This window comes from Arachis hypogaea, chromosome 13 (genome assembly GCF_003086295.3).
Source record: "Arachis hypogaea cultivar Tifrunner chromosome 13, arahy.Tifrunner.gnm2.J5K5, whole genome shotgun sequence".
In the NCBI taxonomy this organism is placed as follows: domain Eukaryota; kingdom Viridiplantae; phylum Streptophyta; class Magnoliopsida; order Fabales; family Fabaceae; genus Arachis; species Arachis hypogaea.
Genome location: NC_092048.1, coordinates 97,077,389 through 97,149,477, shown reverse-complemented (window position 1 = coordinate 97,149,477; position 72,089 = coordinate 97,077,389). Strand labels below are relative to the sequence as shown.

At 38.2% G+C, this 72,089-nt stretch overlaps 1 protein-coding gene and 2 non-coding genes across 13 annotated transcripts; all 3 read left to right on the top strand.

The window, feature by feature from the left end:
* The first annotated feature begins 33,661 nt into the window (after positions 1-33,661).
* Positions 33,662-41,390, top strand: LOC112732409 (DNA-directed RNA polymerases II, IV and V subunit 12). Of its 11 annotated transcripts, none has more exons than XM_025781126.3 (6): positions 33,672-34,027; positions 34,119-34,170; positions 35,372-35,824; positions 39,959-40,013; positions 40,158-40,250; positions 41,186-41,390. In XM_025781126.3, the coding sequence occupies exons 4-6, from the start codon at positions 39,974-39,976 to the stop codon at positions 41,206-41,208; spliced, it is 156 nt and encodes a 51-aa protein (XP_025636911.1). In that variant the 5' UTR covers positions 33,672-34,027; positions 34,119-34,170; positions 35,372-35,824; positions 39,959-39,973; the 3' UTR covers positions 41,209-41,390. The 11 variants fall into 11 exon arrangements, with proteins under 11 accessions (XP_025636909.1, XP_025636911.1, XP_025636908.1 ...); XM_025781123.3 differs by having other exon boundaries at positions 39,884-40,013; XM_072212155.1 differs by lacking the exon at positions 35,372-35,824 and adding an exon at positions 37,831-38,145 and having other exon boundaries at positions 33,705-34,027; positions 39,884-40,013.
* Positions 41,391-56,025: 14,635 nt separating this feature from the next.
* Positions 56,026-56,132, top strand: LOC112739337 (small nucleolar RNA R71). The gene has a single exon (XR_003170273.1). It is a non-coding gene; the product is annotated as a small nucleolar RNA R71 (small nucleolar RNA).
* Positions 56,133-68,711: 12,579 nt separating this feature from the next.
* Positions 68,712-68,819, top strand: LOC112739418 (small nucleolar RNA R71). The gene has a single exon (XR_003170355.1). It is a non-coding gene; the product is annotated as a small nucleolar RNA R71 (small nucleolar RNA).
* Positions 68,820-72,089: the final 3,270 nt, after the last annotated feature.

The following is a 72,089-nucleotide window of genomic DNA, read 5'->3' as shown; positions in this document are numbered from 1 at the left end:
CCTTGCACCATAGGCACTATGACCTTTGAAAATGTTCTATGTGACCTAGGGTCAAGCATCAACCTCATGCCACTCTCTGTAATGAAGAAGCTGGAAATCTTGAGGTACAAGTTGTACATGTCTCTTTAGAGATGGCAGACAAGACCATGAAGAAGCCATATAGCTTAGTAGAGGATGTCTTGGTTAAGGTTGAAAACCACAACATCCCTTCAAACTTTATTGTCTTGGACATAGGAGAGGATGAGGATGACTGTGTCATCCTTGGAAGAACTTTCCTAGCCACAGTTGATGCTATCATTGATGTGGCTAAGGGAGAACTAACCCTAAAGTTAGGGGAGGATCACATCTTATTCAAGATGCCTCATCCTAATTCTTCCTTTAAGAGAGAGATAAAAGTGCAACACCTAGTGTGCCAATCATCTCTTTCTGTGCAGAGCTTTACAGAGTCCCCAGACAAGCTCAACAAGCTCTAAGCACAAAGGTACTAAGAAAAAAGTACCTAAAGGCTGGAGGAACAAGAAAGTTCCTACTGAAGGCCTCTCACCAGGCATGAGAGTAGAATCCAGTCTTACCACATACAGTGAGTTGTGTCCTATCTCTAGAGCATGTAGAGCTCATTCATGAGAGGACAGGAAGAAAATTCACTGTCAAGGTGAAAATCTGAGCCCATACTCTCCTCCATAAAAGAGCTAAAGGTCAAGCTAGTTACTTTAAAAGAGCGCTTGTTGGGAGGCAACCCAACTTTACTCAACTGCATTTATTTTTCATTTTTCTTTCAGTTTTTAGAGTCATAATCATGTGTATCAGTCAAGCGACATAATTCACAGTAGTAAAAACAGAACACTCTGGAAAGAGTGTCAAAGTTGAACGCTAATGAGGAAGTCCTCACTGGGCGTTCAACGCCCCAAGAGGGAAGCATTGCTGGCGTTGAACGCCAGCCAGGGAGCAGCTCCTGGGTGTTCAAATGCCAGTGCAGAGAAGCAGAGAATCTGGAATTCCCTAGCCTCTTAGAAATTGTGGGTCCCACAGAATCTTCACCTACCCTACCTTCCCCACTTAAACCCACCTACTTTTCCACTTTCCTATACACATTTGATGACAAGTCATCTTATGCTAGTTTTACAAGCATTTCTCATTAGTTTCATTAGGTTTTATGCACTTTCTTGCACAATAAGTAAGTGATTGGAGTGGATTTTCATGATCATTTTGAATCAATTAAACATCATTTATTTTACACAAAATCATAAGGTTTATGATAGAATTAATTGATTTTATGAATGATACAAAGATCTTTTGATTTTGGTGAGACTTTGATTGGTTGTTTGGTTGCTTGTAGGTGAAGAAATGAGGAAGAAAGGGAAGAACTAGGAAAGTGTTACAATACTGAATGTAGCGTTCACTCTCTCACCTTTTTTGTGGATTCAAGCTTTCAAGCCAAATCTTTCGTGCTGTCCGATACAACAAGGCAGCACTCAACAAAGGCCAGCGTTCAAAATAAGTGAACGTAGCGTTCACTTTTTCCACATTTTTCGTGGATTTCAGCTTGGGAAGAAAGGCGTGCATCAAAGCTCACTAAGGAGCATTCAAGGAAGGCAACGTAGCACTCAACCAAGGGAGTGCTAGACAGCCCTCAACAAGGGAGGCACGCACCAAGGAAGGGTAGTGTTCAAAAATTAGAGCGTAGCGTTCTCTTTTGCAACATTTTCGTGCTTCTCAAGCCTTGGGGAGGAAGGCTCAACAAAAGGGTAGCGTTCAAAGAGTGAACGTTCCGTTCACTAAAGCAATGCTAGAGGAACAAGGCGCACAAAATTGGCACACCTAGGAGAATGAACGCAGCGTTCATTTTGGTCACGGAGCGCTCCACTGGGAGTAAACCAAATGCTCCCTGACCCATGCCACCAAGTGCTAAGTTGGATCCATTTCTTCACAAACCCAAAAGGCCCATTCCAAAAAGCTTTGAAGACAAAAATAGAAAGTGTATAAATAAGAGCAAGTTTGATTTGAAGGGGAACCTTTTGCTCATTTTTAGTTTTCTCACTTTTGAATTTTCATTTGTTTTGAATTTGGGGTAATTGGGATTAGATCTAGTTTTCTTTCTGTTTGTTCTTGCTTCTGCAACTTCTACTTTCTGTTTTGGGTTTTTTTGAATTGAGATTGAAGAATTCCATTGAAATCATTCATCTGAGAATCATCTTCTACTTTTCTTTTGATAATTCTGAGAATTGGAAGTTGGATCGGAATTTCCTTTTCTGTTTTTATTTTTATTTCTTCTGCAATTTCTTTTCTGTGTTGTCAAGGGAGTAATTGAGATCTAGATCTGCTTTCTGTTCTCATTACTCTTCTTCAATTGTCAATTTCTCTTTGAGAATTTCACAATTGAGCTAAGTTTTCTTACTGTTTGTTTCTTCAAGCAATTTTCCATTTCTGTTTTGCTACTGAGATCCTAATCTGATTCTCTTCATCTCATAGCTCTCTGATTTAATTTAATTTACATTTTCTAGTTCAATTTGAATCCGAACACCCAAATCCTTTTCATTCTTCAAGTAATTTACATTTCCCAGCAATTTAGATTCAGCAATTTAAGTTTCTTACACTTTAAGTTTCAGTCATTTACCTTTCTTACAATTTTTAGCTCTTTTACTTTTTTGCACTTTAAGTTTCTGCAATTTACTTCTTCTGCACTTTAAGATTCAGTCAATTCACCCTCTCCCTTTTATTTAATTGCAATTTAGCTTCTGTTAATCAAGTTTCACTCAAATCATCAAATATTCACTTAACTAAATTCATCACCTAACTAAAATTGCTCAATCCATCAATCCATGTGGGATTGACCTCATTCTTGTGAGTTATTACTACTTGATGCGACTCGGTACACTTGTCGGTGAGTTTTGTGTGGAATCGCTTTTCCCTCATCAAGTTTTTGGCACCGTTGCCGCGTATTGATTTAGATTGACAATGATTAAGTAGGGTGATAATCTAGATTAAGCATTTTCTTTTTATTTTTACTAAGCACACTAACTATTTGAGTTTTTGTTTAAGCTAACATTAACATCACTCTAGCAGTAGAGTAAATTGTCTCTGGTTTCTGGTTTTGTGTGTATGACAGAAGCAAGGAGAGAGGTCTCCACCTCTTGTCACCTTAACGAGAGAACTCTGCGAAGACTAAGGAGAAAAGCAAGAGGAAAGGGGATCATTGGTGAAGAGGAATCAGAGGAGGAGAACCAAGAGATGGAAGGGAATGGCCCTAATCTACTAGATGAAGTGGCCAACAATGGCCAGCCTTAAAGGAGGGTTCTAGCCTCCTACACTTTCCCTAATCCAAAGCACCGTGGGAGTAGCATACTCACTCCAAATGTAAATGCAAAAAACTTTGAATTGAAGCCTTAACTCATCACTTTGGTGCAGAACAACTATTCTTATGGAGGAGGTTCCTTGGAAGATCCAAAGCAGCACCTATCCACCTTTCTAAGGATATGTGACACAGTAAAGACCAATGGTGTGCATCTAGACATATATAAGTTGTTGCTATTTCCATTCTCATTAAGGGACAAAGCTGCTCAATGGTTGGAGGTATTTCCAAGAGAAAGCATCAACAGCTGGGAGGATCTAGTGAACAAGTTCCTAGCCAAGTTCTATCCTCCCCAAAGGGTCATCAGACTGAAGACGGAGGTCCAAACATTCACTCAGATGGATGGAAAGTCATTGTATGATGCCTGGGTGAGATACAAAGCCTTAATCAGGAAGTGTCCACCAGAGATGTTCAATGAATGGGATAAACTTCAAAAATTTCTATGAAAGATTAACACTGAGAGCTTAAGAAGCCCTTGATTATTCAGCAGGAGGTTCATTACAACTCATGAAGATAGCTGAGGAAGCTCAAAATTTGATAGACACTGTAACAAACAACCAATACTTCTATGGTCATCAAAGGCAACGCCAACCAGCTTAAAGGAAGGGTATATTGGAGCTGGAAGGTGTGGATATCATTTTAGCTCAAAACAAAGTGATGCATCAACAGATCCAGTAGCAAATGGAGATGATGGCCAAGAGGATTGATGGTCTTCAAGTTGCAGTAGTTAACACTCCAAATCAACCATTAGCTGGATGGGGGCAGAATGAAGAAAGCTATGAAGAGTAATAACCTGAGCAAGTCCAATACATGCACAACCAAGGAGTTGGACAAAATGAGTTCTATGGAGATACCTATAACCCATCCTGGAGGAACCATCCCAATTTGAGCTGGGGAGACAATCACAATCAAAACCAGCAGCCTTGGCAGAGAAACTCAAACTAAAACAATCTCAGAAACACAAACCATTAAAACACTAACCAAAACCAATACAGAAAACCACAAAATAATCAACCTCAACCCAACTACTATCCATTCTCAACATCCCATAATCAACCACAACCGCCCCAAGAATCTCAAAGGATCTCCAACTTGGAGATAATTATAGAAAAGATGATGAAACATCAAGAGCTAACCAGCAAGAACCATGAAGCTTCACTGAAGAACTTGGAAAGGCAAATTGGATAATTATCCAAGCAAACAGTGGCTGAAAGAGCACCCAATACATTACCAAGTGACACTATTCCCAATCCCAAGGAAGAATGCAAAGCAATCCAGTTAAGAAGTGGAAGAACCTTGGTAAATAATAAAGAAGCCACCAAGAAGCCAACAGAAGATGATAAGGCCAACAGCAAGGAAGAAGTGACAATTAATGGAAAGAACCAGGAAGAACTCAAGAGAAAGGATGAGGAATCTCAAGCTTTAAAGAAGGGAAAGCAAATCATGGGGGAGCAATCACAAGAACAGAGGAAAATGGAGAAGCCATACACTCCTTCCATTTCATATCCTCAAAGGTTCAACAAGGAGCTAAAGGATCAACAGTTCCTAAAGTTTTTAGAAGTTTTTAAGAAGCTAGAGATCAACATTCCACTTGCTGAAGCTCTAGAAAAAATGCCTCTGTATGCAAAATTTCTAAAAGAGCTTATCAACAAGAAGAGGAGCTGGAATAAAAAAGAAACGGTGATCTTGACCCAAGAATGCAGTGCTGTCATCCAAAGAGGTCTTCCACCAAAGCTCAAAGATCCAGGAAGCTTCATCCTATCTTGCACTATAGACAACAGAACATTGGACAAAGCTCTCTATGACTTAGGAGCCAGCATCAATTTAATGCCCCTCTCACTAATGAAGAAGCTTGCAATAGAGGAAGTTAAGCCTACCCGGATGTCACTTCAAATGGCTGACAGATCACTCAAGATACCAAATGAAGTTGTAGAAAATTTATTGGTAAAGATTGGAGAATTCATTTTTTCTGCTGACTTTGTTATCTTGGACATGGAAGAAAAGGGACACAGTTCAATCATATTGGGACGGCCTTTCTTAGAAACAGCAAGCCATCATTGATGTGGAAAAAGGTGAGATGACCCTCAGGGTGCATAAAGAAAAAATGATCATCAATGTCTTCAAGGCCATGCAGTATCTTCTAGAGAAGGAAAAGAACATGAGAGTGGAAATGATAGAAGAAGTGGAGGAGGAGCTACTAGAAGATGACAACCAGGAGGAACAAGAAGGGGAAACAGGAGAGGAACAAAATTTCAGAGAAGAAGAAGTAGTAGAAATCTCCTCTAAAGGCGAGGCAGAGGAGAAGTCAAAACAAGAGTTAAAGCCTCTTCCTCCTCATCTCAAGTATGTATTTCTTGGAGAAGCAGAGGCCCTGCCAGTGATTATAAATTCCTCCTTGAACATAGAAGAGGAAACAAAGCTGATTGAAGTATTGAAAGCCCACAAGACAGCCTTGGGTTGGACGATTGATGATATCAAGGACATAACCCCTGTCATCTGTATGCACAAAATACTATTGGAGGAAGATTCAAGGCTTGTAGTTCAACCCCAAAAAAGGCTTAACCCAACCATGAAGGAGGTGGTTCAAAAAGATGTGATGAAGCTATGGAATGTTAAAATCATATACCCAATCTCTGACAGCTCTTGGGTGAGCCTAGTACAAGTAGTGCCAAAGAAAGGTGGCATGACTGTCATCTTCAATGAGAAGAATGAACTAATCCCCACAAGGACAGTGACTGGGTGGAGGATGTGCATAGATTATAGAAGACCGAATGATGCTACAAGGAAAGATCACTTTCCTCTCCTATTCATTGACCAGATGCTGGAAAGATTGGCTGGACATGCATACTATTGCTTCCTGGACGGGTATTCTGGATACAATCAAATAGTGGTGGATCCCAAAGATCAAGAAAAAACTTCCTTCACCTGTCCATTTGGAGTCTTTGCTTACAGAAGGATATCCTTTGGGCTATGCAATGCCCCTGCAACTTTTCAAAGGTGTATGCTTTCTATATTTTTGACATGGTGGAAAAATTTTTAGAAGTCTTCATGGATGATTTTTCTGTCTTTAACAATTCATTTAACACCTTCTTGCATAATTTAACTCTTGTTTTGAAAAGATGTCAAGAAACTAATCTGGTATTGAATGGGGAGAAATGCCATTTCATGGTTCCTGAAGGATAGTTCTTGGGTATAAGGTTTCAAGCAAAGGTATAGAAGTTAATAAAGCAAAAATAGAAATCATTAAAAAGCTTCCTATACCTGTTAATGTGAAAGAAGTAAGGAGTTTTCTTGGACATGCTGGTTTTTACAGGAGGTTCATCAAAGATTTTTCAAAAATAGCAAAACTACTGAATAATTTGCTAATGATTGATAATCCTTTCATCTTTGATGACAATTGCAAGCATGCCTTTGAAACTTTAAAGAGAAAACTCATTACAGCACCAATCATCACACTCCCAGATTGGAAATTATATTTTGAACTTATGTGTGATGCAAGTGACTTTGAAATTGGTGCTGTATTGGGACAAAAGAAAGACAAGATGTATCATGTTATATACTATGCTAGCAAGGTGTTGAATGAAGCACAGAAAAATTATACCACCACAGAGAAAGAGCTCTTGGCAATTGTATATGCATTTGATAAATTTAGACAATACTTGATTAGTTCAAAGGTCATAGTATATACTGATCATACTGCTCTCAAGTATCTCATGTCTAAACAGGATTCAAAGCCAAGACTTATCAGGTGGATGTTGTTGCTACAAGAATTTGACATTGAAGTGAAAGATAGGAAAGGGAATGAGAACCAAGTGGCAAACCATTTGTCAAGACTATCACAAGAAGCTAACCAAGCTCCACATTCAGTGAACGAAAGCTTTCCAGATGAACACCTTTTGCAAATCCAACAAGCTCCCTGGTTTACAGACATTGCAAACTACAAGGTTGGGAGGAAGATTCCTCAAGAATTCACCAAACAACAAGTGAAGAAGCTGCTCAATGAAGCCAAGAAATTTTTATGGGATGAATCATTCTTATTCAAGAGGTGTCCAGATGGAATGATTAAGAAATATGTTCCTGAGAGTGAGATGAGAGATATATTATGGCATTGTCATGGTTCAGCTTATGGTAGACATTTTGGGCCAGAAAGAACAGCAGCCAAAGTACTTCAAAGCGGATTTTATTGGCCAACTATATTCAAGGATGCTAGAGAGTTTGCTCATCAATGCAATGAGTGCCAAAGAGCTGGAGGATTAACAAGAAGGAATGAGATACCTTAGAACTACATCTTGGAGGTAGAACTCTTGGAGGATTAACAATGGGCCTTTTTCCACCTTCATATTCTTTCAAATACATACTTGTGGCAGTAGAGTATGTCTCAAAGTGGGTGGAAGCCATGGCAACGACTACATGTGATGCACAAATTGTCCTTCAATTCCTTAAGAAGCACATTTTTACTAGATATGGAGTGCCTAAGGGTCTTGTCAGTGATGGTGGTAGTCATTTTTGCAACAAATAGATGGAGAAACTACTTCACAAATATGGGGTGATGCATAAATTAGATACACCATATCACCCACAGACCAATGGCCAAGCAGAGCTTGCAAATAGGGAGTTGAAGAGGATTTTGAAGAAAACAGTGGGGAACACAAGAAAGGATTGGGTCAGAAAATTAGAAGATGCTCTCTGGGCATATAGAATAGTATTCAAAACTCCTATTGAAAAGTCTCCTTTTCAGTTATTATATGGCAAGTCTTGTCACCTCCCTGTAGAGCTTGAGCATAAAGCCTTCTGGGCCACTAAACTCCTCAACCTTGATTCTCAAGCAGCAGGAGAGAAGAGGCTATTGCAATTAAATGAGTTGGATGAGTTTAGACTGGAAGCCTATGAAAATGCTAAGATATACAAGGAAAAAGCTAAGAGATGGCATGACAAAAGAATCTTAAAGAAGGAGTTCAAACCAGGACAGCAAGTACTCTTGTATAACTCCAGGCTCAAAATTTTCCCTGGCAAACTCAAGTCCAAATGGAATGGCCCTTACTTGGTGACAAAGGTTCTCCCTTATGGAAGCCTTGAACTCCTAGATGAAGCAACAAAGAGCAATCTCACAGTAAACGGTCACATGGCAAAGCATTATTTGGGAGGCTCTTGAGACAAAGAGAAGGAGATTCAGAAGTTAAGTTGAGTAAGAATGAAAGATGTCAAGCTAGTAACATTAAAAGAGCGCTTGTTGGGAGGCAACCCAACCATGAGGTAGTTTTCTTTTCCTAAGCTATTTCAATAAAAAGGTTAAGTAGACTTATCTGTATTGCAAGGAGCTAAGTTTGGTGTTGCATACCAAAATAATTTAAGGGTGAATGAAGGATGCTAAGTTTGGTGTTCCACCAAAAATCTCATTTAAAAACACATTTCAACTCTTTACATAAATGGTTACTAGCTCCAAGCAATCAGGGAAATCACTGAACCATTGTCTGTCTTCTAGTTTTTAGTTTTATGACTTTCAACAAAAGCACATTGTTTCATGTAACTGATGCATCATAGATACTAGCAAGGGACTAAGTTTAGTGTTCCCTCACCAAAGTAAGTTCAAGAAACTACAATAATTCATGTATGTTAACCATTTGCCTAAGTACTTGGAAAAACAAGCAACTTCCAATAATTATGCAGAAAAGATACTCAGCATCTTAAAAGAATCATCACCAAGGAAAATGCAAAAGTAAAAGATGATCATGACAAAAGGAAAGCTGCAAGACACTCCTAAGAGGTTGTATTGTCACAAAATTCATTTTGCTTTGAAATGTTCTGAATGAGAAGTTGCTGTTTACCTTGATGTTAGTTCAAATAATGCAAACTTTGATGCCTGCACTAGTGTAAATGCTTGTCTTCATCTTCATCTGCCTTAAATTCTGTCTTGTTTCCCTTTTGCATCAATAAGAGAAAATGTTCGAAATAGGAAGTGATTGTTCAATGTGGTAGGAATTAGAATAAAGACTTGTGGTGGTAATTGATTGATTGGATGATAAGCTCAATAATAAAAGCTGCATAATAGAATGTTCTTTGTAGTGTGAACTTAGTTGCTGTTATAAAACCTTTTATTAATGAACATCCCTGGGAAATGAAGAAAAGTAAGAAAGAAAAAGAAAAGAAAATCCAAGGATTGGCATCAAAAATAAAAGAAACAAACAATAAGGCTAGACACCAATGGCTTGGACCTTAGGACATATGCCTGTGGTGCTTCTTGTACTATGATATGCTTGGATAATAAGGTTCTGAGGAGTCTTTTAAAACTTGGTAACTTGGATTAACTAATCCGGAATTACCAATCGAAAGTCCATTATCAAGAGCAACCTAGTTACAAAGTATTTAGTAACCCAAAGGGTGCTGGGCATCAATATTCCTAAGAAGAATTGTGAGCCAAGTGTCTGTAGTGAAGAAGTGTTGAGAAAAAATTCAGCCAAAAGGCTGCTGCAACACTTGACACTGAGCTACCATTGAGAAATAAGCTTTCTAAGCAAAAGAACGAAGGAAAAAAAAAGGGATCAATCAAGGAGCAAGGAATTATAACAGCAACTCTAATGAACCCTCAAAGAAGCATTTCTTATCTATCAGCAAAGAATAAGTGAGCTGCATCTTGTCTGCATAAAATCCCATAGTCTTAATTCAATTACCTGCTAAATAAGGACATATGCTTCTCTATTTCATTTCATTTCTTCTTATGTTTAGTGCTTGCTTGGGGACAAGCAAGGTTTAATTTTGGTGTTGTGATGACAAGTCATCTTATACTAGTTTTACAAGCATTTCTCATTAGTTTCATTAGGTTTTATGCACTTTCTTGCACAATAAGTAAGTGATTGGAGTGGATTTTCATGATCATTTTGAATCAATCAAACATCATTTATTTTACATAAAATCATAAGGTTTATGATAGAATTAATTGATTTTATGAATGATGCAAAGATCTTGTGATTTTGGTGAGACATTGATTGGTTGTTTGGTTTGTAGGTGAAGAAATGAGGAAGAAAGGGAAGAACCAGGAAAGCGTTGCAATAGTGAACGTAGCATTCACTCTCTCACCTTTTTCGTGGATTCAAGCCTTCAAGCCAAAGCTTTCATGCTGTTCGTACAACAATGCAGCACTCAACAAAGGCCAGCGTTCAAAAGAAGTGAACGTAGTGTTCACTTTTTCCACCTTTTTCGTGGATTTCAGCTTGGGAAGAAAGGCGTGCATCAAAGCTCCGTTCAAGGAAGGCAACATTGCACTCAACCAAGGGAGCGCTAGACAGCACTCAACCAAGGGAGGCAGGCACCAAGGAAGGGTAGCGTTTAAAAATTAGAGCGTAGTGTTCTCTTTTGTAACATTTTCGTGCTTCTCAAGCCTTGGGGAGGAAGGCTCAGCAAAAGAGTAGCGTTCAAAGAGTGAACGTGCCGTTCACTAAAGCAACGCTGGAGAAACAAGGCGCACAAAATTGGCACGCTTAGGAGAATGAACGCAGCATTCATTTTGGTCACGGAGCGCTCCACTGGGAGTGAACCAAATGCTCCCTGACCCATGCCACCAAGTGCCAAGTTGGATCCATTTCTTCACAAACCCAAAAGGCCAATTTCAAAAAGCTTTGAAGACAAAAATAGAAAGTGTATAAATAGGAGAAAGTTTGATTTGAAGGGAACATTTTGCTCATTTTTAGTTTTCTCACTTTTGAATTTTCATTTGTTTTGAATTTGGGGGAATTGGGATTAGATCTAGTTTTCTTTCTGTTTGTTCTTGCTTCTGCAACTTTTACTTTCTGTTTTGGGTTTTTTTGAATTGAGATTGAAGAATTCCATTGTAATCATTCATCTGAGAATCATCTTCTACTTTTCTTTTGATAATTCTGAGAATTGGAAGTTGGATCAGAATTTCCTTTTCTGTTTTCATTTTCATTTCTTCTGTAATTTCTTTTCTGTGTTGTCAAGGGAGTAATTGAGATCTAGATCTGCTTTCTGTTCTCATTACTCTTCTTCAATTGTCAATTTCTCTTTGAGAATTTCACAATTGAGCTAAGTTTTCTTACTGTTTGTTTCTTCAAGCAATTTTCCATTTCTGTTTTGCTATTGAGATCCTGATCTGATTCTCTTCATCTCATAGCTCTCTGATTTACTTTAATTTACATTTTCTAGTTCAATTTGAATCCCAACACCCAAATCCCTTTTATTCTTCAAGAAATTTACATTTCCCAGCAATTTAGATTCAGTAATTTAAGTTTATTGCACTTTAAGTTTCAGTCATTTACCTTTCTTGCAATTTAAGTTTCAGCTCTTTTACTTTCTTGTACTTTAAGTTTCTGCAATTTACTTCTTCTGCACTTTAAGATTCAGTCAATTCACCCTCTTTCTTTTATTTACTTGCAATTTAGCTTCTGTTAATCAAGTTTCACTCAAATCATCAAATTTTTGCTTAACTAAATTCATCACCTAACTAAAATTGCTCAATCAAGCAATCCCTGTGGGATCGACCTCACTCTTGTGAGTTATTACTACTTGATGCGACTCGGTACACTTTCTGGTGAGTTTTGTGTGGAATCATTTTTACCTCATTAACACTTTCCCAAAAACCCTAGCCCAATTACATCCATTTCATTTCCTCAAACCATCATAACTCCCAACTACCCCCACCCACTTCAAAATCAAATTTCCCACCCGAACCCACCCTATGGCCGGACCCAAGCCCTACCCATTCCAATAAATATCCGTCTCCATCACCCTTCATACACACACCTCTCATACCTTCTCCACCCCCACAAGGCCGAGCCCTCTCTCTCCCTCTCTCTCTCTCTATTTTCTTCTTCTTCTTCTTTATTTTTGCTCGAGGACAAGCAAAGTTTTAAGTTTGGTGTTGAAAAAGCATAGCTTTTTTTCTTTCCATTACCATTCATGGCACCCAAGGTTGGAGACTCCTCTAAGAATAAGAAAGGAAAGGCAGTAGCTAATTCCTCTGAATCTTGGGAGATGAAGAGATTTATCACCAAAGCTCACCAAGACCACTTCTATAAAGTACTGGCTGAGAAGAAAGTGGTCCCTGAGGTCCCTTTCATGCTCAAGAAGAATGAGTATCCAGAAATCCGAAGAGAGATCCGGAGAAGAGGTTGGAAAGTCCTAACCAATCCCATCCAAGAGGTTGGGATTCTCATGGTACAAGAGTTCTATGCTAATGCATGGGTTACCAAAAATCATGACACTAGTGTGAACCCAAATCCAAGGAATTGGGTCACCATGGTCCGAGGAAGAATCTTAGATTTTAGCTCAAAAAGTGTGAGGTTGGCGTTCAACTTGCCTCTATTGCAAGGAGACCTTCATCCTTACACTAGGAGAGTCAACCATGATCAGAAGTTAGATCAAGTGCTCTCAGATATCTGTGTAGAAGGTAAACAGTGGAAACGGGATTTCCAAGGCAAGCCCATTCAGTTAAGAAGGGTTGACCTAAAGCCCATAGCTAGAGGATGGTTGGAGTTCATCCAAAGATCCATCATCCGGTCAGAAGTGACTGTTGACAGAACAATCATGATTCATTGCATCATGATTGGAACTGAGGTGGAAGTTCATGAGGTGATTCCTCAAGAACAGTACAAGATAGCTGAGAAGCCTTACACTAATGCCAGGTTGGCATTTCCACACCTCATCTATCACCTATACAATTCAGCTGGAATTGTCATAAATAGAGATGTCTCCATTGGGGAGGATAAGCCCATCACTAAGAAGCGAATGGAGCAAACTAGAGAGCATGCACAAGAACCTGTCCATCCGCTTCAGTATGAGATCCCTGAGATTCCTCAAGGGATGTATTTTCCTCTCCAAAAATATTGGGATCAATGGAAAACTTCTCTTGGAGAATTGAGCACTAACATGGAGCAATTGAAGATGGAGCATCAAGGTCATGCCACTACCCTCAATGAAATTAGAGAAGATCAAAGAGCCATAAGGTAAGACCAAAGGACTATGAAGGAAGAGCAACAAAGGCAAAAGGATGACATAGAAGAGATCAAGCAGCACATTGGATCCTCAAGGAGGAGCACCAGACGCCACCCTTAAAGATGGACTCGTTCTCTTTTTATTCCTTTCCTGTTAATTTCTGTTTTCTATCTGTTTATTTATCTATTTTCTTGTCCTAGTTGCATGATCATTTGCATTTGATGTCTTTAATTTGTAAAATGTTTCATATATCTCTCACCTTACTTAAATAAAAAAGTTTTATTAAAAAGAATTGAGAGATTCATGAATTTCAAATTTAAAATAAGATTAGTTTAATTAGTTTGATGTGGTGTCATTTTCTTTTGTTTTCTGAATGTATGATTAAACAGTGCATATTTGAAGTTAAAATTTTAGAATGTTGGCTCTTGAAAGAATAAGGAAAAAGGAAAAATATTATTGATAATCTGAAAAATCTGAAAATTAAATCTTGAAGTAAGAAAAAGCAGTAAAAAGCAAAAGAAAAAGCATGTTGCAAAAGATATATATATATATGCATGCAAGAAAAAAATGGCAAAAAAAATAATAATAATAAAAAGCAGAAAAATCCATTACAGCAAAAAATGCAGAAAAAGGAGGGTGATAAACCCCAATTTTGTAGTTTATCTTGTGCTTAATTTGGGTGGTTTTATTAACTTTTCTAACATTTATTCAATGAAATAGCATGGTTTTGTAATTCTCCCTAAATTTGTGCTTAAGTGTGAAAACATGCTTTTTAGGCCTTAAAATAGCTAAATTTAATTTACTTTAATTCCATTCGATGCCTTGATATGTTTGTTGAGTGATTTCAGGTTCATAAGGCAAGTATTAGATGGAAGAAGTAAGGAGAAAAGCATGCAAAGTGGGAGAACTCATGAAGAAATGAAGGAACCGTAAAGCTGTCAAGCCCGACCTCTTCGCACTCAATCGACCATAACTTGAGCTACAGAGATCCAAATGAGGCGGTTCTAGTTGCATTGGAAAGCTAACATCTGGGGCTTCGAAATAATATAAAATTTGTCATATTTTGCTTCACGTATAGGGGCCCACACGCGCCATGTACGCGTGTGCACCGATGCTGCTCGTGGCCCACTAAAGTGAAATCGCCCCCAGCGATTTCTGAAGCACTTTGGGCCCAACCCAACTTATTTCTAATGCTATTTCATGCAGAATTCAAGCTTGGGCAAAGGGGGAGCAATTGTTTTGAAATTTTTGCATCATGTAGCTTAGTTTCTAGAGAGAGAAGCTCCCTCTTCTCTCTAGAATTAGGGTTCCTAGGATTAATTGCATCATAGATCCATGTTTAATTCCTTGCTTTCATCTTGTTTCTTCTATATTTTCATGCTCTAGTGATGTAATCTTCTTGTTCCCTCTTGTTAATTTTCCTTTTCATGCCTCTTTGTTTAGGATTGATGAACACTTGTTGGATTTGGATTTTCTATTAATGTAATTGATGTTTGATGTCTTTTATTGTGAATTTGAGTTGTTGATCTTGTCTCCTTATAATTTGTAGTTGATAGATTTTACTATTTCTTGTCATTTATTATGATTTCTTTTTATGCCTTCCAAGTGTTTGACAAAATGCTTGGTTGGATGTTAGAGTAGATTTTTAGCATTCTTGGCTTGGAAAGGGTAATTAGGTGATCTTGAGTCATGAAAACCCAACCTATGTTGGTGACTTAGAGTTGTTGGCTAATATTGTTTCCATTGACGCTAATCTTTTGCTAATTTAATTAGTAAGTTGATTAGGACTTTTGGATTGAGATTAGCTAGTCTTGTTAGACTTTCTCTCATGGAAGATAACCTATATCTTCTTCCAATGTTGGAGATGACGTAATAAGATAAATTCTTATTTATATTTGTGACATGATTAATTAGTCTTGTTTGACATTCTCCCTATGCGAAGATGACATGATACCTTCTTCCGTTTGTTGGAGTTGACTAAATAAGATGAATTAATCAATGTATGACTAGGATAGAAAGCCTATGATCTCAATTCTTGCCATGAATGTCTCTCTCTTTATTACTTGCTTTCTCTTATTTACTTGCTTGATTTACTCTTCTTGTCATTTTAATTTTTGTCCATTTACTTCCTTGCCCCTTTACCAATCAAAACCCCCTATACATCCTTCATAGCCAATGAGCATATACTTCATTGTAATTCCTCGTGAGACGATCCGGAGTCCAAATACTCCGGTTAATTTTCATTTGGGGTTTGTACATATGACAACCTAAATTTTTGTATGTGAAGACTCTTTGTTGGTCTAGAACTATACTCGCAACGAGAATTCAATTGAGAAATTCTATATCAACAAAAGTTCACACATCAAAATGGCGCCGTTGCTGGGGAGTTGCAATGGTGTTATATTATTGGCTATTGTATATATTGTGAATAGCTTGATTTTTGGTTTGGTTGTTGGTTTTTGCTAGTTGTAGGACTTAGTTTTCTTTATTTCTTGTTAGCTTTTGTTTTTATTTTCTCTTATCACCATGAATTCTCATCACTTTGGCTATGAGTGTGGTTCAAACTATGTTGTAGGAAATGAAAGCTTTAATGAGGATGTGGATCAAGAATTTGGAAATCAAAGATAGGAGGAGCCTCAAGCCTATGGACAACCTTCTTGGCAACAACCTCCTCCGGTTTCTTATGGGTGCAATTCAAATCTTGATGCATACCAATCTAATGTATGTGATGACCCTTATTGTGATTGTCAACTACAACCACCACATACATATGACCCTTTCCCTCAATATAGCCCTCAACAACCATACTCACAAGCCTCATACCACCATTCACCTCCACATGATCCTAAACCATACCCACCATAGCAACCACCCTATGAATCATACCTAGAGCCACCACCATTCCAACACCAATACTCCCAAGAACCACAAAGTCCACACACACCACCTCAAGAATTTCACCAATATGAACTACCTTCCGACTATAATACCTTTCCCTCAAACAATGAACCCTCTCTTCCACCACAACCCTTCGATGAAGCCTTTATGCTAGAATTAAGGGATCTTGAATCTCATATCTTAAGGCAACACGAGGAGGATGAAAAGAAATTTGAGGAGTTAAGAGCAAAAATGGCTATAATGGTAGAAGTCATTGGCAACATAGTCTCATCCCGCCTAAGCCTATGCGATCAAGGCACACCCATTGTTGAATGTGGAGAAGCAACCAAAGAGCTTAGTGAGGGAGTGAACTTGAAGCCCCATGGTGAGGAAGAGGAGTTCAAGAAAGAAATGCAACAAGAGGAAGATGTAAAGATTATTGAACAAGAGGAAGTAGTAGTTGGAGCCTTAGGATATGTTGAGTACATAGAAGAATCACAAATTGAAGAGCCCTCTTCCATGGAATTTGAAGTTGATGTTGAGGAGGAGAGTCCACAACCTCCAAGACACAATGTGATTGAAGAAGTGAAAGAAGTGTTCCAATCAATAGGCCCTCCTATTTATGATGATTCCGCATCAACATATGATCCTTTTGAGCTTAAAGAATCTTTTCCCAATATGCTCGGAATTGATGATGAGGTAGATTTTACTCAACCTCCTATTTATGATTTAAGTGATGGGGAAGAGCTAGAGGACATTGGTGAAGAAGAACTTGAACTTGAGAAATCTTGGCAAGAGGTAAAGCTTGAAGAACCTTGCCAATTGGTGGAAGCCTTTCAAAAAGGATGGACGGGAGTGGAGCGTATTTTGTCAAGACCGTTGGGAACTCCTCCACCTAGGTTGTCATCTAATCCTTCATTCGAGTGGGTAAAACTTCTAACTCTTAGCTTTATTATCCCACTTGAATATGGTTTGCTTGAGACGGATGGCAAACTTAGGGCGCTTTATGGAATTAAGCATAAGAGGAGGATGTTTAGTGGTTGGCGTTGTAAGCCTAGGCTCATTATGGTTGAAGCTTCAAGGTGCAAAGGTTGGAATAGTGCTCAATTGGATGGGTCTAGGAGGATGGTTTGGTGCTTCCATGAGAATTCATCTCTCTTGCCACCCGGAGGAAATCACCATGATCAACTCAAGGACGGGTGTAAAAACAAAGTGTGGGATCCCGGATCGCACAAGGAAGATCAACTTTGGGAGCCTATGGTTTGTGAAGAACTCCATCAAAGCTTGGAGTTATTAACTTTGAATGATGAAGCACAATGGAAGTCCAAGCATTGGTGGATGTTCAAGGATGGATTCAAGCACAAGCCACCTTGATGAAGAGCTCCCCATAAGTCCAACTTAAGGACAATAAACAAAAGTGCTAGGTGGGAGACAACCCACCATGGTAAACTCTTTCCTTTTTCTCTTTTATATATATTGGTAGAAATATTTTAATTTCATGTTTTGAATTGCTTAGTTGAGTTTATTCGGGAGTCTAGTAGGTTAAATAAGGTTTTATGATGTTTTGGTAGTTGTTTGGAGGTTTGAAATGCTTGGTTTGGTGCAAAAACATAGAAAAATTTTGAAAAAAATAGAGCACCATCCATACGCACGCGCACTCTACGCGTACACGTGCCCAAGTATTTTCGGCCATCCACGCGCACGCGTCATGTACGCGTACGCGTGGATTGAGTTTTTCCACCCCCTCCATACATTCACCTGAGAGTTGTGCCTGAAGTGTGCTAACTTTGTGCCCCAGGGCACGCGAACGCGTACCTTGCGCGTCCAGGTCGACTCTCTGCCTTGCCATGCACGCGTACGCGCACTGCATGCGTACGCGTCGCTTCCATTTTCATCAATCCACGCTTACGCGCACATGACGCACACGTGTGGATTGCCCTGTTTCACTCACCTTCTTTTCTTCTCTTCTTTCCATTTCTTTCCTTCTTCTCTTTTCTCTTCTTTTCTTTCCACCCTTCAAACATCATCCGACACTACCAAACACCATGTAATACCATTTCTTTTAGTTAGTTAGTTAGTTTAATTTTTATTTTCCATTATAAGTGTTGGATTACTAATCTTGTTTACCATTTACTGCTGCTTATTACTAATGGGATGTTAGTTTAACATCATTGTTGTTATTGTCATTGTTGGATTTCTTTGTTGAGGTTGCAATTTATTACTTGGTCTTGAATTTTCATGTTGAACATTTGTGGATACCAAGTACATGTTACGTTGCCTCCATGTATCTTAACTCTTTGAATTGCATGTTTTGGCCACCATGCATTCATCACCCACTGCTAGGCAATTGTATATTATCATTGCATTTTTTTAGGTGATGCTTGTTTATGTTTTACCCTTATTCACATCACTTATTTCATGCATTGAGATTGTAGAATTGTGAAATTAGATCGAAAGCTTACCTAATGACATATTTTTGAGCTTTGTAAAGCTTTGTGGGCCATGCTTGCTATGTGATTGATTTCCACTTCTATCTTCTTTTTTCTAAATTCCATAGCATCCATGTGTTTCACCTCTATGTCACTTAGGTGTTGCAACAACTTCAATATGTGTCATTGATTGTTGTGTGAGTTGTATATACCATTTTGTTCACTAAGTCTACCTACACATCAATCAATGTCCATGCATTATTCAATTTTACAATTGCTTGATTTTTGCTTGAATGCTTTTATGCTTCCTTACTACTTGTTGAGTTGTTTTAGCATATGAGTCTTTTAAAAGTATCTCAAGCACACTAGAATGAGTGAAGTGCATGAAATTGTGACATGATTTTTAAATACTAGGGTGTGAGTTCTAAACCGCATGCAAGTTAGGACCCACACACTTATTTTTCATTAATGTCACACTAATTCACTCACTCAATTCTAGTGATTTACCTCATTCCAACAATCCATGCTTCCTTGCTTGTGCATTTACTTGTCTTATTATCTCCTATTTTCTATGTTCAGGATGAGTCATCATAAGCAAAAATGGAAGCGGGAGAAGAACACGCAGCATCGGTTGACCTACCAACTGAAGGTAGCAACTAGGAAAGTCGTCGTACCCCCTTTGCTCATCTTTGGATGCACCGAGGACGGTGCAAAACTTTTAAGTGTGGGGAGGTCGTCCGACCGCTCGGCATTTTTGGGTGACAAGTTTCTAATTCCAACACTTTTGCATTTCATTTTAGGATTTTTAGTTGCATTTTCTTATTTTGCATATGTATATATTAAGCTTAGTCAAAATCATGATATTTTCCAAGGATTTTATCTATAGGGCACCCCAATTGATTGAAAAAAAAAATTTTAGAACTTGCTTGAATTATATATTTTGTGGAACATGATTTTTGAGCTAAGAACACAAGCATGTGAGATTTGAGCCTAATTATGTGGTTACATCATACATAACCACTTATTTTCATTCTTGTGTGCATTATTCTCTTCCTATGATTGTAATCTTTGATTTGTTTAATTCTATATATCCATTATTTTGTGTATACATGCATTTATATGATTGAGGCCATTGTTCAAATAGCTCACTTACCCAAATAAGCCTACCTTTTATCTCCCATTGATAACCAATTTGAGACTATGCTTAACCCATTTGTTCTTAATTGTAGCACATTACAAGCCTAAGTGAAAAACAATAAATATCCCTTAATTTGGATCTTTGATTAGCTTAGACTAGTGAGAGTGTTTATCATTTGATTTTGGGAGAGTTGGAAATATTGGGTAGAGATAAAAGTATGGTTTTGTATTTGTGTTGAGAATCTTGGGAATTGGGTACATACTCATGTATTAATCATGTGTAAACCATATGCATTGATGTTCTTGTATATATATATTTTAGTTTGAAAAGAAAAAAAAATTAATGAAAATAAAATAAAATAATAATAATAAAAAAATGAAAATAAATAATAGAAATAGAAAAAAAAAAGACAAAGAATTGCAATAAAAAGGGGACAAAATGCCCCAAAGCAAAGTTCAATAAAAGTCAATGCATATGGGTGGTGATCAAAAAGAGAATGCATGAGTGTGTGAAAAAGTGAAGAATGGGTAGTTAGGTTTGTTTAGAATTGTATAGGTTGTCATAGGTTAGGTGGGAAGTTTAAGTTAATCAAAGATTCGAATTTCAAGCTCACTTGACCATATGCATCCTACCTTGACCCTAACCCATTACAACCTAGGGGAAGCCCTCATGATATTTGTATGCATGCATGAATTAATTGTTGATTGTTAGATGAAAAACAAATCTTGGAAAGCATGATTAGGGGAGAATTGAGTAAATCAACCCCATACACTTGAGTGCCTAGAGCGGATACACATCTGGTGAGGGTTCGACTGCTCAATTACATATTTCCACCCATGATCATCTCTTTTCTTGCAAGTTTGTAAAATCTTTTTAATAATTCAATTCAATTGTGGGTTTGATTTGACTGCTATGGCTTTAGCCCTTGTACTTAAATATGTTTTCTTGGAAGTTGACTTGTTTTGACCAAGTGGATGCATTCATATAGATAGATTGCATATAGATAGATTGCATTTAGTTAGTTTGCATTGAATAAATGTTGATACCCCTTTGCTTATTTCTTGATTTTAGCATGAGGACATGCTTAGTTTAAGTGTGGAGAGATTTGATAAACCCCAATTTTGTGGTTTATCTTGTGCTTAATTTGGGTGGTTTTTTATCAACTTTTCTCATATTTATTCAATGAAATAGCATGGTTTTGTAATTCTCCCTAAATTTGTGCTTAAGTGTGAAAACATGCTTTTTAGGCCTTAAAATAGCTAAATTTAATTCACTTTAATTCCATTCGATGCCTTGATATGTTTGTTGAGTGATTTCAGGTTCATAAGGCAAGTATTGGATGGAAGAAGTGAGGAGAAAAGCATGCAAAGTGGGAGAACTCATGAAGAAATGAAGGAACCGTAAAGGTGTCAAGCCCGGCCTCTTCGCACTCAATTGACCATAACTTGAGTTACAGAGGTCCAAATGAGGCGGTTCTAGTTGCGTTGGAAAGATAACATCCGAGGCTTCGAAATGATATAAAATTTGTCATATGTTGCTTTGTGTATAGGGGCACGCACGCGCCATTTATGCGTGCGCGCCGATGCTGCTCGTGGCCCACTAAAGTGAAATCGCCCTCAGCGACTTCTGAAGCACTTTGGGCCCAACCCAACTCATTTCTAATGCTATTTCATGCAGAATTCAAGCTTGGGAAAATGGGGAGCAATTGTTTTGAATTTTTTGCATCATGTAGCTTAGTTTCTAGAGAGAGAAGTTCCCTCTTCTCTCTAGAATTAGGATTCCTAGGATTAATTGCATCATAGATCCATGTTTAATTCCTTTCTTTCATCTTGTTTCTTCTATATTTTCATGCTCTAGTGATGTAATCTTCTTGTTCCCTCTTGTTAATTTTCTTTTTCATGCCTCTTTGTTTAGGATTGATGAACACTTGTTGGATTTGGATTTTCTATTAATGTAATTGATGTTTGATGTCTTTTATTGTGAATTTGAGTTGTTGATCTTGTCTCCTTACAATTTGTAGTTGATAGATTTTACTATTTCTTGTCATTTATTATGATTTCTTTTTATGCCTTCCAAGTGTTTGACAAAATGCTTGGTTGGATGTTAGAGTAGATTTTGAGCATTCTTGGCTTGGAAAGGGTAATTAGGTGATCTTGAGTCATGAAAACCCAACCTATGTTGGTGACTTAGAGTTGTTGGCTAATATTGTTTCCATTGACGCTAATCTTTTGCTAATTTAATTAGTAAGTTGATTAGGACTTTTGGATTGAGATTAGCTAGTCTTGTTAGACTTTCTCTCATGGAAGATAACCTATATCTTCTTCCAATGTTGGAGATGACGTAATAAGATAAATTCTTGTTTATATTTGTGACTTGATTAATTAGTCTTGTTTGACATCTTCCTATGCGAAGATGACATGATACCTTCTTCCGTTTGTTGGAGTTGACTAAATAAGATGAATTAATCAATGTATGACTAGGATAGAAAGCCTATGATCTCAATTCTTGCCATGAATGTCTCTCTCTTTATTACTTGATTTCTCTTATTTACTTGCTTGATTTACTCTTCTTGTCATTTAAATTCTTGTCCATTTACTTCCTTGCCACTTTACCAATCAAACCCCCATATACATCCTTTATAGCTAATGAGCATACACTTCATTGTAATTCCTCGTGATACGATCCGGAGTCCAAATACTCCGGTTAATTTTTATTTGGGATTTGTACATGTGACAACCTAAATTTTTGTATATGAGGACTCTTTGTTGGTCTAGAACTATACTCGCAACGAGAATTCAATTGAAAAATTCTATATCAACAAAAGTTCACACAACAGAAGGCAGATTGAAAAAGTCAGTAACCCTTTAAACCAAAAGGCAAGGGTGAAAGGACCCAAGGCTTTGAGCATTAATGGATAGGAGGGCCCAAAGGATTAAAATCCTTACCTAAGCGGCAAAACCAAGCTATCCCTAACCATGTGCTTGTGGCGTGAAGGTGTCATGTGAAAAGCCTGAGACTGAGCGGTTAAAGTCATGGTCCAAAGCAAAAAGAGTGTGCTTAAGAACTCTGGACACCTCTATCTGGGGACTCTAGCAAAGTTGAGTCACAATCTGAAAAGGTTTACCCAGGTAAAGTGTCTGTGGCATGAATGTATTCGGTGGTAATACTGGAAAACAGAGTGCTTAGGGTCACGGCCAAGACTCAGAAAGCTGTGTTCAAGAATCAAATTAAACTTAACTAGGAGATTCAATAATATCATCTGGATTCTAAGTTCTTAAAGATGCCAACATCTCTGAGTTTCAATGGATAGTGAGATGCCAAAACTATTCAGAAACAAAAAGTTATTAAGTCCCGCTCATCTGATTTTAACTAAGCTTCATTTGAAACTTAGAAATTTATTGTATCTTAATTTTCTTTTCTATCCTATTGTGTTTTTAGTTTCTTGGGGACAAGCAATGGTTTAAGTTTGGTGTTGTGATGAGCGGATATTTTATACGCTTTTTGACATCATTTTCATATAGTTTTTAGTAGTTTTTGTTTAGTTTTTATTGAGTTTTTATAGGTTTTAGTGTTAAAATCACATTTTGAATTCTACTATGAGTTTTTGTATTTTTGGACAATTTCAGGTATTTTCTGGCTGAAATTAAGGAGCTGGAGCAGAAGTCTGATTCAGAGACAGAGAAATCACTGCAGATGCTATCCAGATCTGACCTGCCTGCATTTGGAAAAGCTTTTCTAGAGTTACAGAAATCCAAATGAAGCAATCTCAACGGCTATGGAAATTTGACTTCCAGATCTTTCCAGAAATATATAATAGTCTACATTTTATTACGGATTAGAAGGCTCAAAACTGGTGTTTAACGCTAGCCATCTGACCAGTTCTGGCGTCCAACGCCAGAAAGGGATTCCAAGGTAGAGGCCAACACCCAAAAAGCTACCAGGACTGGAGTTCAACGCCCAAGGAAGCCTAAGCACATGGATTTCATTAAAGCTCGGCCCAAACACTCACCAAGTGGGCCCAGAAGTAGATTTTAGCACTTAATAGACTGTTCTATCCTTACTAGTCATCTTTTTAGTATTTAAGGGATTATGTTCATGTAATTCGCACCTTTTATCAGCTTTTTAGATACCTTTTACCATCATACACCATATATGTTTTTACCATTATTTTCACATCAGTATGAGTTTCTAAACCTCCTAGGTTGAGGGGATGAGCCCTACTGAGTCCTATGAATTAATAAAAGTATTACTGTTTCTCTTCGATCTGTGCTTAGTTAATTCTAAGATGTATATTCGTTCTTCATCAATATGAATACGTTGAACCGGCATAAGGTTATCATATTCTACATGGGTTCAGAGTGCGTCTTTCATCAGATAATGATGAACCACCGGCTTGAATACACGTCCTCAGACGGCTAATCCACGACTTCGTTGGGGACTTCTCAAGACATCAGTTCAGCTGGTTTCTGGGGAGATTAGGGTCTTTATGGTAGAGGCTAGAACCCAAAGATGCAGCATTCTCTGATACGGAAGATCCGACCTTGTCTATGGCATTTTGAGTAGGATCATAAAGGAGAATGGACTGTACGCGCTTCACCCTCAAGTAGAGATGGATCCATACTAAACCTGGAGTTCAGATCCGGAGGAGTATTGGCAGCTGCTCAAACCAGTGTCAATCACACACAGCCTGTCATTGAAGAAATCACTCACAAGCAAAGAGAGCAGTAGTACCAGAGTTAATTCAGAAAGACAAAGCAACTCCAATCATTTATTACAATTAGAATAACATGTACTTATACAAATTTCCAAACATAAACCTTCTGATTCCTCCTGACTAAGACGTGTAAGATAACCATAGCTTGCTTCAAGCCACAATACTCGTGGGATCGACCCTAACTCGCTCAGGTATTAATTGGACGATCCAGTGCACTTGCTGGTACTGCTGTATAGAAGTGTGGGTTTGTGTACACGCACCAATAGTCATGTGATTTACAAAATCAAATATCCACAAGCCTTGTTGATTTGTTGCAATGTGTGGTCCCCATTCTCTAACACGCGTTCGACACTAAATGCTAGGTTCTGGGCGTTTAGCGCCACCTAGGTAGCAAGGAATGTATGCAATATATGGGCTTGGATGCTAAACGCTGGTGGTTGGGCGTTTAGCGCTAGGTCTCCTGAGTTGAATGGTGAGTTACGAAACTTTTGGCGTGACGGAGGAAAAATGTCGTTAAAGATTTTCATAAAAAATATCGCATTGCAAGTATAGTTCTAAACCAACAAATTATCCTCGGTCAACGTTTAATTTGTTTGTCACTTAAGCAAACCCAATAAAATTAACCGAAGTATTTAAACCTCGGGTCGTCTCTCAAGGAATTGCAGGGAAGTGTGTTTGTTATTGGTTATGATGTACTTCTTTTTGGGGTTTTGAAATAAGAAACAAAAAAGTAAAATGACAAGAAAATAAACTAATAACTAAGAAAGCTCTTAGCAAGGAAAGAGAATTAGAAGTCCTATCCTCATTATTGTCGTCAATTGTGATGGTAAATGTATATTGCCTTCACTTAGTTAACCTCTAACCAATGAAGGAAAGTCAAGTGCATACAATCAACTTGAGTTCACAAGTCCTAGTCAACTCATAGTGAGAGACTAGATTTAGTGAAGTTCAAGCTAACCGGCAATTTTTAATTACCAATCAATAAGAGACTTTGATAATTTAAGAGTCTCCAAATCATCAACCCAAGCCAAAAACACAAAAATCTATTTTAAAATCCAACCAAGCATTTTATCAAACACTTAGAAGGCCTAAATAAAAGAATAGATAAGTAACAAGAAATAGTAAAATCTAAGATTAACAAATGCAAGGAATCAATAACCAACAATTAAAGAAAGAAGCAGTAAACATGAAATACCTCAAATTTGCATTAAAAGGAAATTGAATCTAACTAGAAGAGTTCATAAACTAAATTGGAAAAATAAAAAAATCAACAAGAGAAGATAAACTAAGATACTAGAACAATAAATTGTAGAAGAAAGCTAAATTAAAGCAAGATAAAATTCTGGAGCTAAGAAGAAATAAGACTAAAAACCCTAAAACCTAGAGAGAGGAGAGAGCCTCTCTCTAGAAACCTACATCTAAAACTTAAAATGTGAATGAATGAATGATGATTGATTGAATGATCCTTCCAACTCCACTCTGCAGCCTCTTGTCTTCATTTTTGGGCCTGAAACTAGGTCAAAAAGCAGCCTAAAAATCGCCCCAGCGAATTCACTTTACTGAGACACGTGACGCTCGTCACACGTACGTGTCGCTTGGACTCTGCACTAGCCATGCGTAGGTGTCAGCCACGCGTGCGCGTCATTGGACTATGGCTTGATCACGCGTACGCGTCATCCTTCCGTACGCGTCGACATCAGCTTCTAAAATTTTCAATTCTTTGTGTTCCTTCCAATTTTGCATGCTTCCTTTCCATCCTTTATGCCATTCCTGCCCTATAAAACCTGAAATCACTTAACGCACATATCACGGCATCGAATGGTAATAAAAGAGGATTAAAAATTAGTAATTTAAAGGCCCAGAAATCATGTTTTCAATTATAGCACAAAATTAGGAAGGAAACTTAAAAACATGCAATTTACGCGAATAAGTGTGAGAATAATTGACAAAATTCACTCAATTCAATCCAAAATATACCATAAAATAGTGGTTTATCAGGGCGCTAAACGCCACAACCTGGCGTTTAGCGCCAGGCATCCAGAGGGGAATACGTCCAATTAAGCTCTTGAGGTCGTGTGTACGTGCAACACATGCGTATGCACAATCTCCCCTTTTTGCTTCAATGATGCATACGCATGGATGATGTGTACGCATGGTCCTCTTTTGCTTCTTAATGCCATTTTCACCAATTCTTCACCAGAATACTACTTGAAATCAATCGAAAGCCAGAAAACTCAAAGTAGTATCCAATGGAGGCTAATCCACTAAAATCCTTTAACAAATCAACAGAAAACGAATATAAATCACGTAGAAAAGATACAAATGATGCTCACGCATCACAATACCAAACTTAAAGCATTGCTTGTCCTTAAGCAACTTAAACAATGAAAACTAAGAATAGGTTTGGTAAAAAGTAAGAGTTCTATTGAAGCTCATGCTTATCCTAAGAGTGTTGTTTAACAATATCATAATCATGAGTGCATCCTTATTCTTCAGTGTTCCTTGAAGGTTTGGAATGTCAACACCTCAAAGGAACTAAAATCCAGATGATGTTATGAAACCTCACTCCCATTAAGTCCTGATTGATCCTTGAATTACTTTTCTTGAACTTAGAGAGAACTTGTTATGTTGACAACCCTAAATTTCCCGTCTCAAGGTAACTCTTGATAGTGAGCTTTCAATCGGTAATCCCAAACCAGTTGGCCCAAGTTACAGGGTGATAAAGTACCTGCGGATCTAGTGACTTAAGTCTCTCCTTGACACGGTCGCACCACAAGCATATAGCCAAGATTTTGAACCCAAACATCGATGCCCAAAGCCTCTTTGGACTACTAAATATTTTGCCTCAAGGTGGCTTGTGTAACGGGTTTTCAATCAGCAATCCCAGATCAGTTGGTCCAAGTTGTCGGGTGATAAGGCATCCCTCGAATCTAATCACCCAAGCCACCCTTGGGCAATAAACACCACAGGCACATATTTGGATCTCAACCATTAATGCTCAGAGCTTTGCAACTTAGTATTCTCTTTTTTATTTTTGATCTTTTTATCATAATTTTGTTTCTTTTTCTTGTTTTTCTTCTCAATTTGTCCAATGATCAACCTCTTTCTCACTTATAGAGGTTTTATAATAATTCTCTAAATTCTTGTTCCTCAAGAGTCAATATTCCTCTTGTTCAAGGAACTTTACACTTTATTCTCTTAGTGCACTCATAATCATAACATATATACCACCACAAACAATAGAACAAGACAATAATAAAATAAACTCAATTTTTAATTAAAAACACCAATTCTTTTTCTTTTTAATCACTACTTGAGGATAATATATAAGACACCATTTGAAATTAAAAATATAAACTAAAAACGAACTAAAAACTAAAGGAAATAGAAAATAAAAGCCATGCATTAACAATAAAACTAGAGAACAGGAAACAGGAGATAACATAACGAAACAGAAACAGAAATAGAATGAAAAAATTCAACCACCTCGATCATGTTGGTGGCCATTTTCCTCCTCTGGCTGCGCTCCATATGGTCTTCTCAGATGCCCTATGTCTTGCCTCACTTGGTGAAGCTCGTGGCGCTGACTCTCTTGCTCAGCCATAATCTGATGGAAGAGAACGCGGTGGCTATCCTGAGCGACCCTCATCTACTCGAGGGATGAAGGCAGCTACTACCAGTACTTCTGAGGTGGAAAGTAATACTCTTGAGGCACAAAAGGTGGTGGAGGCGCTTGTTGAGCCTCTTCCTCGGCTTGTCCTCTCGGAACCCTTGCATATTCTCGTGTATGCTCCATGGTCTTTTTTGAGATGGGCCGCTCAATAGGAATAGGAAGTCATTATCAACATGGACCCCAGCAGCATCACAAAACTGGTAAATGAGATGATGAAAGGCCAACTTAACATGTGTGTTGGCATTGGAGGCAATATGATAAATCTGTTGTGGAGTAAGTTCGATGCTTAAGTCAGTAAGAGTTTAAACAAATTTTGGTGAAAATTGGATAAATTATTTTACCTGACTGATCTACATATTTATTGAGTAAGTTCATGGGCTAAGTCATTAGCCATGTGATTTTTATCTACTCAGAGTGGAGAGTTATTTCTCATTGTGTAGGAAGTTGCTGCCGAGTAGGCAATTGTACCACTACAGTCCATGTAATTGAAGTATTGAAAGGAGAGTTTTACTTGCTCCCCGAGTCAGGTCGGACTCGGGTCTAGGGAGTCCAAATTTGATGTAGTTCAGGTAAATGACCCACCACGTAGATCTGACCTCGTTAATGGACCAGGTGGGACTCGCAGGTTTTACTCATGGGAGACTTTTCTTCTTTAGGTTTTGTAGAGATTTGACTCATTTTATGGGTCCAAATATGAACACCATATATTATATTTTAGAATAAACTACTTTTTTGACCCGCGAACATTTCAAAACGTTGTAAATCTACTCACGAAAAAATGAAACTAGCCTTATATCCACAAGATTCTATTGATAAAATTATCCAAATCCAAAAAAAAATTATTAAAATTTTCAAATTATCCTCTAGTAAAATCCAACTAACTCCAACTATAATACTACTCTATCCCCAATCACCAATCCTTCACCACCACCACCACCATAAATTGAGAGAACCTCAAAAATGTCATTAGCTACTGCCTTATAATAAACACTAGGCTTCTTTTTTTTGACATATAAAAAACCTATGATGTATGAACACTGACATGGATACGATATGACATGGGACACGCGGACATATGAATATAAATTTTTATAAGACATGGAGATACGGTATATATAAAATATAAATTATTTTTTAGATAAATTATAATGATATTTTAATATTTTATTAATATTAAATATAAATTAATTTTTAACTGTCTTTAATAATTTTTTTAATTATATAAAATATTTAGAATATCTTTTTGTTTCAATAAATAATAATATATACTAGTTTTAATTTCATTTTAAAAATACATGTTAAGAATAAGGCAGGACACGCTGACATGTGACGGTTTTTAGGTGTGTCCAAGTATGTCCGGAGAAGAATCTTTTATTTTTTATTAAGACGCAGTGGACACAGGGGAGACACGCGTGTCGGATGATTGTTGATGATTGTCGTGTCCAAAATATATCTGACACACAAACACAACAACTTAGCAAAGACATGACAACTTAGCAAAGTGTCCGTGCTTTATAGTTAGAAACATTCCCCAAAGGTTTTGCATTCGAATATGTAGTTGTAGAGAAAATCTAGCTTAAATTCCTTTACTTGGATGTCAAACAGTCAAGTTTTTGATAAACAAATCCCAATGTAATAATCTTTTTGATAAATTGTTTCCACAAACACATTCAATCAATTTTAATCCCAAAGTACAGTATCAAAGCTCAACAAGTTTCAATTGTTAGAAAGAAAAAAAATGACACAAAGAACCGTTATATTTCATAGTCAAGATTTAATGGAATTTGGAAAGAACTTTGAGATAGAAAGTGAGAAGCAAAACCTGTTACTAGGATCGACAAAAAAGATATCAAGAGTGAAAGTGAAGGTGCATTCGTCGAAAATTTGAATTTGTTTAGGAAGGAGGTAGTTTTTTCTTACATTTGATGATCAAATCGTTGGTATAGCCCAGCAATGCCATCAAAAGCTCATGAAGCATTTTTTCTAAAAAAATAAGAAGTTTTAGCACACAATGTAATTATGAATTGTGATGACGATTCATGTGAATTTTGTTAGGGATTATAAATTATTAATGATGTTAGTGATTAACAATGTAAAAGGTAAGGTAGGACTACTATTGGTGGTGGCGGTATATAAGATTAGATTCACTTTTTTTCATAGGCAGATATATGTGTATATTCAATATTCGTTGGTAGAAATGGTAATATATACTATATTTTAGGATAATTTACTTAAAGAAAACAATTGAAATTTATATATATGCAAATATAATAATTCCTAACTGATTACATGTTTGTCTTGTTACAAATCTATATAAACCATAAACCCTTACTACTTTTTATCATTTACACATAAATTGTACAACCCTTACCACGATTTATGAAGAAGCACGTATATACAATAGTTCTACGGATTATGTGTATATGTGCTTTTTTATAAACTGTGGTAAGAATTCCACGATTTATGTATAAATGATAAAAAATGGTAGAGATTCCATGATTTATATAAACATGATTTATAGTTTCGTGAAATTTTCAATTAGGTCCCTATACTTTTTTTTTTCTTTTTAATTGGGTCCCTGCACCACATTTTTTTTTCAATTAAGTCCCTCTTAATAGTAATTGGCTTAATTTTATAAGGGCCCAACTAAAAAAAAAAGAATTGGTACAGGGACCTAAATAAAAAAAAGTGTAGGGACCCAATAAAAAAAATTTTGGTGCAAGGACTCAATTAAAAGAAAAAAAAGTATAGGGACCTAATTGAAAATTTTGCAAAATTATATGGACTAACAGAGTAATTAAACCTAATTTGAAATTACTATATTTACGTAAATATAAATTCCAAGTATTTTCTTTAGATAAATTATTCTATATTTTATTATTTATTTGATTATAATTTAATTAAACTGAAATCCAACTTAGGAATGGCAAAAACTCCCTGACGGGATGGGTACCCACGAGGATTTACCCGCTAGAGGATGAATATGGGGAGAATTTTGTACCACAGGAACAGAAAACGGAGATCTGTTTATTATACGGAGCGGAGGTAGGGATAGAAGTCCAAGTTCCATGAGGACCAGTATAATCTCCGTATATATAAAAAGACAATAATACCCGTGTCATTAGGGGTGTGCAAAAAAATTGGTTTCACTGAACTGAATTGAAACTGAACTGAAACTGTTTTAAATAAACCAGTTTTTTTAAATAAAAATTTGAACTGAAACCATAGTTTTTATGAAAACCAGTTTATTAAAAACCAGTTTTTATGGTTCAGTTTAGTTTTAAACCAAATTAAAACTGGTTTTATTTAAAGTCTAAAATTAGTTTTTACATACTTTTTCTCTCTCTCGCTCCCTTCACTTTCTCTCTCCCCTTCCTCTCTCTCTCCTCTTTCTCCCCCTCTCTCCCTTCTCTCTCTTTCCCCTTTTTTCCTTCTCTCTCTCTCTCTCTCTCCTCTTTGTCTCCCTCCTTCTCTCTCTATCTCTCTCCTCTCCATGCTCCCTCTCCCCCTCCCATCTCTCTTCGTCTTTCTCTCTCTCTTTCCTTCTCCCTTCCCGTCTCTCTTCCTCCCTCTCTCCTCCTCTTTCTCCCTTTCCTCTCTCTCTCTCTCTCTCTCTCTCCCTCTCGCTTCCCCTTTCTTTCTTTCTTTCTTTCTTTCTCTCTCTCTCTCTCTCTCTTTCCTCTCCCTCCACTCTCTTTGTCTCTCTCTCTTTCTATCTTTCTCCCTCTCTCTCCTTCCCCCTTTCTTCCCCTCCTCTCTCTCTTTCTCTCCTCTTTCTCTTGCACTCTCTCCCTCTCTTTCTTTTTTTCTCCCCTCTCCTTCGCTCCCCTTCCTTCCCCCTTCTCTCTCTCTCTCTCTCTCTCTCTCTTTTTCCCTTTTATCTCTTTCTCTTTCCTATTTCTCTCTCTCCCCCTTTCCTTATTTCTCTCTCCTATTCTCTCTCTTTCTTTGCTCTCCTCTCTCTTTCTCCTCTTTCTTCCCTTCTGTTCTCTCTTTTCTCTTTCTCTCTCAACCTTCTCTTACTCTATATCCCTCTTCTCTCTCTCCTCCTCTTTTCTCCAAAATAAGAGAGAGAAGAAAGGAGAGAGAAAATAAAAAAAGGGGAGAAGAAGAGATAGAAAAGAGAGAGGAGGAGATGAGAGAGAAAAAGAGAGAGAGAGAGAGATAGAGAGAGAGAGAAGGGAGGGGAGAAAGAGCGCAAGAGAGAGAGGGAGAGAAATTGAGAGAGACAGAGAGAGGGAGAGAGAAAGAGAGAGGGAGAGAGAGAGGAGGGGAAGAGGGAAAGAGAGAGAGGGAGAGAGATATAAAGAGGAAGAGGGATAGGGGAGAGAGAGAGAGAGGGAGAGAGAGAGAGAAGGGGAAGAGAAAAAGAGAGAGAGGGAGAGAGAGATAGAGAGAAAGAGGGATATGGGAGAGAGAATGAGAGAAAGGGATAGAGGGAGAAAAGAGAGAGAGAGAAAAAAGGGAAGGGGGAGAAAGAGGGGTAGGGGAGAGAGAGAGGAAGGGAAGAGATAGGAAGATAAGAAGAGAGAGGGGAGAAAGAGAGAAAAGGAAAATGGGGAGAGAGAGAGAGAGGAAGACAAAGAGAGGGAAATGGGAGAAAGAGGGGGAGAGAGAGAGAAGATGAAGAGTGAGAGGGGAAGGAGAGAGAGAGAAAGGGAGAGAAGGGGAGAGAGAGAAAGGAGGGAGAGAAGAGGAGAAAGAGAGAAAGAGGGGAAGAAAAGGGAGAGAAGGAAGAGTGAGAGAGAGAGAGAGAGAGGAAGGAGAGAGAGGGAGGGAGAGAGAGGGAAAGAAAAAGAATGTAAAATCTAATTTTATATATGTTAAGAGAGAGGGAGAGAGAGAGGGAGAGAAAGAGATGGAGGAGGGGGAGAGGAAAGGAGAAGAGGGAGAGAGAGAGAGAGGAAAAGGGATAGGGGAGAGAGAGAATGAGAGAAAGGGATAGAGAGAGAGGGAGAGGGGAGTGGGAGAGAGAGAGAGAGAGACAAAGAGAGGGGAGGGGAGAAAGAGGGGAAGGGGAAGAGAGAGAGAAAAGGAAAAAAGAGAAAAGAGGGAGAGAAAGAGAAAGGAGGGGGAGAGAGGGAGAGAGAGAAGAAGAGAGAGAGAGAGAAGGAGAGGGGGAGAGAGAGAGAAAAGAAGAGAGAGAGGGGGAGAGAGAAAATGTAAAAATTAATTTTATATATGTTAAAAGTTAAAATTAGTTTTAGCCTATAAACCAATTTAAACTGGTGCACTGTATTGTAAACTAGTTTAAAACCAGTTTCTTATTTGACAAAGTAGTTTGGTTCAGTTTCTAAACCATTTAAAATGGTTTAGTGCAGTTTCAGTTCAGTTTATGAAAAAACTGAATCATGAACACCCCTACGTGTCATATATATATTATATCAAAGTGAGGAGTTGAAAAATTTCCATGATTTTAAAAATTGGATGGAATCGATCGATTCGACTGGTCTAACCGTAAATCGAAAGTAATTACAGTTTGGTTAACTTTCTAATACCACAATTTTAAAAATCGATAAAAAATCGTTGAATTGGCTGGTTGGACCGGATCAGAATCCAGCCTGTTTGAGAGAAACGTCGTCATTTTTTGTTCATTTGGCTTACTGAACCATGCCTGATGCCTTTCCTCTCACTCTCATTCCTCTCAGCCTGAAGCTGTCAAGCAGAACTCTGAATAAGTGAATCCCCCCTCTCCAATCCTAGCCTCTCTTCGAGCCACTACTGCCGCCCTCCGTCGAGCCACTGCCGCCCTCCGTCCTTGTAACCACTGCTCTCCTCTTCCGCGAGCTCGGTCCAACCCTCGTCTTCATATTCTCGGCGTCGTTGTCAACTCGTCATCTTCTCTCCATCGTCTGGTCGGCGTCTTCTGTTAATCAACGGTCGGTCGGCGTCGTCTTCGAAGGTCAGTGGCTCAATGCTCGCTTGTTCTCTTCACTTGTTCAGTTGTTGTTTTTTTCTATGCTCAGTTTCTGTGATTTCTGAATTGACTTCAGCGAATGCATGTCTCGCTTCCGTGAGCCCAAGGACTGCGAGCTCCTCCGCGAGGTCTTTCTTTCTTTCTTTCTTAGTATTATTGTTGTTGTTCTGTTTCGTTCTTCATTGCCTCCTTCCTTTCTCTTTCATTCTCCAAAACCCTAATTCCAAATTACTCTATTCAATTCCACTTTCATTCGAGCTGCGCTTTCCAGATCTTAAAGCTTTTACAGTATAGCGTTGTTATCTGTTATCTTCATGTTTTGGTCATTTTGTTAAGTAGCGATTTCATAAACCACCAAGGAAAGTATTGTGGGGCACAAAATTAGAGCATGCCCGATAAATTATGCCAATTATGCTCGAGCATTATTATTTTTTTGACCACTATATAATGTTAATTTTTTGCCACTGAATTTCGGTAGGTTTTCTTTCGGCAAATTCTTTTTGCTGTAAAGCATTTTTCTAAATTATCACCCAGTTTCAGTTAGTCATTGGATAAATTTAACTTGTGTTCAAAATACTTAGCTTGTGTTGAAAATACAATATTTTTATACAAAAACTAAATTATATACTTTATGTCTTATGCTATGATGAACTCCTCCTTCTTAATTTGTGTACTTGATTTATCACCTCTAACGGCTTCTCAACCTTGTCATTATTCAATGAAACCTCCCATATATGTTTAAAAGGTTTAAGGATGTGCATGGAAATTTCAATGAAAAACTTGCCACATATGTTGAGGGACTCTTAAGCTTATATGAAGCTTCACATCTTAGAATTCATGGAGAAGACATATTAGATGAAACTTTTCGATTCACCTTAAATCCATTACTCTTATGAACGTTATTTTGTTTTATTTTATTTTTCAATTTGATGATATCTTTGATCTTTGTTGCCTATGTTGGTGTTTGTTGATGGCCTAGAGTTTTGAGATGTTTGTTAGATGAGTTTAGATTGTGATAAGTTTTGATAATTGTTATGTTTTGAGAAGGTTTGGTTCAGTGATTAAGTTGAGCTTAATTGTAGAAGAGGTATTGTTACTCAGTTGTAAGAATTGTGCAGTATTAATTTATTAAATAATTAGAATTGCATTTTGTTTGAACAGTGTTGACCTATTGAATAGTATTCAGTGATTGGAATTGCATTTTGCTATAGATGGTGATGATTTTCTTATGAAATGACTAAATTTGTATTAGACTACAAATGTGTTAGGGTATTATTTATAATTTATTTATTATTTTATTATAAAATAATTTTTTTGGTTTGATCACAGTTAAATCAGTTGGACCAATAAACCAATAAACTAATAACTAGAATTGTTCGATGGCCGACCCAGTTTTCAAAACCTAGAAAATTCCAAGTTTCCAACCCTAGCCATCACTCACACTTACTCACTCTGAACTCTGAAGCTCGTTCTCCCTCTCCTCTCCTCTCCTCTCACCACTACCAGTCACCACTGTTGTCCGCCATCTCCTACCCCCTCACCGCCGCCAACACGAGGCTCCTACCCTCTCCTCGCGCGCCTGAGTCTCATCAGTCATCCCGTTCGCAATCGCAACATTGTCATCGCCGCTGACCCAGCCAAGGAGAACATCTTCGTCGCCGCCTGACCCAGCCGAGGCAGCAGCGTCGCTTCAGAAACTCTTCGCATCTTCGCCTCTCCGCGTCTTCTCGTCTTCACGTTTTCGCCTCTTCGCCTTGTCGCCGATCTTCACCGTCAGCTCAGGTACTCTTCCTCCCGGCAAGTTCTGTGAACTACCATTTAAATCCATTCAGTTATGGTTTTAGGGTTCATCTTTCATATTATCTCTGTAATTTTAATTTGCTTTGCAGAACTTGTACTGATTTATTTTAATTTACTTTGAAGAATTCGTTAATTTTATTTTGCTTTGAAGAACTTGTTAATTTGCTTTGAAGAACTTGTTCTGATTAATCTTAATTTGATTTGAAAAACTTGTTAATTTTAATTTGTTTTGAAGAACTTGTTAATTCGCTTTGAAGAACATGTTCTGATTTATTTTAATATGCTTTGAAGAACTTGTTAATTTTAATTTACTTTGGAGAACTTGTTAATTATTATATTATTTCTGATTTTGATTATTCTTGATTTTGATTCTTTTCATTACAATTTATATTTCTGTGATTTTTGTGATTTCTTTGAAATTTTATGATTCCTGTGATTTGTGATTTTTTGTTCGAGTTAGGATTCAAATAAATCGGAATTTACCATCACTACTATCACAGGATGAAAGAAGGCTTGAGAATTATTTTTTTAGTTTTTGAATATGTTTAGTTGTTTTAATGTTGAGATAAATACCAAATCGGTACCCGAAAGATTCTGGCGCTGACAAAATAGTACATGACTTTTGTTATTGACAAAATAGTTCTCGGAAAATTTTAAAATTTGACAAAATTACCCCTAACATAAAAAGATGATGTCACATTGAACGGAAAATGCTAATGTGACCATCGAAAGAGAGCTCCGGCGACGTTAAAACCATGGTTCTTAAAACCGGACCGAACCGGCCGATCGAACCGGTTCAGCCGGGAACTGGCAACAAAAAGGGTCCGGTCTGGTGTCTAAAACCGCAAATCTGAAAACCGTTTGAAAATTGCTGGACCGGCCAGGAACCAGTCGGTTGGACCAGACCGAAAATCGGCCGGTTCTTTAATTTTATATAAAAAAAAGGAACGCTCCCCACCCCACCCACAACGCGTGACACTCTCCCTCTTTCCCCAAACCCACCCCCTCCTTCAAACTTTCTCTAACTTCTTCTGCCCGGTTCTGCCGCCGCCGTCGTGGTTGTCGGCGCCTTCGCGACTTCCTCCTTCCCCCTGTCCCAAACCCACAACTTGTGCTCCCTCTCTCTTTCGTTCCTAACCATGGTTCTTCTCAACCCCCTGTTCGCACTTCGCTCTCTTCTTCCTCGCTCGGCGTCCATCCTCCATCGTCTTCGTCCTGCGCGCTGTTGTCTTGTCGCCCCTATTCCCGATTCTAGGGTTTCCCCCGTTTTTGATTCGATTTGGGAACCCGAGGCGCTAGGGTTTCTACGCCCTGCCTGATCCGATTCTTTCTTCCTCCTCCTCTGAGAATTCAAGATGTTTTGGCACTTGGCTGGCTTGTCTACTGCGTCTCCTGTGAGTTCTGTACTCTCTCGTTTCATATACTACGATTTTTGTGCATTGTTCTGCAAGCTGCTTGGGTGCACTGATTTGTTGGTTGTTTTAATTTGTGTGGTTTTTGCTCAAATTTGATTTTCCATACGGAGGGTTCTTGCAATTAATTTACTATGCGATTGATTTGATTTAGTTTTTGGATGATTGATTACGGAATCTGATGCCATTGCTTGTTGCTATTGCTATTGCTGTTGCTATTGTGAGAATCAGAGTGATTGGAGTTTTGCCATGGTGGAAGCTCTTTGTAATTTCAGTTATGTTTTTAACTTCGTAATTGCTGTTTTATAATTTCTGGTTGTTGGTTGCTGGTTGCTGTTTTATAATTTTTGTAATGCTGCTGATTTGAGTTTGGAATTTGTGATTACTAATTTACTGATTTGAGGTTAGTGGAAAGTTGAGTCTGTGTTACTCTGTTTCAGGGATTTGAAGTTGAATTTGTGATTTGTGATTTCTTGGGTCTTTTGTAATGATGTTGATTTGAATTTGGAATTTGTGATTACTGATTTACTGATTTGAGGTTAGTGAAAAGTTGAGTCTGTGTTACTCTGTTTTCAGGGATTTGAGGTTGAATTTTTGAGGTTAGTGGAAATGGAAGCTCTGACATTTTTGTCAAGCTGAATATGAAACCCTCTGCCTCTAGTTTAACAATGTATGGTTTAGCATAATAATATATATATATATATGGAAGTGGGAGACATTAATGGGCAAGTGGGGCTGCACCAAATTGCGGCTTTCAGTTAAGGGGGCTATGCCATTGGATGAAGGGTTGGCAATTGGATTCAATACATCTAATTTGATCAAGTGTAAGGAAGCAAAACTGCAAAACAGAACAAGGGGTTGCAAAATACAAAAATAAATTGACGGTAGCTGGTATAAATTTAGTTTGATCAATGCTGCTGATTTGTGTTTGGAATTTGTGATTACTGATTAGTGACTTGTTAAGCTGCTGTTGTTAACTTGTTATGCACTTATGCTGCTGTTTTGTTATGGATTTATGGCATTGAGTGTTTTGAATTTTGAATTTGTGATAAGTGATTTGTGATTTGTGATTAGTGATTTTGTTATGCTGCTGTTTTAAATTTAGGGGTGATTATTTGTTATGCTACTGTTTTGAATTAATTTAGGAGCGATTAATGATTATTTCTAGTTGTGCTGTTGCTGTTTGCACCATTGCTCTTTTCACTATTTTACTTTGTATTTTGATAAAATTATATGGATTTGGTTGACATTTCATATAGTGTTTTAAATTTGGAAGATATTTAAGATTTATACTATAATTATATTTTATGATGTTTATTTATAATTTATTTATTATTTTATTTTGAAACGGTTCTTCCGGTTGAACCACCGGTTGAACCGGTTGGACTAGTAAACCAGTGAACCAGTAGCTAGAACGGTTTGATGACCGGTCCGATTTTCTGAACCTTGGTTAAAACCACCACCAATCCCTTCTTCTCCTCCTCCTCCTCCTCCTCCTCCTTCCCACCACCAACCCATTCTTCTTCTTCTTCTCCAGCGCCGACGAGGGAGGCAGGACGCATGCGACGGTGACGCAAGAGAGTACGACCCACTGTGGCGTAATGGAGGAGGGCGACATGTTTTCTCATGGCTGCTGCTTCACTTTCAAATATCTGTTCTCCTCTCACATCAACTGCCGCCACCACCACCAACCATATCTCCAAATCCTCTTCTTTCCCTCTCTTCCACAACAAAACCCTCCCTAAACCCACCGCCACCACCACAACACGTGCCGCTAGCTCCCACAACGACAACTCTCCAATCCCCAAGCCACAACAGCACCAACACTTGTCTCTCTTCTCCTTTACAAATGACGACGAAAAACCACGTGAAGAGTGTGGCGTTGCTGGAATCTACGATGAACCCGAAGCCTCCCGCCTCTGCTACCTCGCACCCCATACTATCCAGCATCGCGGTTAAGAAGGTGCCGGCTCGACCAGCTCTTCGGCCCTTTCTTCGCGTGCGTCCTCCCTCGCCGGCACCGAAGAAGAAGAAGAATGAGTTGGTGGTGGGAAGGAGGAGGAGGAGGAGGAGGAGTTGGTGGTGCTTTTTAACGTCGTTGGAGCTCTCTTTCCACGGCCATATTAATATTTTCCGTTCACTGTGACGTCATCTTTTCATGTTAGGGGTGATTTTGTCAAATTTTAAAATTTTTCAAGGACTATTTTGTTAATAACAAAAATCAGGTACCATTTTATCAGCGCCAGAATCTTTCGAGTACCGATTTGGTATTTACCTCTTTAATGTTTTATAAATATATTTAGTACAGATGTTTGTTGTTTATTGCTATTTAAGTATTTGAAAACAATAAAAAATATGTTTATAATAACAATTAGAAATAATCTTCATTTTTTTTCTAATTTTTCTGTTTTTTTTTTCATTTTTTTTATTTTTATTATTTTTTATAAAAATCCGCATAGACTCTGATTCCAGCGAATACGGGTCCCTGTTACTCGTCGCGGGGACGGGGCAGGTTTTGGAGACAAGGGCGGGGCCATGTTCCCGTCCTCATGGGATCTATTGCCATTGAGCCTGAATCTTTAGATTGACCGGTTTCTTACTAAATGTATCTCTTTGCCCTCTTTTATAGGGTGTTGCTGCCTTGCTGGCTGCACCGAAACCTGAAACCTGAAACTTAAAATTTTCTTGTCTCTCGATCACTCAGAAACCCTCATCATCAATGGATCCTCAAGCTGAGCCAGTTAGCTACATCTGCAGAGGTTTCTATTTCTCCTCTCCTCTCATCTCTCATATTTGTTTCTTCGATAATTCTTCTGCCTATGAGTGATTTTGGATTCTAGGGTTCTGAAAGACAATTTGTTCTTTTGAAGTTCTCTTTTTTCATTTGTTTCTTCATTGTGCAGATTGTGGTATGGAGAATACGCTGAAACCAGGTGATGTTATACAGTGCAGAGAGTGTGGTTACCGTATCCTTTACAAGAAGCGCACTCGTCGCAGTAAGCCCTCTCTTTTATAATTTGAATTTCATAATCCCTAATTTTCAATTTTCCTTTATTGTTTTCTCATAATTTTAGTTTATGTGATGTGTTGTTCATGGACGCCTAATTTTTCAATGCGTGAAAAGGTGCACTTTGTTTGGATGGTTTATTTTGAATAATGGAGGTTATCGAAACCCTAATTTTGGTTGCGGGTAAAATTGGAAACACCTTACCCGAATGAGTTTCATTCAGAAATATATCCTTACAGTTAAAACCTCTTGGGTTTTAAAATGTAGTTGCATGTTTAGGCTCCAAACTAGTCAACAAAATTGACCTTTGATTTTTGAATAGGGTTTGAGTCTCGGCCTCCTTAGAAGTTAGTACAATGACAAAAACTCGTATTTAAAAGTAGTAACATGGCTTATTTTTGTGTTTATTTCGAGATTCAAGTTTTCATCCGAGCATTTGGTAATCTTGCTTGATTCCTAACAATTATAGACTGTTCGAATTTGATGCTTTTTTTAAAGAAAATTATGAAGGAGGGTCTAGGAGTTTAATTAACCAATCATGTCAACAATAATCATGTCAACAATTATTTGTCCTCTTCATCATTTTGGGTAGTTGCTCATCTGATAAGTTATATCTAGGAGAGTTTGGTGGAAGCACTGAACCCTAAACAACTTAACCGTTGCTCCAAGGCTCCTTTTTCAAATATAACCCAATAAGAACAACAAAACCCAATGTGAAATGAAATAGATCAATCAAAAACATCATATGTTAGTGTTAAATGCTGACCATCTTCGCTGTGCCTAGGTCACGGAAAAATGGAAAATTATTAATGGCTGGGATTCTTCTGAGAATGACATGCTTGCATTTGATGCATTACTTTAAGACATACATGCAGTTTATCTACACTGTTCATTTACATCTTTATTTCTTTGGTTTTTATGCAGTTGTCCAGTATGAGGCACATTGACGTTAACAAAAACTGCTGTGGCGTTGGCAAGTATTTTCGAATGCAACCGTTAAAGACTTGTAATGAAATTGTGATGTGAATGTGCTGCGCTGTTTTAGTGCAGTCTTACGAAACTAAAATTTAACCATTAATGATCCTTCGAGTCTTGAACTATTAAAATGATTAGTACTTTTTAAAACAAATGGATCACCTACTACTATATGCCTATATGGCATGTTAAGAAAAAGTACAAAAAAAAGGATAAAAGTTCAACATAACTCAAATTTATAAAGACTAAACATATATGTAAATTAGGGGTGTGCAAAAAAGCTGGTTTTACTGAATTAAAGCTGAACCGAAACTGTTTTAAATAAACCAGTTTTTTTAAATAAAAAACTGAACTGAAATTATAGTTTTTATGAAAATCAGTTTATTAAAAACCAGTTTTTATGGTTGAGTTTAGTTTTAAACCAAATTAAAATTGGTTTTATTTAAATTCTAAAATTAGTTTTTACATACTCTTTCTCTCTCTCACCCCTTCCTCTTTCTCCCCTCCTCTCTCCCTTCTCTCTCTTTCCTCTTTCTTCCTTCTCTCCCTTCTCTCTCTCTCTCCTCTTTCTCCCTTTCCTCTCTCTCCCTCCTTTCCCTTTCTCTTCCCCTTTCTTTCTCTCTCTCCTCTCCCTCCTCTCTTTCCCGCTCCCTTCTCTCTCCTTCTCTCTCTCCTTTCCCTCCTCTCCCTCTCTCTCCCCTTCATTCCTCTCTCTCTCCTCCTTTCTCTCTTCCTCTCTCTCTCCCCCTCTTTCTTCCTCTCTTTCTCTCATTCTCCTCTTTCTTCCTCTCCTCTCTTTCTCTGTCTCCATTTCCTCTCCCTCTCTCTCTCCCTCTCTTTCTTTTTTCTCCCATCTCTCTCGCTCCCCCTCCCTTCCCCCTTCTCTCTCTCTCTCTCTCTCTATCTTTTCCCTCCTCTCCCTCTCTCTCTCTCTTCCTTCCTCTCTTTCTCTCTCTCTCTCTTCCTCTTTTTCCTTGCTCTCCCCTTTTCTTTCTCTCTCTCTCTTCCCCTCTTTCTTCCTCTCTCTCTCCTTCTCCTCTTTCTTTCCCTCTTCTCTCTCTTTCTCTCTCTCTCCATTTTCTCTCCCTCTCTCCCTTCCCCCTTCTCTCTCTCTCTCCTTTTTCCTCTCTCTCTCACCTCTTCCTCCTCTCTTTCCCTCCCTTCTCTCTTCCTCTTTCTCTCTCTTTTTTCTTTTTTTCTCTTTCTCTCTCCTATTTCTCTTTCTCTCTCTTCCCTTTCCTTCTTTCTCTCTCCTCTTCTCTCTCTTTCTTCTCCTTCCTCTCTCTCTTTCTCCTCTTTCTTCCCTTTCTTTCTCTTTTTTCTCTTTCTCTCTTAACTTTCTCTCACTTTATATCTCTCTTCTCTCTCTTCTTTTTTCCAAAACAAGAAAGAGAAGGAGGGAGAGAGAAAAGAGAAAAAAGAGGGAAGAAGGGGAGATAAAAAAAGAGAGATGAGGAGGAGAGAGAGAAGGGGGAGAAAGAGCGCAAAAGAAAGAGAGAGGAAGAGAGAAGGAGAGAAAGTGAGAGAGAGAGAGAGAGAAAGAGAGAGAGGAAGAGGCAAGGAGAGAGAAGGAGAAAGAGATAGAGAGTAAGAGGGATGGGGGAGAGAGTGAGAGAAAGGCATAGAGGGAGAAAGAAAGGGGAGGGGGAGAAAAAGGGGCAGGGGAGAGAGATAGGAGGGGAAGAGAGAGGAAGATAAGAAGAGAGAGGGAGAGAAAGAGAAAAGAAAAAGGGAGAGAGAGAGAGAGAGAGAGAGAGAGAGAGAGGAAGGCAAAGAGAGGGAAATGGGAGAAAGAGGGGGAGAGAGAGAAGAGGAAGAGTGAGAGGGGAAGGAGAGAGAGAAAGGGAGAGAAGAAGAGAGAGAGAGAGGGAGAGAAGAGGAGAAAAAGAGGAAGAGGGGAAGAAAAGAGAAAAAGGGAGAAAGAGAAAAAGAGAGAGAGGGAGAGAAAGAGAGAGAGAGGGAGAGAAAGAGAGAGAGAGGGTAAGAAAGAGAATATAAAATTCAATTTTATATATGTTAAGAGAGAGAGAGGGAGAGAGAAAGAGAGAGGATGGGGAGAGAAAAGGAGAAGATGGAGAGAGAGAGAGAGAGAAGAAGAGGGATAGGGGAGAGAGAGAGAGAATGAGAGAAAGTGATAGAGAGGGAGAAAAGGAGAGAGAGAGAGAAGAAGGGGAGAGAGAAAGACAAAGAGAGGGGAGGGGAGAAAGATGGGAAGGGGGAGAGAGAGAGAAAAGGAAAAGAGAGAAAGGAGGGGGAGAGAGGGAGAGAAGAAGAGAGGGAGGAAGATGGGAAGGAGAGAGAGGGAGAGAAGGGAGATAGAGAGAGGAGGGGGAGAGAGGGAGAGAAGGAGAGGGAGTGGGAGAGAGAAAGGAGGGGGAGAGAGGGAGAGAGGGGGAGAGAGGGAGAGAAGAAGAGAGAGAGAGAGAGAGAAAGGAGGGGGAGAGAGGGAGAGAAGAAGAGAGAGAGAGAGAGAGAGAGAGAGAGAGAGAGAGAGAGAGAGAGAGAGGGGGAGGAGAGAGAGAGAGGGATAGGGGGGAGAGAGAGAGAGAAGGAGAGAGAGAGAGGGAGAGAGAGAAAATGTAAAAATTAATTTTATATATGTTAAAAGTTAAAACTAGTTTTAGCCTATAAACCAGTTTAAACTGGTGTTTTTTTTATTAAAATTGGTTTTATTTTTATGAACTGGTTTAAACTGGTGCACTGTATTGTAAACTGGTTTAAAACTAGTTTCTTATTTGACAAAGTAGTTTGGTTCAATTTTTAAACCATTTAAAATGGTTTAGTGCAGTTTCAGTTCAATTTATGAAAAAACTGAACCATGAACACCCCTAATGTAAACTGTGTTTTCTCTTTAGTCTTTTCTCTATCATTGTTTCAATCCCCCAACCCCATCTCTTTTATTTCCTTTTGGTCAGCCTTTTTTAACTTTTTGAACTGCTTGACAATCACAAGTAAAAAAAAAAGCATATTGTATTATTGTGAGGACAAATTAAGATATAAAATGGAAAAAGAAAAAAGAAATTTAAGCATCTATAAGCTGTCTCATGGTAATAGGAGATGCATATCTTGAAGGTCTATCAAAAAGTCTCGACAAAGATGCGAATAGAAGTTTCGGTAGGATGGACAGGATCTCAAAAAAGATGGTCTTGTCTGTTGGAACAAATAATAGAAATTGAGAGATATGGAAGCTCAGCATTCAGCTTACCAATTTTACAAGAAGCAGTTTTTATTTTTGTAATTCTGTAAATCCTTTTGTAATTCTATAAATCCTGAAAATGGCACATATGAACTCTCTTAAAAATGAAACATAAGGATCAAATCTAAATATTTTTAAAATTTTTGGAACATTATTTTTCTTTAATGGGGACTAGAATCAAAATTCACAAATTCATACAGGACAACTACTTGTAGAGTTTTACATTTTTTTTCCACCAAAATTCATTCAAGATTGTTTCGGTATCTTTTTTATGAGTTAGAAATTGAAGTGTCTTTTAAAAAGAAAGCTTAAGATTAAATATATATTCAGCGTAGGTCTTGTTGACTTATAGAATTGAATAATTTCTTATGCACGATAAATTTTATCTATCAAGCAGTTAAATTCTGACATCTTACTATATAAATCAATCTAAGAAAATTTACAAAATTTAGAATTGATTTGATATGCCATAGAGTTTAAATAAATACTTATTAAATCCGTAGAAATGATAAGGAGCTGATAAGTACCAACTGTGGATACTGTTGTTTTGTGTTGTTTAGTTCTCTTATTTTGTTATTAAATTATTTATTTTTTATTTTTTTAAAAGGAAAAGATTGAAAGTATATAAAACAAGTTTTGTAGGTATTTTCCTAATACCCTAATCCTAGTTCCCAATATATATGTTAATTATATTAAAAAAGATATATATGTAATATGAGTTTTTTTTTATTTTATAGTAGTAGTAGTTTTTTTAATTCAAACTATTTTTTATTTTTTGAAAAATTTATAGTTTATAATTTAAAATTAAAAATTAAAAATTTATAATTTATAGAATTAAGAGAAATAAAATAATTTTAAAAATATTAATTTCATAGTATTACTTTAATAATAATAATCAAGTGGGATTGCCTATTTTGGAACAGCATCATAAGAAAGATCAAGATGGCTTTTTATATATTTGTTTTTTAACCAACATTTAATCAATTTTATCATGAGAGATTCTATCAATTTTTCATTAAGTATAAAATTTTAACTTCATATTATTTGAAAAATAGCTTTGTTATTATCTATGAAGTACGAACGCTATTGTATTTGTTTATAAAAAACATTTTAAACATGATATTTATACGAATATGCAGATTTTTTGTGTCTATCTGTATCTTAATAAAAAATATTTTTTGGACACGCTTGAACATAATTTTAAAATAATATATATTTTAATATAAAAAATATAAAATATAATTATAATTTATCGAAAAATACTTTATATTTTATACAATAATATTAGGAGTCAGTATATTTTGTGATTTATAATTTTTAATTAGACATAATTAATATTTTTAATAGTGTGAGATTATATTTAATAGTGTGAGATTATACACTATTTTTCTACAAATTAAATGTTAGTTAAAATTTAATAAAAGTACAGTTAGATTTTTTCTATTTTATATGTCTCCATATCATATTGTATCCTGTTTTTGTGCATTACATGTTATTATATATTCTCTCTTTCTTAATGGGAATAGAATTATGTTGTTCCGCTTACTTATACACATTTATTTAGAACTGAATGCAATAAATATCAATATACAAGGATAGTTCAGTTGGGAGAGCGTCAGATTAAAGATTTGAAGGTTGTGTGTTCGATTCACCGCAAATTTTATTTTGATTTGGATCATTTTAGATCCTTAATCTTTAATAATCCATGTTTCTCTCATGGCCCCACTTCCATAAAATCCACCTCTTTTCCATGCATGAAGGTCTCTTTCAGGTCCTTTAACTACCAAAACAGATATTACAAAAACTAATATTAATGATATTTGGATCTTCAATCTAGACTATTCAACTCCTAATGTAGTAATCCTAGCTAGGTCCCGTTATTTTCAACATATAACAATGTATGAACAGGGTAAAACAAAGGGAGAAAGAAAACAATTGAAGAAAGGAATAAGAAAGATTGAATAAACTTAAAGAAATTTCATCTGTTTTATCACTAAATATTCCAGCACCTCCAGAGGCAAAGCTAACACCACCCAAAAAGAACACATTCTTGTTGTTGCGGGACTTGGACACTAGGGAGAGGTAAGGTGGTGAAGTTGGGATCCCCAATTTCTCAGCTTCATTCAATCCAATCATCATTGATTGAATTTGAACCAAATATTAGCAACAAATATATAGTTCATGCTTCAATAAAAAGAATAATAAGCCAATGCTATGATAACTAACATAACTTTTGGAGTTAAATTAATGAAAAATTTTATAGGGATTAAAATCAAAATCCATTATATTTACAAAAAACTACAAATTTATTTAAATTAATAGAAATATGGTACTAAAAAGTTAAAAAAATATTTTGCAAAATGGTTATTAAAATAAAATTGTTGGTTAAGAGAATAAAATTGTATACATTTTTTAATGCATTGAATGTACATATGGATTTTTTTTAAAAAAAATATATATATTTTCTATCAATCCACTCTGCTTACTTTATTTATATTTCACAGTTCATACGTCAACTTTTATGAATTTAGTGCATGAAACTAACTCCCATGTTATGTCATTTATATGTTTTTTGGCTGTCATCCCGTCATCAATCATGAGTTTCTTACTTTTATAGATGGAACCCGTAAAATCTTACGACCCGCACCACGTAAAGTGAATGGGGACGGGGACATAGGTACTCGTTTCATGGGACTCATTAAATCTATACGAATATAAAATTACTGATTTATTCTGATTTATCCCAATAAACTGCCAATTTTTTGGTCACTTAATTTAAATTAGAGGATTAAGTCCAGTTCTAGTTTATGAGCCATACAAACCTTAAGTACCTAAGGATAAGATGATTATATGTCACATATCACGTTAAGTCTAGGTAATTAGAGAGTTGTGAGGAATTAATTTTAAGTTGTTATTCAAGTGATTTAACTTTTTCAAGATTCAACAAGAATTCAATTAGGAAAGAGTTATCTTTCACTATACTCTAATCCCTAGGATGAAGAACGAAATTAATCATTGAATAAGTGCATTGATTAAGAGTGGAATAACAATGGTATTAATCCATTAAAATAACAGATCTTGTAACCTTAACAATGGAGGTTTAGTTGCTCATGGTGTGGAGAAACCCTAGTAGAGAAAAATGTAAAACTGCGGAGGAGGAGGAGGGGAAAAAAAGCCCTAAGTCAAGATATCTTCTCTTTTTATCTAATCCTAATTGATACAAAATTTGAATTCTAAAACCTCAAAATATCTTTCCTTAATTCAAAATTGATTAAAAAATTAAATTAGAGGAAGAGATTTAGTGCTGATTCACGTGGGGACCATTTTGGTTTGTACTACTGGCGCCAAACACGGGTTGGTGGTGTTTGGTGCCACTTGAGCAGTAATTTTTCATGCTTTACGAGGTCCCTAGAGCCAAACGCCGGGTCGTGAAATTTGGCACCACCATGGCAGAGGCGAAAGTGAGCTTTTTATGTTCTGGCACCAAACACCGGTGAGGTGGCATTTTGCGCCACTCTGGCAGCCTTGAATATGAAGCTTTTCTTCTTTCTGAACTCTGCCAAACTCGCCCGAATGCTACTTGTAATAAATCAAATTGCTGATACGCGAAAAACTCGTCTCGCAACAAATTTCCTTCGGCAAGTGTACCGAATTCGTCCTCAAGTAAAAACTCACAATAGAGTGAGGTCGAATCCCACAGAGATTGATTGATCAAGCAACTTTAATTAAAGGAATGTTCTAGTTGAGCGAACCAGAATTTGAGTTGAGAATTGCAGAAAATTAAATGGCGGGAAAGTAAATAGTGGAAACAGAAAATGCTAGGAATAAAGAGCTGAATGTAAATGGCGGAAAGTAAATTGCAGAATCTTAAATGGGAATGGGGCAATTGCTCATAAAAGTAAATCGTAGAAATTAAAGAGAATGGGTAAGATCAGAAATGGGAAATTCATTGGGCTCAGGAGATATTGCATTCTCCGGATCAAGTTCATTTTCATCTCTTCCTCAATCAATGCATTCATTGATCTCTTTGGCAATCTTAAGTGATCGAATTACAATTCCTTGTAATTCAATCTCTCAAATCTTGATCAATAGCCAATTCCTTGGTCAATTGCTCATGAGAAGAGATGAAGTATGGTCACTGATTATACCACATGCATTTCCCAAATCAAGTGTTGGAAGGATTATAGTCACATATCCATCCAAACCCAATTTGGTCCATCATGAAAAAACATTTCTAGCATGATCCCTTCATTCCTCTTTCAAGGTTCAGAAGAGATCCAAGTATGAATAGCTTCTTTTTCAAGATAACTACCCAATTGGATGAAGATCGAAAGCTTTCTAGTAAAATCAAGAGAAAAGATAGAAGAAGGAGAATGAAAACTAAAATTGATCCATCAAATTACAACAGAGCTCCCTAACCCAATGAAAGGGGTTTAGTTGTTCATAGCTCTGGAAAATGAAAACAAAGATGGAGAATACATGCTGAAAGTAAAACTAGAAGTCTAGAGAAAGTAAATACAGAGAGTAGTTCTATGCCCAAAGGCTCCCTAAAGTTTTCCAGCTCTCTAACTAATTCAAAGCTACTCCTATATATACTACTCTTCTGATCTTCTAGTTGGCTCTTCAAGTCTTGGGTATGGGCCTTTGGATCCTGAGTTTGAAGCAGTTATCTTCTTCATTGGGCTTAGCTTTGCTTGCAGAGAGAAAGTGTGAAGTAGGCAGGGACTTTCAGCTCAGGACGTTAGTGGTGTTAACGTTAAGTGAAAGTGTGGGTTCGAGAACGTTAGTGACAATCACCTTTTTCACTAACGTTGCTCGCCCAAGTATGAGCCACGTTAACGTCAACATTAGTGGCACAAACGTTACTACTAACGTTGCCTCTTGGTCCTTCGCACACGTTATGGGACTTACCTTTCCCAATAACGTTGATAAGTTTCCCCCTTCCTTACGTTAGAGTCCACGTTAACTTAGTTAACATGGCTCTTAACATAAGCTTGCCAATCCTTCGAGAACGTTAGTGACACTTACCTTTGTCACTAACGTTCCAATGTGCCCATATTTCTCACGTTAGAGTCCACGTTAACTAGGTTAACGTGGCTTCTAACGTAGTCATGCCAGCCATCTCCAACGTTAGTGACAAAGGTGAGTGTCACTAACGTTGGTTCCTCATCTCTTTATTCACGTTAGCTTTCACGTTAACTAAGTTAACGTGGGAGTTAACGTTGCTCATGGTGGCTCTTGGTGGTTCACCCCAACGTTAGTGACAAAGGTAAGTGTCACTAACGTTGGTGACCAATTGCTCTCTCCACGTTAGCTTCCATGTTAACTAAGTTAACGTGGGAGTTAACGTGGCTTATGGAAGCTTGGCCAACGTTAGTGACAAAGGTGAATGTCACTAACGTTGGCTTCCTTTTTGCTTCTCAACGTTAGAAGCCACGTTAACTAAGTTAACGTGGCAACTAACGTGGCCAATTATGAGCTTGGTCCAACGTTAGTGACAAAGGGGAGTGTCACTAACGTTGGCCTTATTGTATTCTTCCACGTTAGAGTTCACGTTAACTTAGTTAACGTGACTCTTAACGTGGGCTTATGATGGCTTCGAGGGCATTATTGGTGATTACCTTTCTCATTAACTTTCCAAGTTAGCACCCATTCCACGTTAGAGGTCACGTTAGTGGGACTAATGTGACTGCTAACGTGGTTCTTCTTTGCTTCCTTTGTCCTGAAATCAAGCAACAAAATGCATCAAAGTTCTAGTCCAAGTCATGAGTCATGCATCATCCAATTTATCATATAATTCATGCAAAATCCTCATGAAATCATGTAAAGTGCACAATGTATGCTTAAATCAAGATGTAACTGAATATCTACCCAAAACTAGCTTATTTTCTAAGAAAATGCATGAAACTACCCTAAAAACAGTAAAGAAGAGGTCAGTGAAACTGGCCAAAATGCCCTGGCATCACAACACCAAACTTAAAGCTTGCTTGTCCCTAAGTAAGTACTGGAACAAGAGAATGATGAATGGTATGCCAAGAGAAATGAGTCATTCTTGTGGAAGTCATGTTTCTGGTTTTATAGTGGTTTCATGCATAGCAACTTAGGTTCATTCCTTCACTGGCTTTCAGACCTTTATCATGTCCTAGAATACTCACTGTGATTGCATCCCATGAGACTTTTATTCATTGATCCTTTTGTTGTCATTTCAGGGCTTATTTGTGTTCTTAGGCTAAGTTCTCTGTAAGGGGGCAACTCTTTAAAATAAGCTTTCAGCCAACACTCCCGAACCAGTTGGTTCAAGGTGCTAGGTGTTGAAGTACCCCTAAGGACTTACTTCCTCAAGTCTCTCCCCCATACATACACACCACAGGCACATGGTTTGTTTATTTTCTTTCCTTGAGGTCTTGGTGTCCAGCACCTCTTTGGGCTACTAAATGTTCTGTAGCAAAGATTGCTCTTGATGGTGGACTTTCAGCTGATAATCCCGGGTTAGTTAACCCAAGTTACCAGGTGATAAAGCACCCCTGAGAGCTTAGTAATCCAAGCAGATCCTTGGTACAGGAACACCACAGACACATCCCTCAAGACTCAAACCCTTGGTGCCTAGCCTCTTTTCTTGCTATTTTTTTTATTCTTCAACTTTGATTGTTCTTTCCCTTTTTCTTATTAGGATCTTATTATTTAGCTAGTCTCATGGGTATGTTCAAAGCATAGTATTCATGACAGATAGTTGTCTTCCCACCTTGTGGTTGAACCAACTTAGCTAACTTATGACCACACCACAAACTCAGGAACTTACTCTATAGTATGAACTCCACTCTGGTCTTTTATAAAGCACTCATTCTCTTTTCATTTAATTCAAAAGGACAAGCATACAAGTAAGCAAAGTAAGGATGCAGTGACATAAAGACTAGCAAGCATAGACCTATTCAACAAAAAGCTTAAAAGACAGAATTTAAAAAAAATTCAAACTATCATGGAAGCATGTTCTATTTCATACAAGATCTTCCTTATTTAAGGCATAGAAAAAGATGGAGCAAAGAAGGAACTCCACCACCTTTTACTCATGTGGATGCCCATGCTCTCCTTCTTGCTTGTCCCCTTTGTGTCCCTCTTGAATGCTCGTACTCCCACTCCCTTTGCTCTTTCCAATCAATTTCTTCCAGAAACCACCATCTTCCATCTTCTTCTTTAGTGTTTCCTTCTGCTGTTTCACTTTCCTTTCCTCTTGTTCTGTAAAATCCTTTTGGACCTCATCATACGTAGGGATGGCATAGTGTAGATGATGCATATGACTAGACATGTAGTTCAACTTGGCTTGAGTGTTTACGTTGAACTCCTCCCTATGTAATTGCCGTCCTTCATTAAGTACACTGAACTCGTTGAATGCTTTCATCTGAGCTATTTGCCGCTGATTGAGTTCTTGCAATTGCTTATCTTGACGTTTTTGCCTCTCAGTAACTTGGTGGATGGCTTGAGTGAGTTGGGAGTAGTGTTCCTGTTGCTGCTCTATTTGTTGTTTCTGCCACTCCTCTTGTTGGCTCATCTAGTTTGACTGAAGGCGTAGTATTTATTCTTGTCCTTCCATATGTCTCATTCCCAAATCCTCAATGGCTCTTAGAAGGTGATTCATATTCAAGTTGGTTGGGTCATGATGTTCTTCTTGTTGATATTCTTCCTGATGAGACTCCTCTTGGTGAGATCCTTCTTTCGCTTTTAGTTTCCCTATTTGTGGCCTTCTTTGTTGCTGAGCAGGCGTAGTATAGACCAGACGCTGGAGTGTAACTAGCCTCCCAGGGTTCACCCAGTCTGAATTGCTATCCTCAAAGACCACCTTGGCCTTTGTGCACAATCTGAGAATGGTGCTGGGGTACCAAAGCCTGGCACCTGAATCAACCTTCTCAGCTGACTCTTGAATCCCCTCAGCTATGAGTTCATGCACATTGATTTCTCCACCTTGTACTAGGCAATGTACCATAGTTGCTCGATTAATATTGACCTCTGAATTATTTGCAGCTGGGAGGATAGACCTCCTTACGAGTTCAAACCATCCCTTGGCCTCCGGGCTAAGGTCTCCCCTCTTGATGAACCAGGGTCTCCCATCTGCATACCTCTCCCAGTCAGCTGCTATAACACAGATATCAGTCACGATTTCTGTGAGCTCATCATTGTCAGGGCTCTTACTTATCCTTGCATGATAACTGAGCTCATCAAAATGTGGTGATTTCAGGTGAAGAGTTCTTGTTATAGCATTTGGGCTGAAGTCCACCTCCTTTCCTCTTACGTAGCTTTTGAAAGTTGGAGCCTTGGTTTTGTCTTCTCTAACCATATTTGCATAGAACTCTTTGATGAGGTTTGCATTGATCTTTCCCTCTAGATTCGTGAGCCTTTGCCACCCTCTTTGTTCAATTTTCTCCCGAATCTGTGGGCACTCGTCTTCATTGATTTGGAAGGTTAACTCGGGCAGTATCTTTTTAAGCTTTATCCACTCAAATTCTTGTTCATGGAACACAGTTTTGAATCTCTTCTCATAAAAAAGAATGCTCTCCATTGGTTCCTTCCTCTTTTGCCTCTTGGAGCTTGATGATGCCATGAATTTGAGTTGCTGTGTGAGGAGATTGGAAGGTACGGATAGATAAGGAATTTGGTTGGTTAGGACAGGGTGTAATGAAAGAATTTTGGATGCCGGAAGTGTGAAGTGTGGAGAATGGGAATTTGAGTGTGAGGGGTAAGTACGCACTAGGACTCACTTATATAGGGAGATGATGAGGGGATGAAAGGTATGGATTGATGTGGAGGTTGTTGGATGGACGGATGGGGTTTTGTAGAGCATGAGCACAAGGATTCTCATCTTTATGAGGGCTATTGGTTCGGTCTTCAAGGGTCTCCTTTCTTCAATGTTGCATGGCAATATTTTCCAATGCATCCCCTTTGGGGCACGTGTGTTGTATCCTCCTTTTGTGGTGTCCGAACCTTCTTCATTTAATTATCCAATCAATCCCCTTCAATACTCCTTTCCTTTTCCCTATAGAAATAAAATAAGAAAAATCAATATCATAAAAAAGATTTAAACTTTACGGCTAGAATAATAAAGAAAAAGAATTAGATTATTTATTCATGAATACCAACTAACTAACTAACTGTGTATCCTTAGATGCATATTCGTGGCACCTTGGGTGACACCAAACTTAGTTTGTAGCACTGTGATGAAAAGTTTTTTTTCAAAGCTCCAAGACTAGCATGCTCTGGGTTGCATTCATGCTTTCTTAGCATGCTTTGAACACCAAACTTGTTCTTCACTATATACTGCATAATAAGGATTTTACCAAGTTTTTGTCAAGTTTGGGTTGGAATTCATAAATATTGACTTATTCACTATTTTCTAAAAGCATATAAAACATGGGTTGCCTTCCATGAAGCGCTTCTTTAGCGTCACTAGCTTGACGTTTTGCCTTCATCAGGGAGGTTGATAATGCTTCAAGTCTTCTCCTCTGGCAGTAGACCTATATCCAGTAGTTATATCAATGATCTCTACATGTTCCAAGGAGAGAACTCTGTTGATAGTGAAGACCTTAGGTAACTGAGATGGTACAGTGGGGAGATCAGGGGGGATATCTGGGAAGTAAGCTGAGATCACTTTATCCCCTGGAGAGAAGTCCTCGGTGGGGATCTTCTTGTTCCTCCACCTCCTTGGTACCTTCTTCTTTGTTCCTTGTGATGTTGTCTTACTCTTTGTGACCTCCTCCTCTAAGGAAATGTGGTTACTGGTCTCATATTTTTCTGGTGGTTTAGGTTCCTCCTGATTTTCTTTGAGCTGTGGCAATTGCTGTTTGCCTTGTTCATCAATCAAGGGGATCTCTAGAGGTGCTCGTTGTCCTTCAGTGCTTGTCTCTTCCTTCAGTGTCTCACTGTGATCCTTCCTTGGTTCCTTGTTCTCTTGATCTGTTTCTTGTGAGTGTTTGAAAACAGTGAAGGTGAGCTGTTCATCATGGATCCTCAAGATTAGCTCCCCTCGCTCCACATCTATGAGTGCTCTGGCTGTAGCTAGGAATGGTCTTCCCAATATGATTGGGTGAGTGTGACTCTCTTCCATGTCCAATATGACAAAGTCTGTTGGGAGGAAGTATTTCCCAACCTTTACCAACACATTTTCCACCACTCCTATTGCTTGTTTTTGAGTTTTGTCAGCCAGCCTGATAACTACATCTGTGGGCATTATCTCATTGATCTGCAGCCTCTTCACAAGGGATAAGGGTATTAAGTTGATGCTTGCTCCCAAATCACAGAGTGCTCTATCAAACATTGTTTCTCCTATGGCACAGGGGATATGAAAACTCCCTGGGTCCTTTCTTTTTGTAGACAACTCTAGTTGAATGAGGGCGCTGCACTCCTTGTTCATCACTATAGTTTGGCCTCCCTTGAGTGAGCTTTTCCTGGGGAGCAGTTCCTTCATATACTTGATGTATGCAGGCATTTGTTGGATGGTCTTGACGAATGGTATGTTTACATGCAGAGATGCAAACAAGTCAAGAAATCTTGAGTATATTCTCTTCTCTACAGTACCATTGAGTAGTTGGGGAAAGGGTGCATAGAGTCTCAGCAGCTCTTGTTGTGAGATTTTTGGTTCTTGGTGATCTTTTTCCTTCTTCTCTACTGAGGTATCTCCAGGTTATTCTGACTGCTTGCTTGGCTTGTCCTCAGTCTCCTTATCACTTATAGTGACCATCTTGCAATCTTCCCATCTTACTTTCTTTGTTTCACCTCTCAATTTTTTTCTGTATCACTTGGGAATCCATCTATAGGTTTGGGCATCTGCTCAGAGAGATATCCCACTTGAGATTCCAACCTCTTGATGGTGTCTCCCTGGTTCTTAAAATTTGCTCGTACTTCCTCCTTGAATGCCTTGTTGTCTTGAATCTCTTTGCCTATGCCTTCAAGTAGATTCTCAATCCTTGAGAGTCTGTCATCAAATGATGGTAGATTGGGATTAGAGGTGGAAGGATGAGGAGTGTTATTTTGGTTTTGATATGGATGTGGAGAGGTGTTGTCATGGTGGTGTTGATATATTCTCTGTGTGAATTGTTGGTGAGCTGCATTGTTGTTGGGGTTGTGATGTCTCTGATCTTGGCCTTGATCTTGTTGATTTCCCCACCCAAAGTTTGGGTGATTCCTCCAACCAGGGTTGTAGGTCTTGGAGTATGGATCATGATTTTTCCTAGGTGAATTCCCAATGTAGTTGGATTACTCCTGACTATCCTCTGCTTCTTCATTCACTCCTTCTTGGGTTGCTGATGAAGTGGTGATTGCTGCTACTTGGTTCCTCTCCATCTTCTTGGTGAGGTCAGCCAGCTGCTTGGTAATGAGCTTATTTTGTGCCAGCAGAGCATCTACATTGTTTAGCTCCATCACTCCTCTAGTGTTCCCTCTTTCAGAAGCATAGAAATAGTCATTTTCTGCTACAGTTTCAATGACGTCTATGGCCTCCTCAATGGTCTTCTTCTTGTTCAGAGATCTCCCGGATGAGTGGTCTACCGCTTTCTTTGATTCATAAGAAAGTCCTTCATAGAAAATGTGTAGCTGCACCCATTCATTGAACATATCTGGTGGACACCTCCTTGTCAGGTCCTTAAACCTCTCCCATGCTTCATATAGAGTCTCACCATCTTGTTGCCTGAAAGTTTGGACCTCAGCTCTCAGCCTATTGATTCTTTGGGGAGGATAGAATCTGGCTAAAAATTTATTCACCACATCTTCCCAAGTTGTCAAACTCTCCTTCGGAAAAGACTCCACCCACTTGGCCGCCTTATCCTTGAGTGAGAATGGAAATAAGAGCAGTCTATAGGCGTCAGGATGAACACCATTAGACTTCACCGTGTCACATATCCTCAGGAAGGTGGTTAGATGTTGATTGGGGTCTTCTTGGACGCCTCCTCCGAACGAACAGTTATTCTGAACAAGGGTGATGAGCTGTGGTTTTAGTTCAAAATTATTGGCATGGATGGTTGGCTTTTGAATGCTACTTTTACGGTTTCCTGTGTTTGGGTTGATGTAAGAGCCTAAAACTCTTCTCTCCTCCCCAGCATAATTTGCTCGACCTTCTCTGCCATGGTTGTGAGCCTCTTCTTCATGATGGTTTTCCATGTTTTCTTCCATGTTTGGTTCAAAGTATTCCTCCTCTTCCTCGGCACCAACTACTCGTTTTTCTCTTGCTTCCCTCCTTAATCTAAAGAAGGTCCTCTCAGATTCAGAATAAAAGGAAGTTGAAGCCCCGCTTCTTCTCTCTGTCATACAACCAACAAAGCACAAGCAAGAAAAATAGATGCAGAAAGTATTTCTGTTAGAATTACTGTTAGTGTGAGTGATGCAATATATCAAACAGTTAGTGGGTTAGTGAACTGAATTGTAAATAACTAAAAAAAAAAATGAAAAAGTAGGGGGAATGGAAGAAATTAACTAAAACTGAAAGTAAATTACTCAAACAGAAAATTAAATCAAACAAACTAAAAATGCTCAATCTAGTTATCCTCCAATTTAATCATTGTTGATTCAAAATCAATCCCCGGCAACGGCGCCATAAACTTGATACGTGAAAAACTCGTCTCGCAACAAATTTCCTTCGGCAAGTGTACCGAATTCGTCGTCAAGTAAAAACTCACAATAGAGTGAGGTCGAATCCCACAGAGATTGATTGATCAAGCAACTTTAATTAAAGGAATGTTCTACTTGAGCGAACCAGAATTTGAGTTGAGAATTGCAGAAAATTAAATGGCGGGAAAGTAAATAGTGGAAACAGTAAATGCTAGGAATAAAGAGCTGAATGTAAATGGCGGAAAGTAAATTACAGAATCTTAAATGGGAATGGGGCAATTGCTCATAAAAGTAAATCGCAGAAATTAAAGAGAATGGGTAAGATCAGAAATGGGGAATTCATTGGGCTCAGGAGATGTTGCATTCTCCGGATCAAGTTCATTTTCATCTCTTCCTCAATCAATGCATTCATTGATCTCCTTGGCAATCTTAAGTGATCGAATTACAATTCCTTGTAATTCAATCTCTCAAATCTTGATCAATAGCCAATTCCTTGGTCAATTGCTCATGAGAAGAGATGAAGTATGGTCACTGATTATACCACATGCATTTCCCAAATTAAGTGTTGGAAGGATTATAGTCACATATCCATCCAAACCCAATTTGGTCCAGCATGAGAGAGCATTTCTAGCATGATCCCATCATTCCTCTTTCAAGGTTCAGAAGAGATCCAAGTATGAATAGCTTCTTTTCCAAGATAACTACCCAATTGGATGAAGATCGAAAGCTTTCTAGTAAAATCAAGAGAAAAGATAGAAGAAGGAAAATGAAAACTAAAATTGATCCATCAAATTACAACAGAGCTCCCTAACCCAATGAAAGGGGTTTAGTTGTTCATAGCTCTGGAAAATGAAAACAAAGATGGATAATACATGCTAAAAGTAAAACTAGAAGTCTAGAGAAAGTAAATACAGAGAGTAGTTCTATGCCCAAAGGCTCCCTAAAGTTTTCTAGCTCTCTAACTAATTCAAAGCTACTCCTATATATACTACTCTTCTGATCTTCTAGTTGGCTCTTCAAGTCTTGGGTATGGGCCTTTGGATCCTAAGTTTGAAGCAGTTATCTTCTTCATTGGGCTTAGCTTTGCTTGCAGAGAGAAAGTGTGAAGTAGGCAGGGACTTTCAGCTCAGGACATTAGTGGTGTTAACGTTAAGTGAAAGTGTGGGTTCGAGAACGTTAGTGACAATCACCTTTTTCACTAACGTTGCTCACCCAAGTATGAGCCACGTTAACTTCAACGTTAGTGGCACAAACGTTATCACTAACGTTGCCTCTTGGTCTTTCGCACACGTTATTGGGACTTACCTTTCCCAATAACGTTGATAAGTTTCCCCCTTCCCTACGTTAGAGTCCATGTTAACTTAGTTAACGTGGCTCTTAACGTAAGCTTGCCAATCCTTCGAGAATGTTAGTGACACTTACCTTTGTCACTAACGTTCCAATGTGCCCATATTTCTCACGTTAGAGTCCACGTTAACTAGGTTAACGTGGCTTCTAACGTAGTCATGCTAGCCATCTCCAACGTTAGTGACAAAGGTGAGTGTCACTAACGTTGGCTCCTCATCTCTTTATCCACGTTAGCTTCCACGTTAACTAAGTTAACGTGGGAGTTAACATTGCTCATGGTGGCTCTTGGTGGTTCACCCCAACGTTAGTGATAAAGGTAAGTGTCACTAACGTTGGCGACCAATTGCTCTCTCCACGTTAGCTTCCACGTTAACTAAGTTAACGTGGGAGTTAACGTGGCTTATGGAAGCTTGGCCAACGTTAGTGACAAAGGTGAATGTCACTAACGTTGGCTTCCCTTTTGCTTCTTAACGTTAGAAGCCATGTTAACTAAGTTATCGTGGCAACTAACGTGGCCAATTATGAGCTTGGTCCAACGTTAGTGACAAAGGGGAGTGTCACTAACGTTGGCCTTATTGTATTCTTCCACGTTAGAGTTCACGTTAACTTAGTTAACGTGACTCTTAACATGGGCTTATGATGGCTTCGAGGGCGTTATTGGTGATTACCTTTCTCATTAAGTTTCCAAGTTAGCACCCATTCCACGTTAGAGGTCACGTTAGTGGGACTAACGTGACTGCTAACGTGGTTCTTCTTTGCTTCCTTTGTCCTGAAATCAAGCAACAAAATGCATCAAAGTTCTAGTCCAAGTCATGAGTAATGCATCATCCAATTTATCATATAATTCATGCAAAATCCTCATGAAATCATGTAAAGTGCACAATGTATGCTTAAATCAAGATGTAAGTGAATATCTACCTAAAACTAGCTTATTTTCTAAGAAAATGCATGAAACTACCCTAAAAACAGTAAAGAAGAGGTTAGTGAAATTGGCCAAAATGCCCTGGCATCAATTGCAAAACAACTCAAAGTAGCATTCGTGGTGGCTTAAAACACCAAAATCTTAAAATAATTCAACAAATCCGCGTGCAAATCACTAAGGAAAGATAAAAAAGATGCTCACACATCACAACACCAAACTTGAATTATTGCTTGCTGATGAGTCCATATTTGATGGTATATTTTGACTCAATTTGGATGGATTTTAGCACATGAACTCACACTTAAGTACCAAAATAGCATACTTTTATGTTTGATCCCTGATTTGATCTTAAATGTGAAAACATGCGTTTTAATGCTTAGATTAGTGATTTTCAATTCCACTCTTATGTCATTCGATGCCGTGATATGGTTTGTGAGTGATTTCAGGCCTTGGAGGCAAGAATGGATAGCCAAAAGTGGAGGAAAGCATGTACAAGGGAGAAAACATGATGAAAACAAGAAAAGCACACACAGCGAAGTGTGTGTGCGCACAGCCCTACGTGTGCGCGCACAAGCGATAATTTCCATGTGTGCGTACGCACAGGTCAATTTTCAGCCGAGTGTGTGGACGCAAACATCTGTGCGTTCGCACAGGTCCCTGCACGTGATTGCATTAATGAAAAATGTGCTGTGTGAATTTGGAGGCCCTTGGCTCATTTTTGGAAGGTTGTAATGCTGTTTTGGAGTGCTATATAAAGGAGACTTCAACACTTTTCAAAGGGGGGGATCACTTAGATAGTTTTAGAGAGTAATTAGGAGTAGGAGTAGGAGTAGCGTAGCATTGCTCTCTTAGGGTTTTATTTATCAATTTCCATTGAAGCATTTTATAGCAAGCTTTGATTTTTAAATTTACTTCTTCAATTGTAAGTACTCTCAATTTTCTCTTTAATTAAAGCACTTTTACTTTCACTTCCTTTTGGTTCAAGTTACTTTGTTCATATTGCAATTTTGTGTTTCTTGAATTTTTGATCAATGAATTTTATGTTTCATGCTTCCTTTATGTTTGATTGCTTGTTTATGTTTGGGTTTGTTGATAGTTAGTTATAGTTTTCCATTTTGCTTTGCAATTTTTCATATTTTACTTTTATGCATACAAGGTGTTTGTGAAAATGTCAAATCTAGATTTTGAGTAGATTTTCCCACCTTGGCTTGTGGTTTGAGTTCCTAGGATATTAGAGTCAAAATGTCCGACATTTAGTGGTAATTCTTGGGTAGTTAGTCGACTTTTGTTTCCATTAACGCTAGCCTTTTATCAACTAGTTTGGTAAGTTAGTTAGGACTTATGGATTAAGGTCAATTATGCTTGCTTGACTTACTCCTTGATGGTTGGGGTTGAGTAGGCGAGATTAACTCATCATAATTACCATAGTTGTGGTTATGGCGATGATAGGATTCCTTGGATCCTCATTCCCAAGTTAAGGTTCTTTATTTCATTTATAGCATTTTCACTAGTTTTGATCTTGTTTCCTTTTACTTGCATTAATTCCAATTTTGGTCGTTGCTTAGTTCCTTCATTGCTTAGTTCTTTTAATCTTTAGTTATTTGATTGCACAAAACCCATTTTGTCCCCTTAACAACCGAAAGCGTAACATTTCATTTGTATTCCTAGGAAGAACGACCCGAGGTTGAATTACTCTCGATCTCAGTTTATACTTTGTATTGAATTTAGTATTTGATTAAGAGAATTCATCGTTGGTTTGGACTATGCTACTAACGAATTGATTTTCGATTCTAAACCGGCAAAAGTTCTTCTTCATCAAATTTGGCGCCGTTGTCGGGGATGTAAACGGTGTTATATCTTTTGGTTGTTGTAAATATATTAATAGTGTAAATAGCTCTTTTTGGTTGTTTGGTTGTTTTTCTTAGTAGGATTTTGTTTATATTTTCTTGATGACTTTTTCACACCATCAACACAATGCACCCCAATGGAACCCAAACACTTACCTTTATAGTTACCAATCTCATACACCATCCCCTCGCTACATACAAAACTAAAACCCTTACCCCCATGAGTTTGATTGTCAACCTTCATCACCTCAATCTTCATCTTCATATATGGATCAAGTCACACAAGAAGTACTTTTCATGCTCATTCAAGAACAACAAGAGTTCCAGAAGAAGCAAGAGCAAGTCATGTCTACCTTAGCAAAAGCTTTGGGTCATTTAGCTTCATTGCGTTCATGCCACAAGCAAGAAATTATAGTGGATGAATGTATGGGACCAAGTAAAAAGTGTGGAGTGAAAGAAGAATTCCAAAATCAAGAAGAAGACGTCAAGTCACAACATGAAGTGCAAAAGGAGATAAATGAAGAGTGGTAGGAATTGATCAAGAGGATTCCATCATTCAAGATTTTTCGTCCAACTTGGATAATTCCTTCTATGACCTTCATGAATCTCCATTGTTAAAATTGGAAGGAGATGTTGATGTGGACTTCACACAACCTCCGATTTTTGACTTGAGTGATGATGAAGAAGATTCAAAAGAGGTTGAGGAAGATTCTATTTGCCAAGAAGTGAAATCATTTGTGCGAGAGCGAATTGAGTGGGTGAAGACTTCTCCAACAAGATTTCTAGGCCCACATCAATATGCCGTTTTATAAATGGATGGTCAACTCCGAACCTTTCTTAGTGTAGTGGTTGGTGAAGAGAAGAATGTTAATTGGCAAGGAGATGGAATGTTCATCAAAGGAGCCAACTTAACATTTGGAGCTCAATTTTGGTGTGAGAGCTAATATAGTGGATTCCGGGGAGAGCACAAGCATATCAATGGTGATAGAGGAACTCAAGTATGGGATCCAGGTATTAATTTCAAGAATCAATACTTAAGGATCCTAATTGCTAGCTTGAAGTCTCTTAGGAGTTTAATGCAATTCATTTGGGACCCCGGAGGTTGAATCAATAGCAAACTTGGTTGGAGATGCTAGGAGGAGTGGAAGCATAAGCCGCCCTAACAAGGATCTTGGTATGCGAAATTGTGATCATCAATGGCGCCATCATCATGGTACGCACAATTGTAATCTCAACTCTTTATCACAACTCCGCACAACTAACCAGCAAGTGCACTGGGTCGTCCAAGTAATAAACCTTACGTGAGTAAGGGTCAATCCCACGGAGATTGTCGGCTTGAAGCAAGCTATGGTCACCTTGTAAATCTCAGTCAGGCGGATTCAAATGGTTATGGAGAATTGATAATTAAAAGATAAATAAAACATAAAATAAAGATAGAGATACTTATGTAATTCTTCGGTTGGAATTTCAGATAAGCGTATGAAGATGCTTTGTTCCTCCTGAACCTCTGCTTTCCTATTGCCTTCTTCCAATCATTCATACTCCTTTCTATGGCAAGCTTTATGTTGGGCATCACCGTTGTCAATGACTACTTCCCGTCCTCCCAGTGAAAACGTTCCAAATGCGCTGTCACTGCACGGCTAATCATCTATCGGTTCTCGATCATGTCAGAATAGGATCCATTTATCCTTTTGAGTCTGTCACACGCCCTATAATCGCGAGTTTGAAGCTCGTCACAGTCATCCGTTCCCAGATCCTACTCGGAATACCACAGACAAGGTTTAGACATTCCGGATCTTAAGAATGGCCGCCAATAATTCTAGCCTATACCACGAAGGTTCCAATCTTAGATTAGAAACCCAAGAGATACGCATTCAAGCCATTGCTAGTAGAACAGAGGTGGTTGTCAGGCACATGTTCATAGGTGAGAATGATGATGAGTGTCACGGATCATCACATCTATCAAGTTGAAGAACGAATGAATATCTTGGAGAAGAAATAGACTTGAGTTGAATAGAAAAACAATAGTACTTTGTATTAATTCTTGAAGAACAGCAGAGCTCCACACCTTAATCTATGGTGTGTAGAAACTCCACCGTTGAAAATACATAAGAAAAAGGTCTAGGCATGGCCGAATGGTCAGCCTCCAAACGTGTCTAAGATAGCATAAGGCTTCTCAAAGATCCATGGTATCCAAATACAATAGCAAAAGGTCCTATTTATAGAAAACTAGTAGCCTAGGGTTTACAGAAATCAGTAATTAATGCAGAAATCTTCTTCCGGGCCCACTTGGTGTGTGCTTGGGCTGAGCATTGAAGCTTTAATGTGTAGAGACTTTTCTTGGAGTTAAACGCCAGCTTTTGTGCCAGTTTGGGCGTTTAACTCCAGCTTTTGTGCCAGTTTTGGAGTTAAACGCCAGAATTCTTGAGCTGACTTAAAATGCCGGTTTGGGCCATCAAATCTCAGGAAAAGTATGGACTATTATATATTTCTGGAAAGCCCAGGATGTCTACTTTCTAAAGCAATTGAGAGCGCGCCAATTGGGCTTCTGTAGCTCCAGAAAATCCACTTTGAGTGCAGGGAGGTCAGAATCCAACAGCATTTGCAGTCCTTTTTCAGCCTCTGAATCAGATTTTTGCTCAGGTCCCTCAATTTCAGCCAGAAAATACCTGAAATCATAGAAAAATACACAAACTCATAGTAAAGTCCAGAAAAGTGAATTTTATTTAAAAACTAATAAAAACATAATAAAAACTAACTAAAATATATTAAAAATATACTAAAAATAATGCCAAAAAGCGTATAAATTATCCGCTCATCACAACACCAAACTTAAATTGTTGCTTGTCCCCAAGCAACTGAAAATCAAATAGAATAAAAAGAAGAGAATATACAATGAATTCCAAAAACATCTATGAAGATCAGTATTAATTAGATGAGCGGGGCTTTTAGCTTTTTGCTTCTGAACAGTTTTGGCATCTCACTTTATTCCTTGAAGTTCAGAATGATTGGCATCTATAGGAACTCAGAATCCAGATAGTGTTATTGATTCTCCTAGTTAAGTATGTTGATTCTTGAACACAGCTACTTTATGAGTCTTGGCCATAGCCCTAAGCACTTTGTTTTCCAGTATTACCACCGGATACATAAATGCCACAGACACATAATTGGGTGAACCTTTTCAGATTGTGACTCAGCTTTGCTAGAGTCCCCAATTAGAGGTGTCCAGGGTTCTTAACCACACTCTTCTTTTTGCTTTGGACCTCAACTTTAACCGCTCAGTCTCAAGTTTTCACTTGACACCTTCACGCCACAAGCACATGGTTAGGGACAGCTTGGTTTAGCTGCTTAGGTCAGGATTTTATTCCTGTGGGCCCTCCTATCCACTGATGCTCAAAGCCTTGGATCCTTTTTATCACCCTTGCCTTTTGGTTTAAAGGGGTATTGGCTTTTTCTGCTTGCTTTTCTTTTTTTTTTCTTTTTTTTTCTCTTTTTTTTTCTGCAAGGTTTTCACTGCTTTTTCTTGCTTCAAGAATCAATTTTATGATTTTTAGATCATCAGATAACATTTCTCCTTTTCCCATCATTCTTTCAAGAGCCAACAATTTTAACATTCATAAACAATCAAATTCAAAAATATGCACTGTTCAAGCATTCATTCAGAAAAACAATAGTATTGCCACCACATCAAGATAATTAAACTGTTTTAAAATTCGAAATTTATGCACTTCTTTTTCTTTTTCAATTAAAAATATTTTTCATTTAAGAAAGGTGATGGATTCATTTTCATAGCTTTAAGGCATAGACACTTAGACACTAATGATCATGTAATAAAGACACAAACATAAATAACATAAGCATAAAAATTCAAAAAATAGGAAAATAAAGAACAAGGAAATTAAAGAACGGGTCCACCTTAGTGATGGCGGCTTGTTCTTCCTCTTGAAGATCTTATGGAGTGCTTGAGCTCCTCAATATCTCTTCCTTGCCTTTGTTGTTCCTCTCTCATGGTTCTTTGGTCTTCTCTAATTTCATGGAGGAGGATGGAGTGCTCTTGGTGCTCCACCCTCAGTTGTCCCATGTTGGAACTTAATTCTCCTAGGGAGGTGTTGATTTGCTCCCAATAGTTTTGTGGAGGAAAATGCATCTCTTGAGGCATCTCAGGGATTTCATGATGGGGAGTTTTCTCATGCTCTTGGTGAGGTTCTCTCACTTGTTCCATCCTTTTCTTAGTGATGGGCTTGTCCTCATCAATGAGGATGTCTTCCTCTATGTCAATTCCAGCTGAATTGCAGAGGTGACAAATGAGATGAAGGAAGGCTAACCTTGCCATAGTGGAGGACTTGTCCGCCACCTTGTAGAGTTCTTGGGATATAACCTCATGAACTTCTACTTCTTCTCTAATCATGATGCTATGAATCATGATAGCCCAGTCTATAGTAACTTCAGATCGGTTGCTAGTAGGAATGACTGAGCATTGGATGAACTCCAACCATCCCTTAGCCACGGGCTTGAGGTCATGCCTTCTTAGTTGAACCGGCTTTCCTCTTGAATTACTCTTCCATTGAGCGCCTTCTTCACAGATGTCCATGAGGACTTGGTCCAACCTTTGATCAAAGTTGACTTTTCTAGTGTATGGGTGTGCATCTCCTTGCATCATAGGCAAATTGAATGCCAACCTTACATTTTCCGGACTAATGTCTAAGTATTTCCCTCGGACCATTGTAAGCCAATTCTTAGGATCCGGGTTCAAACTTTGATCATGGTTCTTGGTGATCCATGCATTGGCATAGAACTCTTGAACCATTAAGATTCTGACTTGTTGAATGGGGTTGGTGAGAACTTCCCAACCTCTTCTTCGGATCTCATGTCGGATCTCCGGATATTCGCCCTTTTTGAGCTTAAAAGGGACCTTGGGGATCACCTTGTTCTTGGCCACGATTTCATAGAAGTGGTCTTGATGCACCCTTGAGAGGAATCTCTCCATCTCCCATGACTCGGAGGTGGAAGCTTTTGCCTTCCCTTTCCTCTTTCTAGAGGTTTTTCCGGCTTTTGGTGCCATTAATGGTTATGGAAAAACAAAAAAGCTTTAGCTTTTACCACACCAAACTTATAAGGTTGCTCGTCCTCGAGCAAAAGAAGAAAGAAGAGAGTAGAAGAAGAAGAAATAGAGGAGATGGAGGGGGTTTTGTGTTTCGGCCAAGGGGGAGAAGTGGTGTTTAGGTTGTGTGAAAATGAAGGAGTGAAGATGGGTTTATATAGGAGTGGGGAGGGGGATATGGTTCGGCCATTAGGGGTGGGTTTGGGTGGAAAAGTGGTTTGAATTTGAATGGTGAGGTAGGTGGGGTTTTATGAAGGATGGATGTGAGTGGTGAAGAGAATGGTGGGATTTGATAGGTGAGGGGTTTTTGGGAAAGATGTATTGAGGTGATTGGTGAATGGGTGAAGAAGAGAGAGAGAGGTGGGGTAGGTGGGGATCCTGTAGGGTCCACAGATCCTGAGGTGTCAAGGATTTCTCATCCCTGCACCATGTGGCGTGCAAAATGCCCCTTGCTGCCAATCTTGCCGTTAAACGCCAGGCTGCTGCCCATTTCTGGCGTTTAACGCCAGCTTCTTACCCATTCCTGGCGTTAAACGCCAGTCTGGTGCCCATTCCTGATGTTAAACGCTCAGAATGGTGCCAGACTGGGCGTTTAATGCCCATTCTGCTACCCTTACTGTCGTTTAAACGCCAGTAAGTTTCTCCTCCAGGGTGTTCTATTTTTTATTCTGTTTTTCCTTCTGTTTTTGATTTTTCAATTGTTTTTGTGACTTCACATGATCATCAACCTATAGAAAATATAAAATAACAAAAGAAAATAGAAATTTAACATAGATAATTAAAGATTGGGTTGCCTCCCAACAAGCGCTTCTTTAATGTCAATAGCTTGACAGTGGGCTCTCATGGAGCCTCACAGATGTTCAGAGCAATGTTGGAACCTCCCAACACCAAACTTAGAGTTTGACTGTGGGGGCTCTGTTTGACTCTGTATTGAGAGAAGCTCTTCATGCTTCCTCTCCATGGTGACAGAGGGATATCTTTGAGCTTTAAACACAATGGAGTCTTCATTCACTTGAATGATCAATTCTCCTCTGTCAACATCAATCACAGCTTTTGCTGTGGCTAGGAAGGGTCTGCCAAGGATGATGGATTCATCCCTACACTTCCCAGTCTCTAGGATTATGAAATCAGCAGGGATGTAATAGTTTTCAACATTTACCAAGACATCCTCTACAAGTCCATAAGCCTGTTTCTTTGAATTGTCTGCCATCTCCAGTGAGATTATTGCAGCTTGTACCTCAATGATCCCTAACTTCTCCATTACAGAGAGAGGCATAAGGTTTATACTTGATCCCAGGTCACACAGAGCCTTCTCAAAGGTCATGGTTCCTATGGTACAAGGGATGGAGAATTTTCCAGGGTCTTGTCTCTTCAGAGGTAATTTTTGCCTAGTCAAGTCATCCAATTCTTTGATGAGCAATGGAGGTTCATCCTCCCAAGTCTCATTACCAAACAACTTGGCATTTAGCTTCATGATTGCTCCAAGGTACTTAGCAACTTGCTCTTCAATAACATCTTCATCCTCTTCAGAGGAAGAATACTCATCAGAGCTCATGAATGGCAGAAGTAAATTCAATAGAATCTCTATGGTCTCAGTCTGAGCCTCAGATTCCCATGGTTCTTCATTAGGGAACTCCTTGGAGGTCAGTGGACGTCCATTGAGGTATTCCTCATTGGAGATTACTGCCTCTTCCTCCTCTCCAGGTTCGGTCATGTGAGATGTGTTTATGGCCTTGCACTCTCTCTTTGGATTCTCTTCTGTATTGCTTGGGAGAGTACTAGGAGGGAGTTCAGTGATTTTCTTACTCAGCTGACCCACTTGTGCCTCCAAATTTCTAATGGAAGATCTTGTTTCAGTCATGAAACTTTGAGTGGTTTTGATTAGATCAGAGACAATGGTTGCTAAGTCAGAGTGGCTTTGCTTAGAATTCTCTGTTTGTTGCTGAGAAGATGATGGAAAAGGCTTGCTATTGCTAAACCTTTTTCTTCCACCATTATTATTGTTGAAACCTTGTTGAGGTCTCCTTCCATGAGAGATTTGGATGATTTCTCCATGAAGGATTATAGGTGTTTCCATAGGGTTCTCCCATGTAATTCACCTCTTCCATTGCTGGGTTCTCAGGATCATAAGCTTCTTCTTCAGAGGAAGCTTCCTTAGTGCTGCCTGTTGCTGCTTGCATTTCAGACAGACTCTGAGAAATCATATTGACTTGTTGGGTCAATATTTTATTCTGAGCCAATATGGCATTCAGAGTATCGATCTCAAGAACTCCTTTCTTCTGATTTGTCCCATTATTCACAGGATTCCTTTCAGAAGTGTACATGAATTGGTTATTTGCAACCATTTCAATGAGTTCATGAGCTTCTGCAGGCGTCTTCTTCAGATGAACAGATCCTCCAATAGAGCTATCCAATGACATCTTGGATAGTTCAGACAGACCATCATAGAAAATTCCTATGATGCTCCATTTAGAAAGCATGTCAGAAGGAAATCTTCTGATTAATTGCTTGTATCTTTCCCAAGCTTCATAGAGGGATTCACCTTCCTTCTGTCTGAAGGTTTGGACTTCCACTCTAAGCTTGCTCAATTTTTGAGGTGGAAAGAACTTTGCCAAGAAGGCATTGACTAGCTTATCCCAAGAGTTCAGGCTTTCTTTAGGTTGTTAATCCAACCATGTCCTAGCTCTGTCTCTTACAGCAAAAGGAAAAAGCATAAGTCTGTAGACTTCAGGGTCAACCCCATTGGTCTTGACAGTGTCACAGATTTGCAAGAATTCAGCTAAGAACTGATGAGGATCTTCCCATGAAAGTCCATGAAACTTGCACTTCTGTTGCATTAGAGAAACTAATTGAGGCTTAAGCTTAAAGTTGTTTGCTCCAATGGCAGGGATTGAGATGCTTCTCCCATAGAAGTCGGGAGTAGATGCAGTAAAGTCACCAAGCACCTTCCTTGCATTGTTGGCATTGTTGTTTTCGGCTGCCATGGTTTCTTCTTCCTTGAAAAGCTCTGTTAGGCCCTCTAAAGAGAGATGTTCTTTAGCTTCTCTTAGCTTTCTCTTCAAGGTCCTTTCAGGTTCAGGATCAGCTTGAACAAGTATGCCTTTATCTTTATTCCTACTCATATGAAAGAGAAGAGAACAAGAAAGTAGAGAATCCTCTATGTCACAGTATAGAGATTCCTTGAGGTGTCAGAGGAAAAGTAGAATAGAAGGAGGAGGTAGATGGAAGAGAATTCGAACATATAAAGAAGGAGGGAGTTCGAATTGTACCTTGAGGAGGAGTGTTAGTCCTTTAAATAGAAGGATGTGAGAAGAGGGGAAGAATTTTCGAAAATTAAAGTAAAAGATTTTGAAATAATTAAAAAGAAATTTTGAAAATTTGATTGATGATTTTCGAAAATTAAGATTGGGAAAGAAATTAAGTGATCTTTGAAAAAGATTTTGAAATTAGAAATAAAAAAGATATGATTGAGAGTTAATTTTGAAAAAGATTTGATTGAGAAGATATGATTGAGAAGATATGATTGAAAATCAATTTAGAAAAAGAAAGTTTTTAAAATTAAAGTTGATTACTTGACTAACAAGAAATTAAAAGATATGATTCTTAAAATTTAAAATTTGATTCTTTCTTAATAGGCAAGTAACGACTTGAAAATTTTGAAGTAAATCTTTAATTATAACATGGATTTTCGAAAAAAAAAAAATGGAAAGAAATTGATTTTGAAGAGATATAATTGAAAAGATGTGATTTGAAAAAGATTTGATTTTGAAAAATTATGAAGATTTGAAAAAAATCTAAATTAAAAACAAAATCTTCCCTCTAGTGTCATCCTGGCATTAAACGCCCAAAATGGCATCCATTCTGGCGTTTAACGCCCAAAACTCTACCTTTTTGGGCGTTAAACGCCCAGCCAGGTACCCTGGCTGGCGTTTAAACGCCAGTTTTCCTTCTTCACTGGGCGTTTTGAACGCCTAGCTTTTTCTGTTTGATTCCTCTGCTGAATGTTCTGAATCTTCAATTCTCTGTATTATTGACTTGAAAAGACACGATTTTGAATTTTTTTTTGAATTTTTAATGATGAGAAACAATCAAAATACAACTAATCTTAGGAAACTCAAATCAAACAATGCATGCAGGACACCAAACTTAAAAATTTTCATATAAGAGACACTAACAAATTGAGAATGCATATGAGAAACAACAAAACACACAAAATAAGCGAATTTAAAGATCAGAGCACTGAAATCATCAAGAACAACTTGAAGATCAATGAAGAACATATTGCATGTATTCGAAAAATGCAAGAAGAATAAAAACATGCAATTGACACCAAACTTAAAAATTGATACTAGACTCAAACAAGAAACATAAAATATTTTTGATTTTTATGGTTTTATAAATTTTTTTGTGATTTTCGAAACTTATATGGAAAAAGAAAATAAAGAGAATCAAAACTTTTAATGAGAATTCTAGGAATCATGCAATGTTAGTCTAAAGCTTCAGTCTAAAAAGATTAGACATGTTTGGCCAAGCTTCAGCAGGACATTACATTCAGCAGCTAAATTGATGAGAATCAATCAGCTTTTGTGATGCTAAGAACATCACCTTGAAACTCTAGAATTCATTCTTAAAAATTCTGAAAAGTACCAAATCTAAGCAACAAGATGAACCGTTAGTTGTCCAAACTCGAACAATCCCCAACAAGGGCGCCAAAAACATGGTATGCAAAATTGTGATCATCAATGGCGCCATCATCATGGTACGCACAATTGTAATCTCAACTCTTTATCACAACTCCGCACAACTAACCAGCAAGTGCACTGGGTCGTCCAAGTAATAAACCTTACGTGAGTAAGGGTCGATCCCATGGAGATTGTCGGCTTGAAGCAAGCTATGGTCACCTTGTAAATCTCAGTCAGGCGGATTCAAATGGTTATGGAGAATTGATAATTAAAAGATAAATAAAACATAAAATAAAGATAGAGATACTTATGTAATTCTTTGGTTGGAATTTCAGATAAGCGTATGAAGATGCTTTGTTCCTCCTGAACCTCTGCTTTCCTATTGCCTTCTTCCAATCATTCATACTCCTTTCCATGGCAAGCTTTATGTTGGGCATCACCGTTGTCAATGGCTACTTCCCGTCCTCTCAGTGAAAACGTTCCAAATGCGCTGTCACCGCACGACTAATCATCTGTCGGTTCTCGATCATGTCGGAATAGGATCCGTTGATCCTTTTGCGTCTGTCACACGCCCCACAATCGCGAGTTTGAAGCTCGTCACAGTCATCCCTTCCCAGATCCTACTCGGAATACCACTGACAAGGTTTAGACATTCCGGATCTCAGGAATGGCCGCCAATAATTCTAGCCTATACCATGAAGGTTCCAATCTTAGATTAGAAACCCAAGAGATACGCATTCAAGCCATTGCTAGTAGAACAGAGATGGTTGTCAGGCACATGTTCATAGGTGAGAATGATGATGAGTGTCACGGATCATCACATCCATCAAGTTGAAGAACGAATGAATATCTTGGAGAAGAAATAGACTTGAGTTGAATAGAAAAACAATAGTACTTTGTATTAATTTTTGAAGAACAACAGAGCTCCACACCTTAATCTATGGTGTGTAGAAACTCCACCGTTGAAAATACATAAGAACAAGGTCTAGGCATGGCCGAATGGCCAGCCTCCAAACGTGTCTAAGATAGCATAAGGCTTCTCAAAGATCCATGGTATCCAAATACAATAGCAAAAGGTCCTATTTATAGAAAACTGGTAGCCTAGGGTTTACAGAAATCAGTAATTAATGCATAAATCTTCTTCCGGGCCCACTTGGTATGTGCTTGGGC

What these genes read in the sequence shown, in the direction of transcription:
- LOC112732409 (XM_025781122.3), top strand. Translation starts at nt 34,126, where the DNA reads ATGTCTCGCTTCCGTGAGCCCAAGGACTGCGAGCTCCTCCGCGAG. An exon ending in ACTGCGAGCTCCTCCGCGAG is followed by an intron (nt 34,171 to 39,958) that starts GTCTTTCTTTCT and finishes TCGATCACTCAG; the next exon opens with AAACCCTCATCATCAATGGA. An exon ending in CAAGAAGCGCACTCGTCGCA is followed by an intron (nt 40,251 to 41,185) that starts GTAAGCCCTCTC and finishes GTTTTTATGCAG; the next exon opens with TTGTCCAGTATGAGGCACAT.